The following is a 72,089-nucleotide window of genomic DNA, read 5'->3' as shown; positions in this document are numbered from 1 at the left end:
CCTCCAGCATAACCCCGATGACGCTTGTTTTAGATGGAACCCATACTAAGATACATAAGTTTCCAGCTAAGCCTTACCCAGATTCAGGTATTGTGGGGGTACTTGTAAATTGGAATGGTATCGCATCCGAACCCAACCATCAGTTTTGGTAAAATTCACCAAGTCATTCACCAGTCATATTCACCTTCAAAATCTTTCAATAGAATGACTCATCATTCCAAGGTTTTCAAAGTCATTTCACACACACAAGTTCCCATCTAGAATAGCCAATTTAATTTAGCACTAGCATCTAGGTATGAGGGGTGCTAAGTAATTTGCTTTGCTTCTAGGCTAACTTTGATACTCTTGTACTAATCCAAGACTAATCAAGTGAATCATAAATCAAAAAGTACTTTGATAAAACAAAAGTAAATAAAGCTTGTAAAGTAAAACTGGGAAATAGGATCATTAAGCATAAAGTAAAAAGTAATGGTGCCTTGCTCTTGAGGAGCTTTGCACTCGGGTAGTCTTGCAAGAATATTAGCTTGCCTTGGTTGAGGTGGTGGTCAAAGTTCTCTTCTCCTTCCTCTTGGTAGAAGACCTCCTCCTCCTAATAGTCTCCGGTACTAGCGTATATAAACGAATACGAGGATACAATCACCAAACAACACTTAAGTAGTCTTAATTAGCCTTATTGGCTCACACAAAGGATCTAGCATCACTACTTAACATTTATTCTCAAATTATGCTAGGGTTTCTTTATTTAACATTAGGAAAATAATTTCCTCTCATTGAAAGTTGAAAATAGGGTTTCTCTTTGGTTTGGAGAAATAATTTCCTCTCATTGAATCTTCTCAAGATTTAATCTTCTCAAATAACCAGGGGTGGTCCCATGTTGACCAAGGTCAACACTTTACACTTAGTATTTGAGAAAAGTGATTTAAATGAGATTCATCATCTCATGTGTTTTAAATAACCTTTGCAAAATACTATGTTGATTTAAATTCTACAAGTGAGCAAGTATGAGCCTAAGCATTTAAAGGTCAACACATTACTTCATATCACTTGTGAGAATGATTTAAATGAGGTGCTACACCTCATAGATTTAAATTCCTAAAATTTGGAATAGTTTAAATGGTCTAGTATTGACTACATAGCCAATATTTTGATTCTAGCCCATGATCATGTACAGAACATATATCATATTTTTACATAAACAATTATAGTTTGTGAAATGTGAATTATGGGAGGTGGAATCACCTCAAAATCTTTTATGGTTGATTTTTAACAAATGTTTGAAATCTGAAAAGTCCCTGCCTTGTTATTTTTGCTACTTTAATTCTACACAAGATCTAGGGTTGAAACCAGTGTGGTTGGATAGAGCTTTTCATAAGCTTTCCAAATATATAAATTTTATCAAAATTGGCCAAGTAGATTTGTAGTTATTAAAGATTTAGCAAAGCATAAGAGAGCAATTCACAGAAAATAAATAAAACGAAATTTGAATTCAAACGGTGGGCGGGAACGGAGTTGGGCCGGCCCAGCGGCGGCCTGGGCCACGCGTGCATGGTGCATGCACGTTGGGTGCAGGCGGAGCGCGCGGCGCGTCGGATCGGGATCCGACGGCGCTGGGCCGTCGTCTTCCTCCCGACGCTGCTAACTTACGGGGGCTCTAACTTTCACCTCGGAGCTCGGATTGAGGCGTGGTTTGTTGCGTTGGAAAGGTCTTTCCAAGGGCTACAACTTTTCTGTAGGGCTCGGGGGCTATGGTGATGAAAATCTGGGCGCTTTTGAGGGATGCCGCCGGTGGCCGTGATGAGCTTGTGGACGCCGGTGTGCGGCAAGGAGGGAGAGAGGGAGGCTTTAGGAGGGAGGGAGTGAAGCTGCTGGGTGGTGTGGTGATGTCCAAGGCGCGGAGGGCTGCTTATATAGGCTCCAGGGACGGGAACGCGACGTGGAGGTCATGGCGGGCGACGTCACAAGCGCGTCAAGTACAGGGGGCTCTGGTCCTTGCCATGGCGTCAGCGGAGAGGTACTGGGGAGTGGTGAACGCGTGCACAGTGGCTGGCCTGCAGACGTAGTGTGCAGGGCACACGAGGATGAGGCCGACGTCGGTGTCCTTTGAGGGCGTCGCGTCGTGGCGTCCACTTGGTGCGTGGGCAGGTCAACGGTCGTGTCTAGGAGGTGTTCTAAGGTGAGAGGAGTGTGGTGGTGCAGTGGGACGTGATGAGATGCAGTGTGCACGCAGAGGGAGAGGGGTGGCCACGGGTTGGTGATCAAGTGACATGGCATGAGTGTTGTGGTCATGTCTTTGCTCTCCTCCACCAAGGACCATGTCTGGCAGGTGTCTAGGGTCCAGTGGACTGTAGGTGACATGGTGAGAGGAAGGGAAAAGGGCCAGGGCATGTGGGTGCATGGTGGTGACTATGTGAGTGGCATGGTGTGACATGGGCTATGCTATGCTTCTCCTGAGGTCAACCTTGGCATGGTGGGGGTCAGTGAGGTGAGGGAAGCTTATTTGACAAGGTGAGGGTGACTAGAGAGGGAGGAGGACAAGGGTTGGCATGGTGATGTCATTTGGAGTGGCATGGCATGGCATTGGTTCTTTGTGCATAATTTTCTTGTGTACCAAGGTGCTGCAAGCTTAAGTGGGGTGAGGTGAGTCTAGTAGACATGGTGGGCAAGGTGAGAGGGGTCTAGAGTGTGCACATATGATCAAAGTCAAAAAGGTGTGTGACATATGTCATGTACTTGGCTTGTCTTGGTTCATGTGGATGATGTCAAAGCTAAGTGATGTCATGAGGGTGGTTGTGTGGTACCAGTGGTACTATGGATGAGCTCAAGGAGAGAGAGAGAGTGAGGTGGCGAATAGTGGTTGCATAGTGGTTGTACTTCCATATTACTCTATGTATACTTCTCATTCTCAAACCATTGACTCCTCTTGTATGTAAATATGACCAATTTGCTACATGATTGTGTTCTAAATGATGTTGGGCAGCCATGTATGGCATTGGTTTGAGATTTGGAATGGATTTGTGAAAATCCTAAATTTTGAGGGAATCTAGAATCTGTTTCAACATAGCATCTTGGCTTGACTAATTTGATCAATGGTCAAAGATCTGGTCAAAGTGGTCAACATCAAAGTTGCTCATCTTGATGAGGTCTTGGATGAGGTGCAAAGAGTTGTTAGGGTTTGGTTTAAGAATATCTTACTAAAAGGGCTCAAAGTGGGTAAGATATTAAAATTGTCAATTTTGACCATTAGTGCATGTGAGCTCATTTTGATTTCAAATGTGATTTGATTTGAGTTTCTTTGATTCCAAAAGTGTTAATAAGTGTTTAGTAACCATTTCCAACCAATGGGGCAAGCCAAAAGGGTCTAGGTTAAAGATTTGCAAAATTGGCCATAGCCACATATGTGATGAAGTACATTTTTCTTAGTTTCTTATTTTCTTTTTATTTGCTTCACTTAGGCATGGTTTAGGGTTTATTTAGTATTAGATTGAGTTTGGTAAAGGTTTCAAACCATTAGGGTAAGGTAGGAGGGCATAGGTCAAAATTGGGTAATATGGCTATGTGTTACATATGCCTCTATGCATAGGTTGATTTTATTTTTGTCTCTCACTTGGTTTGGTTGGTAAGTACTAGGTTAGGTTTGTTGATGTTTTCAAAACCTCTAAATAAGGTAGAAAAGCCTAGGTAAAAGTTTTACCAAAAATAGCCATAGGCACATAGGCCCTTTTCTTATTTAATTTCATTTCTTTTTATTTTGTTTATAATGGATGGTGAAAAGAGGGGTGAGGTTTAGGGTTCAAGATTATTTCAAAATACTTCAACAAACAATCATGGCAATCACAACAGAATTAAGCATGAGTACTATGCATAGCACCATATGTAATAAAAGTTTTTGTTGGTTCTCATTTTTGGAAAAAGGAAAAGTCATTTTCTTCTTTGTCTGAAAATTTGGGATGTTACATAATCATAGATTCATAGGTCAATTTTTTCTTTTTTATTATTACTATGCAGCACATGTGTGTTTGCCCGTCCAGTGAAACTCGGAGGAAGAGGGATCACTTGGAAGGAGAAGAAGGGAGAGTAGTCACAGGGCAGGAGGTGCAGGGCTGCGAGGGAGGCTATCCTTTTTCTGGTTGTGCAGGGTTTGTCAGTGCGCAAGAGGTGCGGGGTTGCGAGCGAGTGAGCGAGCGAGGAGGCCTAGAAGAGAATGAGAGAGTTGTTTTTGCATGAGAGGGACAACCGAAGGACCCAGAGACTTCCAGTAAGCATCCTGGTGCGTCTTCTCTTGACAAAGAAGATGGTTGGGAGTTTGCGTACCTACTGCACGTGACTTGTGCTCACTGATGTGTGGGACCTCATGCATGGTCCCGTAAGTGACATACCTGTTGGTGTAAAAACTCGGGTGATTATTATACAGTATTAGTACAAAGTTTCTTATGGATTCAAGGTAGGAAAGCCAAATTAACTCAATTACATGACATTATTTTCCCATGAAGCCAAGTTAACTCATCTATAAATTGGTACATTTTGGAGTGACTAAGAAAGATCCATGCTTACTCTTTATTTTTCATGTTTTAAACTTGTTTAAATCTTGTCAAACCTAGGATTTGACTAAGATTCAAATGGGCATACAAAATTCAAAAAATTCAAAAAAAATGAAAAACCAAAGCACATAGTCTTCTTATGTCATATAGTAAGCATTCTAGTTGATAAACAAGGTCTAGACATATTCAAACTAGAAAAATCATGTATCTAGACCCTAACCCTAAACCTTCTATTTGTGGGCTTGAATATAGTATAACAATTCAAACCTAGGATTTGACCAAGGTTCAAATGGGTATAACAATTCAAAAAAATCATAAAAATGATAAACCAAAGCACATAGTATTCTCATGTCATATAGTAAGCATCCAAGTTGATAAACAAGGTCTATACATATTCAAACCAGACAAATCATGTATCTACCCCCTAACCCTAAATTCTATCTTATGAAGTCAAAAGCATGAAGAGAAGTGATTCTAGGTTTCAAACATGGGAATTTCACAAACCTCCCAAAAGGTTCATTTTACAGTGACTAATAAGAAGGATCCATGCTTACCTTTTAATTTTCATGTTTTAAACTTGTTTAAATCTTGGTCAAACCTAGGATTTGACCAAGATTCAAATGGGCATAAAAATCCAGAACAAAATCAGAAAAAATGAAAAACCAAAGCACATAGTCTTCTTATGTCATATAGTAAGCATTCTAGTTGATAAACAATGTCTAGCCATATTCAAACCAGAAAAATCATGTATACCCCCTAAACCTAAACTCTATCTTATGAAGTCAAGCATGAAGAGAAGTGCTTTGGGTTTTCAAACATGGAAATTTGACCAAAATTCGAATGGGCATAAAAATTCAAAACAAATCAAAAAAAAATGAAAAACCAATGCACATAGTACATCTTCTTATGTCATATACTAAGCATTCAAGTTGATAAAAGCAAAGGTCTATACATATTCAAACTAGAAAAATCATGTATCTACCGCTAACCGGCCCTAAACTCGATTTGTCTTATGAAGTCAATCATGAAGAGGGTGTTTTGGGTTTCAAACATGGAAATTTCAAAAACCTTCCTAAAGCTTCATTTTGAAGTTACTAATTAAGAAGGATCCAGGCTTACTTTTTCGTTTTCATGTTTTAAATCTTGGTCAAACCTAGGATTTCACCAAGATACGTACAAATGGGCATAAAAAATTCAAAAAATTAAAATAATGAAAAACCAAAGCACATAGTCTTCTTATGTCATATAGTAAGCATTCAGGTTGATTAACAAGGTCCACACATATATAGTCATAGCAGAAAAGCTTGTATCTACGTACCCCCTAACAACCCTAAACTCTGTCTTAGGAAGTCAAGGATGAAGAGATGTGGTTTTGGGTTTCAAACATGGAAATTTCAAAAAAAAACCTCCCAAAAGCTTCATTTTGGAGTGACTAAAAAGGACCCATGCTTACTTTTTCATTTCCATGTTTTAAACTTGTTTAAATCTTTGTCAAATCTCGGATTTGACCAAGATACAAATGGGCATAAAAAATTGAAAAAATCAAGAAAATGAAAAACCAAAGCACATAGTCTTCTTATGTCATATAAGTATTCAAGTTGATAAATTAAACAAGTTCTAGACATATTCAAACCAGAAAAATCATGTATCTACGTACCCTAACCCTAAACTCTGTCTTATGAAGTCAAGCATGAAGAGAAGTGGTTTTGGGTTTCAAACATGGAAATTTAAAAAGCCTTCCAAAAGATTCATTTTGGAGTGACTAAGAAGGATCCAGGCTTACTTTTTTATTTTCATGTTTTGAACTTGTTTAAATCTTGGCCAAACCTAGGATTTGACCAAGATTCAATTGGGCATTAAAAATTCAAAAAACTAAAACCAAAGCACATAGTCTTATTATGTCATACAATAAGCATTGAAGATGATAAACAAAGTCTAGACATATTCAAATGAAAAAAATCATGTTTGGGTGGAATTAAGCTGGACGGTGTCCAACATGGTGCCAAACTACTTGAAGGGCTCTTCTCTAAAACACTAATATGACATTCTGGTATTTTCCCTAGCTATGTGCAAACTGATGAACAATCCATGTTTTCCGATTGCATCGCTCGTATCCTTCCCGCGTAGAAAAAGTGTTAGGCGAGTAGTAGAATGGCATGACCTACAAGTTTCAAGTAAAATTTTGAATCTAACCAAAATATACCAATTGATTTTTTCGAAATGGGGGAAAAATCGCCCCAGCTTCTGCATCCAAAGGATTAACACGACTTTTTTTATTAGATTACTAGCACAAATGCCCGTGCGTTGCTACGAAAATAAAATCAAAATGTCGGTTTTAGACCCTACCCTAAAAAATGAGATTTATTTCTTAGCGGTTACCTCCCAACCATAAAAGCGTACTATCATGTTTCATTTGCCATGTACCTGGCCTTGTGGTGGTACTGGAATATATATGTTGTCTTGATATAGACCACCTCTTTGGTGATGATTAGCACTTATCATTACTTCTTGATGTCCTTGATCAGATCGTGCTTGAGTTTGCAGTACAGTGTGACTTTCGTGTCGTTGGCCTCATCCAATTTGTCCATGTCGCCACCGGTATTTACTTGACAAAGTCGATCGCTTGAGCCAAGATGATCTTGTCTTGGCCCGGCCAAGATCGTTAGGTTACAAATTTATAGGTGCTCGCGTGTCTTGTCTGTAACAGCCGAGTCTCGGGTTGCAGTTCTCCATGACGATCGAGTCTGCCCAGGCTAGAGTTGTTGAGACGCTAGACTGTGGCTCCTCGCCGTACAAGGAAACTCGCCCACAACGTGGATGCATGAACAGAATAAGCCAGGAGGCTTGACCGTGTGAAAGAGAACCAAAATCAAGACCTGGCCAGTTTTTTGTTCAAGCGCCGCTGCCAGTAGCTAGCACAATTGCACTTTTGCACAATAACATCGACTAGAAGGACCCCGCGCGCTTTGCTGCGCCGTTTTTCAATTGTAAGAGTTTTCATTTTTTTCGTTGACGGTGTCCTGTGCGCAACTAAATACGATAATTGCAATCCTCAAGTAAATAAGATACGGAACACATAACATAGATCAAGGACAGTAAAAAATAGCTTCATCGCAACCATAGAAACCAGCAGCTCATTAGACCAGGCGCATCCAAAACCTGAGGCAAACTAACACCGATGATTCCGCCACCAAATCGAAAATCACAGAAGCAGAAAAGGAGGTAATAGATAAAATGATTATTCAATTTAGCAAGTCAACAACACTCTCCAAAATAGCATTAGGCCATAGTCTGAAATGTTAATCTTGATGCATAGCTAAAATAATTATTCAATTTAGCAAGTCAGCGACGTTGTCAAGATGTCGACTACATCAATTAAACTGGAAGATACAAAAAGCAGTTCAAGGAGAGTGTGACACACGATCAGGATATCAACTTAAGAGTACACTATTTATGTTGCATCATTACTACCAACATGTAAGCTCGATATGTAGAATTTAAATGTTTGAAAAAAATCTAAATTACATGCAAGAGTCGGTATTTCTATTTGATGAGAGAATAACATCAGGTCATTTAGCCCCACCATTGGAATTTTCTTAGCTTAAATTCATTTATATGTTGCAGATAAGTTTTTCCCATCTCAGTCAGAACTACTGGGAATGAGGTAGAATGAAACAAAAAAAAAACAATTGTAGGCTAAGAAGAAGGTAGGACGTCTCTCAAAAAAAAAAAAAAGAAGAAGGTAGGACGTAGATATTTCCATGTGAAATACCCTTTATGCTGTGTTTGGATGCATGGAATTGGGCTCGGAATCACCAAATCTAGAATTCGTGAGCACTTTCCACCGTTTGGATAGGCCTTAGAATTACAGCGTGGAAACCGAGCCCAAATTCCACGGCCCGAATCGGTATGTGTTAACTCCACCCGAAACATTCCGAGCTCAGACCCTCGGAATCGCTTGGAAACTATCGGGCTGGCTCTTCCTCGCGAGCGACTAGAGGGAGCTGCGACACGCCCGTCGCCGCCGCCGCCTCCATCCTGACGACAGCGACCGGAGGAGCTCGGCCCCTAGCAGGCGCAGGAGGCGCGGAGGCGCTCGGCCCCTAGCAGGCGCAGGCCGCGCGAGCGGCGGCGCGGAGGCCCCCTAGTAGGCGGAGGCGGCGCGACCCCTAGCAGGTGGAGGCGGCGCGGCGGCGGCGTGGAGGCGCTCGGCCCCTAGCGGCGGAGGCCGCGCGGCGGCGACGCGGATGCCCTTAGTAGGCGGAGGCGGCGCGACCCCTAGCAGGTGGAGGCGGCGCGAGCGGCGGCGCGACGCCTAGCAGGCGGAGGCGGCGCGAGCGACGCGACCCCTAGCCGGCGGAGGCAGCGCGAGCCCTAGCAGGCAGAGGCGGCGCTGGGAACGATGGGAGCCGGAGTTGGGAACGATGGAATGAGGCCCCCATCGTTTTTATCCTTTATTCCATTTTTTTTAGATGTGCACAAATTTAGGGTGCTGTGAACGATGGGGATAATTTCTTTTGTGCCGTGTTTGCCAAATAATATATATATACATTCTAAATAATAATAGTTATATTGTTCAAATTCAACAAAACACCAAATTCCAAGGTTTGTACATCCAAACAGGATTTAGAATTGGGTTCACCATTCGATTTCAACATGAAATTCCGAGCACATCCAAACAGCTGAATTCTATTTCAGAGCCAATTCATTTCCATCTCAGATTTGGAAACTGAAAGTCCAATTCAATTCCATATGGGATTCTATGCATCCAAACACAGCATTATATGTTTGTGGTGCACCCATGGCGTTAACTTTTTGTTCATGCTCTCGGTATAGAAGAGAAAATGGAAAATTCTGCAAAAAGATGACAAGCCATCGCGTGCACTGTGAAAGAGACTCTCAGAGTAACTTTAGAAACTATCACTTTGTTTAAAAATTCGTTCTGCATCCACCAACATTACTTGGAAAGCAAATATTAACCCACTTAGAAAATCTTTGCCTCAAGTAGAAGCCTTTCACAGTTATGAATTGGAGAATTTTTTGTGCAAAACTCTCACGTTCTGAAGTAAATATGAGCATAACATTCTGAAGTAAATCATGACCACTTGATATATTTTTCAGGTTACACAGAAGACACTCAACAGCAGGAGTGCTCGCATTGGAATTGATTTCTCGCTGTTCTCAGCTAGATATGAAATTATATAGATTATATGTAGAAGTAAACATGTGTAAATGAAGCACATTCATGAAATTCTGTTCACCTAACAATAGCTAATGGCCTCAAAGTCGCAAACAGTAATCAATTGATAACAAAAAAATCATCAACCCACAGATCTCAGCAAGAATTTATAAATATTGTGCCATATGTATTCACCTGCAAGGGGAAAACATTGTAAATGCTGAAACAATCAGCTCTCACCTATTGCCTATGCAACTTTCTATGCTAAAAATCCACATAAACATAACTACTATTCTTGAACTCTGATTCCTAGGAAACATCACAAACCAGATGCATGAATTGGTGGCAGTTCATGGCGGTGTATGGCTGAGAGATGGTAACATAACTGTTGATGGTGGGATTACGCCAGATGGGGAACCCCAGGTGGCGTGTGGCAATTTAATCGAACATCTGGAAGCTAATTTAGCAAGGAACACCGACAAGGAGGTGAATGGTGGCTGATGTAAGGCACATATCACTCGAGGAGGGCACATTAGCTAAGAGGAAATAGAGGCAGCTAGATAAGACTATAGGAAGGGATATTATATCTAGGTTAGAATTGTTCCGTGAACACATGAAATTGGCATATCTGTGAGGGATTCTCCGCAAAATCTCATGTTTCGCATTACCAACTCCAGCTGATAAACCTAAGAGTGTCTCTTTAAATGTCTGAAGTGTTCCATGATAAAGCATAGCTTCTCCAACTACATTGGCAGTCAGTGGCCGAAGCATGTTCTGAAACTTGTACTTCGAACAATCGATGTTTACCATTTTGGAATCTAATTACTTAATAGACTGGTATGAATAATATTTATTTTATCGATCTCAATTTATGTAAAATAATTCCTTTACCATCTCAGCTACCGAGATATATTATATAAAGGTGTGAACTATTCGACAAATCATTCAAATTTATATGCAAGGATCAGCTTGACTTTCATGTTACTTAGGTACTCCTACAGAGAAATAATTATTTGCTACAAATCCAAATATAAGAAGTATTAAACTACTGGATCCACATTTTTCTACTGCAGATGTAGTTGTATGTTAGAAGTTACAGGGAACACTTGTAATCAACATACAAAAGAAAAGAATGATTAAGTATTTTTCAGGAGCATAAGTAGCTATCTTAGAGTAGCTGTATAGTGTATACTCAGAAGATTTTCCAAAACAGGAAAAAAATGAATGATTAGCATCAAACCTACCAGGCCAACTATCAAACCTTTTCATGATGTTGTAATTTTGTATGCATAATCCCATTTCATGCGCTATGTTAAAAAACTTTCTATTTTTTTCTTCGTTGAAATCAAAATCTGATGTTGTATTCTAAAACAAAGATGCAGGTTGCTCATTATATACACACGGCTGTTTGTTTAATATGTAAGCTTTATTGCAAACAACTCTTGCTGAATTTATTTCACAATCAATAAGATGTACAACTAACCATTTGGAATTGGACATCGATACAATGAAAGCTATGATATAAAGATATTTCTTGATCATAAAAAAGATATGCAATTGAATAAGATGCCCATGTCAAATAGATTCATCCACATTACCATAGGCTGCGGGGACAATCTAGAATAGAAGTTACTATTGTAGAACTCATAGACTATGTATGTATTGATGGTAAAACTATGCTCGAAAGTGTGTCATCGATCCTTGGGAGCTCGGAACCGGACATAAGAATGACGAATCAGAATATTATTTATTTGGGCTTTGATGTACCAAAATTGTTCTGATGTTTTTTTTGCAGATGCAGTTAGCATAACTATCATCATATAAGTAAGTAAAGTGGACAAAGAAAATGGGGAACCGAAAATGTCGTTTCCATGAATTATTTATCCTCACGGCCAAAGCATCCTCTGCGAAGAACAGAACCGAGAGGAACCTACAGAATAATAAAATGTGTCAATAACACCATCCAGTAATTGAATCCCAGTACTCGTGCAGACCCTGGATAGCATCTATACCAGTAGGTGGCTATTCAGCTAAACACATACATAGGAAAAGATGGAACCGTGGAAGTGATCTACAGAACTACATGAATCAGACCTACGTGACTATGTGGAGTGAATTGATAAAAGGACAGATAGATTTTTTAGAACATATCTATCTAACTTGTACTAAACAAATGAACCATACGGAGACAAAGCTGAATATCTATAAATTAGACAAATAACCAAAATCTGGTTAACAAATTTTTGAGAGCACCGACCCAGAACTTGAGAAACAGAGAAGTGACAGGGGATTATATTTGAGAAAAGAACCACGCTACAGCATAGTCCCCAAATAATAAGGGAACGGTAAGTTAAAATAGCAATTGTTCCTTCTTCCAACTACTTTGCAGGCAAACTAATCTCCCACTTAAATAACAAAAGCTACTGTACCCCATATGCTAACACAATACTAAGCACTACTAAATCTAACACAAAAGGTAGCTAAATGTTTCAAGTGAGAACAGAATTCAGAGTTGCAGAAGTAGCCTCGTAATAAATAAGCTTATAAGCCATAACAATTACCAATTACCAATCGCCAGGAATCCCCACATGTGCTCGCCAGTGCAGAACTGCCTGCGACCAACAAAAGAAACGAAGCAGAGATCCGTCAGAAAACAAACAGCGATTAAGCGGGACCTATGGTTTAACTGTTTAAGGGTGGTCCAACGAGGGCTCCATGACGCAGTACCTGAAGTTCTTGGCGGTCTCGGGGACGATATCGACGAAGAGCTCCATCTTGATGGGCCGGCCGGATGGACCCGATGGTTACGTCGAAGAACACCAGCTGGTTCGGCGGCGGCTGGTGCCACTCCACCGATGACGCCATCGCAGACAGCGGAGTAGGCCCCGCGGGGATGGCTACGCCAGGACGCTCGGAGGACTGCACGGCGGAAGCTTCTCGAAGGTCCGGGAGTTGGACGGAGAGGGAAAGAGGCTTCAAGATCGAGTCGAGGGAGGCCGGCGGCGCGTAGTCCAACCGTGAGGAAGACGGGAGGTGAGCTAATGTGCGCGTACCAGGTGCAGACCCAGCAAAAAACGCATCAACCCAACTAATCGAGCCATCAAGCCAAAAAAAAAAAAAACCTAATCGAGCGGGCCCCACGAAAGTGACCTGCGGATCGCTCCCAGGCTCTCCCAACCCTGGGAGCTTAGAGCTCTTAAGAGATTAGCTCCGCTGTGACGTACTGTATCGATCTCTCTCCATCCGGTGTCGGCGTCCACGCACTGAGCGATCCGGCCTGGCGATGGGCTAGCCAGGTATACATATTATAGCTCTGATGATCCACGTATGGATTTCAAGGTGTGAATCAGTTTGATTGCATCAGTGATTATGTTATAGTCGGTATGCAATATGAACTGTTTCTGATCGACTTCCATGGAACGCCGGAAGCCGAACTGTGTCTGTTTCCGATCAATGGAAATCTCCCGCTTTGTTGGACGTTCTGCTGTTTAGTTTTCCTGGATTGAACGCTGGCCGGCCAGCGGGTTCCAGAAGATCTTCATGCGACATCGGCACACCTTGCCGGCACGGTCATACATAGCAATTTCATGGCGCTCATCGATCCCAACGAGCAGAAGACGCGCAGCGGCCGCTGGCGAGGTTGAACCGGACACCGGCATCTATTTCTCCATAGCCGCCACAAACTTTTTCTCGATGGTATTTCTGGTTCCAGAGTCGCAAGGGAAGATTGTAAGATCGTGGAGATCAAGGTATATGAGCGTTTATATATAGAGCAACCGTACAAGCACGTCGATCTGGACTCTTTTCGGTGTGGAAGGCCAAGCACGGTTACATGTCCCTGCTGTCCCGATTAGGTACGGATGACGGGATGAGAGAACCGGGCTTTGGCGGACTCCGGCCTGGTACATCTTAGATTAGACTATGATCGGCTAGGACTCTTAGCGATTAGAAATCACAGCTGGATCCGATCATGTAGGAAATCTAAGCGCATCGGGTGATGTAGGAAGTGGAAAGCTACGCGACAGTCTAAAATTGACGGACGAACGACGACGGCCGAGGGAGAAATCCTTTTGCTTTTATTATTAGGTATAGATTCACAAACCTTACAAGAAACAATACAAAATATCAAACTCGAAGCAACCTTACTATACCTACAGTGGGATGAAGAGGGTGACAATTGATAGATGAGTTAACTTGGCTTCATGGGTGTGTGACCTGAGATTGAGCCATGGTACATTTTGCCAACAAAGTAGCAACTGAGTTGGCTTTCTACCTTAGCTGGCGTATACGTTGGGTACGTAGGCGTGCATTGGAAGGATGCATTATGCCGGCAAAGTTTTCAAACGTTCAAACTTTTCCGGTTTCTCATACAGTATTTGGCTCCTTGAGAAGCATTGATGTGATCATATAAGGTTATGCAAAACTTCCCCTTTCCCGTACTTGCCCGAGCACTAGACACCCCTCGTCCCATGGCGACTCCTCCAGCCTTAGCCTCGTGCACCCAGGCTCCACGACTCAGCCTCGGAGGGGTGTGCGCTAAAAGCTCGCAAATATCTGTGTGCCATTGGTGTGCGATGAAGCAGGCGGCTCTGTGTCTTGCTGTGGCTAGACTCCTGGCGCTCTTTGATCTAGGAGAGGGAGAGGAGGGAGGGGGGTCCCATGAAGCGGCGGTGGCCCAGGTATCGGCGGCAGCCTAGGCAGCAGCGGCAAAGTGGGCTGGTCGGAGCAGAGGCATGCGCCGGGGGCGAACCTCGCCGGGTTAGGATGCTTCCATTGTGAAGAAGCACTTGCCATCCAGGGCTTCGGGTTCGCCAACAAACTCAGCGCCTCGTTCCATGGTGATGCCGTCGTGGGGACGTCGGGGGCGGCGGCGACGTGCTGCAGCCCCAGCCTTTAGTGGGGACCAAAGTGCGACCGGCCACATCACGGCGTCGGCAGCTGACATAGGCATCCCCAATGGGCCTGCCGAAGATAGTACCCGGGGTTTACTGAAGGCCCACGACTCGAAGAATAAGAAGAATCGCAAGCCCAAGTTGTTATTAAGGAAAGCTAGAGTTGTATTAGGAGATAATATTTGTAATCTTGTGGGATGAGTTGGAAACCCTCCCGGACTCTGTAACTTGTACAATACGAATCCCTCGGCTCCACCTCCTATATAAGGGGGAGTCGAGGGACAAAGAAAGCATCGAATCATTGTCTCACAAACCCTAGTTTTCACATCGTCGAGTACTTTTCGGCTGAAACCTTCGAGATCTACTTGCCCTCTACTTCCAACTAAACCCTAGTCTACAACCCGTAGGCATTGCCAAGTTAATACCTTGTCAATTGGCGCCGTCTGTGGGAATTAGAGGCGTCAATGATCTAATCTCGATGGCACGTTCAAGATCGTCGACTTCGTCAATAGCAAGCAACGCGATGGATCGAGGTAAATAGATCGCAACTGGTCCTGTCGATTTTGTTCCTCACCCGCCCTCCCGTTTGGATGCATATGCGTATCTAGAGGAGCCTATGGAGATGACGTTCGAAAGATTCCACTTTCGCGTCGAGAAAGAGGGAACGTATCGTCTCGAAATTCCGATCTCGTCGGGATTGTCGGCGGTCGATTCCAATTTTTCGAGCTCAACATCGTCAATCGAGTCAGGCGAAGAGGAGACTTCATCGCCACGCTTCATCAGCACCAGGGCAAGCGAAAAGCTCACCAAGATCTTCAGCGACATGTCCTTCGAGTCATCCGCGGACTCCTATATAAGCGATGACTCGAGCAGTGTCGACAGCTTCAACTTCATCGACAAATCCACTACAGTGGGCAAGGTCTTCACCAATCTTTATGATGGTGTCACCAAACCCAGCACAGATCTAAATGCAAAATACCATCAGATTTATGCCATCGGAGAGCCAAGCCGCGATCAGGAGGAAACGTATGAGGCTTTCGACGATTTGGGAAATCCATACGTCGATCCCTCTGATTTACGACGAGGTCTAGGCAACAAATATGTCGGACCTACGCCTCGTGTTAGGGTTCAACTCCCGCAAGCAGCATGGGATAGAGCCGCAAGAGCTATGGATGGCTCAGAACCAATGGCCACAACAGCCACGCCAGAAGAGTTGCAAGCATATCAATATAGGCTCGCACGAGCTGCAAGGGAATTGGAAAAACAGACAGCTGCTCTGAATAGAAGAAAGGAGGCAGCCTCTGCATCAAGCAGGCGAAGAGCGGAGTTAAGTCGACAATCTGGAACTTCGGGAGATAGCCACAGGGAAGCTCGGAACAGAGCAAGATCAAGGTTGCAAAACATACCTGAAGGAGAAAGAGAGCACTTGGTTCAAAACCTCGACATGTCTTTTATGTCGATAGACACGAGAGGGAATATTATCCCCAAGACACCAGAAGCTGGGTATATGGCGACACAAGATTTTATCCTTGCATCTAGGCCACCCCCAGGAGATCCAAGGGAGGCACTGTACAACATGGCAATGGCAGGAGTCGGAGCCATGGGAACGGCGTTTGCATCAACACCTCCCGAAGGAACAGCAAGGCAAAACAGTCCACGACCTGCGGCAGCAGTAGCAGCTCCTGAAGGAACAAGTGGAGCAAGAGACACAGCAACGCAGGCAAGGGTGGACAGAGCACGACAAAGTAGAAGCGAACATCGGCATTCCCCAGAATTAAACGACGAGGATATGTGCGGTTTGCCATGCTTCACGAGGAGAGTCCGAAAAACTCGAGTCACGTCGGGGTTTAAATTGCCCGATAACTTCAAAAAATTTGACGGCCTGCAAGATCCAGAGGATTGGCTAGTTGATTATCTCGAGACGGTGAAGCTCACAGGAGGAACCAGAGCAACAGCTATGCAAACCATCCAGGTGCATCTAAGTGGAGCCACGCGATCTTGGATAAAGAAGCTTCCTCCAGGATCTATCGACAGCTGCGATAGCTTCGAGGACATGTTCGTCAAGAATTTCCGGTCCACCTGCAAAAAACCTGCATCACTAGAGGAATTGAGGGCGTGTCGACAAAAGCCAGACGAATCAATGAGGAAATATATCCAAAGGTGGAATATCATTAAAAACTCGGCAGAAAATATATCTGACGAGAGAGCAATAGATGCGTTTGTCGCAGGAATCAGGCGAGGAGATTTTGTTGAGGACTTGGGGAGAACCAATCCAAAGACAGTATCCGCATTAATGGAGATAGCAAACAGATGGGCAGATGGAGAAGATGCTGTTCACAAAAAACGGCATAGGTCACGAGAGGAGGACCGCGGCAGAAATTATCAAAATAGGCGACGATTTCCTCGGCAGTACTCGGGTTATGATGCCCCTGGGCAAATTTCGGCTGGCTTCCGAGCAAGCGCCGGAGGAAACAATAGAGATGATTACCAGAGGAGCAATGAGCAGCGAGGCGACAATAGAGGTGACTCTCGAAACAACAGGCAAAATACCGGGTCAAGGTTTAAGAGGCCTTTCGTGTCTCCCGAAGAGATGATGAACGGGCCGTGTCAGATGCATTTTTATCTCGATAATAACGGAAAAAGACAGTCAGGACACTTGCAAAAGGATTGCCGAAATTTCCAGGCAATGTTAAGGTGGGCAGGGCATGCCAATGCCCAGGCAGCACACAGAAATCCTCAAGGACCCAGGAGTGAGATTCACCTGCCACCTCCTCCCGCAATTACAGACGATAATCGACATCAGCTCAGAATAGCGGCAGCACCTGCACCACCGCCTTATGTTGATCCCAACTCTAACGGAGCGGTCTCGATGATTCAGAAAGGCAGGCCATCCAATAGAGCTCAGAAAGTAATCTCGCGACAGGTGTTCATGGCAGAAAATATGCCTCCACCAACAGTCGAGTATCTTAACTGGTCAGGGCAAGATATTGGCTTCACAATAGCGGATCATCCACAGCAAGTTCCTCGACCAGGGCAATCAGCACTTATCTTACCAGCAGTAATTGCAGGATTCGACATATCTCGAGTGTTCATAGATGGCGGCAGCAGTTTAAACCTTATGTATGCAGATACACTAAGGAAGATGAACATATCCCTAGCAAACCTGAAACCAACCGACACGCGATTCCATGGTATTACACCGGAGAAGCCAAGTTATCCGCTTGGGAAGATTAATCTCGACGTTCAGTTTGGGACTCGAGAAAACTACAGGATAGAGAAGCTGGAATTCGAAGTTGTGGATTTCCCATCACAATACCACGCTTTGTTGGGACGCCCAGCATATGCTAGGTTTATGGTGGTACCACATTATACATACCTGTTGTGGAGGATGCCTGGACCTAAGGGACCAATCATAGTCAAAGGAAGCTTTGCGCTAGCCGATAAATGTGATAAGGATTTTCATCGACTGTCAGAAACCTTCGGGATGCAAGCAGAGTACATGGCGTCAAGGCTCACGACTGACTATGATGTGTTGCCAGATGTAGGAAGGCCCAACAAAAAATCAGCTTTTAACACCGAGAAAAATTCTAAGGAGGTGCAGATCCACCCGACAGACCCGAAAAAGACGACGTCCATTGCAAACGACATGGACCTCGCATAGGAAAGCGTGCTCGTCGAGTTCCTCCGTGAGCACTGGAAAATCTTCGCATGGTGTCCAGCTGACATGTCAGGAGTACCCAGGGAACTTGCCGAGCACCACCTAAACTTGGATCCACTAGCGAGACCAATCAAACAACCTTTGCGGTGTTTTTCGGAGCCAGACCGCAAAGCTATGCTGTCAGAAATCGATCGACTAAGAGAAGCTGGTTTTATCAAGGAGCTGCATACAGAGGCCACATGGGTAGCAAATCCAGTGTTGGTGCCAAAGAAAAACACTAAAGTCCTTCGCATGTGCGTCGATTTTACGTGTCTCAATAAACATTGTCCAAAGGATCACTTTCCCCTTGCGAGGATCGATCAAATTATCGACTCCACGGCAGGATGTGAACGTCTTTCCTTCCTAGATGCATATTCTGGTTATAACCAGATCAGATTGAAAGAAGAAGACGAGGTCAAAACAGCGTTCATCACACCTTATGGCGTGTTTTGCTATAGAACAATGCCTTTTGGTCTGAAAAACGCGGGAGCAACATACCAGAGGATGATGCAGAAGTGCTTAGCAACACAGATTGGGAAAAATGTACATGTGTACATCGACGATGTCGTCATAACATCAAAGAAGGGGACGACGCTAATCGAGGATCTGAAGGAAACCTTCGACAACCTCGACAAGTTCTGCCTCAAGTTGAACCCAACGAAGTGTTCCTTTGGCGTCCCTGCAGGAGAACTTCTTGGGTTTCTAGTTTCAGCAAGAGGGATTGAAGCAAATCCCGAAAAATTCCAAGCTATCGTAACAATGAGGAAGCCAACAAAGTTGAAAGAAATACAGCAGTTAACTGGGCGAGTCGCAGCTTTAAGCAGATTTGTCACCAGGCTGGGAGAAAAAGCGTTACCGTTCTATGCTTTAATCAAGCAAGGAGAGAAATTCCAGTGGAATGAAGAGGCCGATAGAGCCTTCGAGGATTTAAAGCGCACAATTTCGACGCCACCAATCTTGGTGGCACCGAAAGAGAAGGAACCTCTCCTGCTATACATCGCAGCCACACCTCAGGTGGTTAGCACGGCGCTAGTCGTTGAAAGAGAGGAAGAAGGAAAACTCCATGGAGTGCAAAGGCCGGTATATTTCATCAGTGAAGTTTTATCGCCTTCCAAACAACGGTACCCGCAGTACCAGAAGTTGGCATATGGAGTGATCACAACAACAAGAAAATTGCGCCACTATTTTTCGGCACACCCGATAATAGTGGTCAATGAAGCACCTCTATCAAATATACTAAAAAATCCAGAAGCTACAGGGCGTGTCTCCCTTTGGGGAATAGAACTTTCCCCTCGGGACATCACGTATGAAAAAAGAAAGGCAATCAAGTCGCAAATTCTGCCAGATTTCATTGCAGAGTGGATGGAGCTACAAAATACAGGACCCCCAGATTTGTCGAGAACTTGGACCATGAACTTCGATGGATCCAAGAGAGTAGAAGGAGCTGGTGCAGGGGTGATACTCATATCACCTGAAGGCGAAAAATTGAAGTATGTCCTACGGATGACGTTCCCAAATGCATCTAACAATGAAGCAGAATATGAAGCTCTTATACACGGGATGAAGATGGCGAAAGCTTGCGGCGCAACTCGACTAAAAATCTTTGGCGACTCACAATTGGTAGCTCAGCAGGTTATGAACCAATGTGATGCAGTCAATGACAGCATGGTGGCATACAAGGAAGTATACAACGAGCTTGAGAAGCTGTTTGATGGATGCGAAGTAAATCACATCAGTAGGCTGAGCAATGATGAAGCCGATGTTCTCGCAAACATCGGGTCGCAATGCCTTCCAATCCCGCCAGGTGTGTTTTGGGAAGAGATAGCTGAGAGATCCACAAAGCCAAAGAAGGCGCAGAAGAAAACGAAGGAGGAGAAAACTTCGGCGCCCCTCAAAGAAGCTCCAGACGAAGAAGAGGACCAGGAGCTGGTGATGATGGTAGAAGTCCCATGGATGCGAGCGTACATATCGTATATCCTAAGGAAAGAAATACCCGACGATCCAGTTGAAGCAAGGCGAGTTATTCGGCGATCCAAAGCCTTCACGGTGGTTAAAGGGGAGTTATACAAGCGAAGTATTTCGGGCGTGCTGCAAAGGGGCGTTACACCCGAAGAAGGAAGGATAATCTTAAAGGACGTACACGAGGGAATATGTGGTCACCACGCGAGCAGTCGAGCTATTGCGGCCAAAGCTTTTCGGGCTGGATTTTACTAGTTGACAGCAATCGAGGATGCAAAAGAGATAGTGCGAACCTGCGACGCGTGCCAGAGATTCGCCGCAAGACCCCACTCTCCGGCAGCAGAGCTGATGCCAATACCATTGTCTTGGCCCTTTGCTGAATGGGGTCTCGATATGGTGGGGAAATTGCACATGGCCTCTCCAGGAGGATACGAGTACATGTTGGTTGCTGTCGACAAATTCACCAAGTGGATAGAAGCAAAGCCGATAAATTCACCAGATGCAGCGACAACAATAAAATTCATGAAGGGCATCGTCTTTCGATTTGGAGTACCTCACAGCATCATCACAGACAATGGTAGCAACTTCACGTCCAAGGAATTCAAGGCATACTGCGCAGAAGTAGGCATCAAATTACACTTCGTGTCAGTTGGGCACCCGCAAACCAATGGTCAAGTCGAGAAAGTCAATGGTATCATCTGCAATGGTATTAAAAAGCGCCTGCTAGGACCGCTTGAAAAGGCTCGACATACCTGGCCAGAAGAATTGCCAAGTGTCCTGTGGAGTATTCGAACAACACCAAATACGGCGACAGAAGAAACTCCGTTCTTTTTAGTCCATGGAGCTGAGGCAGTACTACCGATTGAAATAGAGCATGACTCCCCAAGAGTCACAGAGTATGACGAAGAAACTTCAAGAAGAGCTTTAGAGGACGATGTGGATGCACTCGACGAAGCTCGAGATGAAGTACTCTCACGAGTCACCAAGTACCAGCAAGACCTAAAAAATTACCACAGTCGACGATTGCGGCCAAGATCTTTCCAGGTCGGAGATTTAGTGCTACGGCTCAATCAACAAAGTACTGAAAAGCTCGAGTCGCCATGGCTGGGCCCTTACGTCGTCACAGAAGTAATCGAAGGAGGAGCGTACATGATCAAGGACAAGAAGTCAGGGGTTCCCGAGAAAAACCCCTGGAACGTGGCGCAGCTCAGGCGATTCTACGCTTAGAGCCGAAATATAGTCCTCCTTTGTAAAAATACAATGTACTGAAACACCCGCGAGTTTTCAGACGCACTCTTTTCCTTTTCAGGGCACCGAGTGGGGCTGGAAAGGTTTTTAATGAGGCGGGCTCGCCGTGCTGCAATATAATAAAAGATAGTAATGATATACATCCTTTTTCTTCGACAGGCTCGGGGGCTCATAACCCACGACAGCAAAATACATATATTCTCGCAAAACAGTAAATTCTTCGAGATGACAAAATAGTATAAGCTCCAGCCAAAGGCTCGGGGGCTTTGCAATATAGATTACACTTTATAATATAGGTAACTTCGTCAATACAAAGAATTCGACAAAAAATATAGACATAACTTTTCACAATATAGTACAACTCAGTCAAGGCCTAATATACCATCTATGGATAAACCTTTGTTATTTGAAGCGGTTGTCTTGTGCTCAGCATAGCTCCCCTTGACGAAGATTTCAGAACCCATCCGAAGAAGTTCATCCATCATCGCTTCGGCCACAGGAGTCACCATGTCATTGATTTCGTCGATGTTATTCTTTCGTCGCGATTTTTTGGCCAGGCAGTCAGAGACAATCTTCGTTAGATCTAATTTTGGATGGCAAATATGTATCATGATCATGGCGAATCTTGCTCCAGATGTCAACTGAGCTCGTACAAAGTTATGAATACGAGGGGCATTTTGAACCTTTTCCATCAATCCAAGAAGAGTATCGGGAGCTTCGTCTCGAGGGAACATGGTTTTGTAAACAAGGGTCAAGGTTCTCGTGCAGAAGTTAAGGAATTCGCGAACCTGACAGGCGCGGTCTTGGAACTTGACAATCTGTTGGGTCCGCTTGGGAGTGGCCCAGAACAGACAGCCATGGTTAAGAGAAAGGTTCAAAAGGAGGTTCGTCCTTACATTCACCCTTTCATCTTCAGCAGCAGCGTCGAGAACAGAACCTATTCAGCGAAAGAACAAGAAATTCAAAAAAAGGGGGGTACAGCAAAAGACAGAGGAAGTTCTGAGTTGGAAAAAAGTACCTAACATATCCACACTGGCTTCATTCATTAGCTCGAGAATATTATTTTCTCGAGTGGTTGCTTTTTCAGCTTCCGAAATAGTAGCTTCCTTGGCAGTTATGGCTTCTTTAGCTTGCTGAAGGGCAATTCTCTCCCTTTCGGATGCTTTGCGAGATTGCTCCATCATCGCAAGAGTTTGCTTTTTCATGGACTGAAGTTGTTGGCGAAGTTCTTGCAAATCTTGCGGGGAATGTTTACTTGAAGAACCTTCGATAAGGTCATCATCAACACGTGTCTTCTTCGAGAAGGAGGAAGCAGGAAAAGCATCGGCAGGATGAGGATTTGCGGAGTAGTTATCAAATATCAACTGGAAAAGAAAATTTCAGTATCAATGATCACGCAAAATAGAATTCCATTGATCTTCGGGAAATTTACACAGATATTATAGAAGGAGTCTTCAAAAGAGTTACTACGATGTTTGTCGCCAAAGATACTGCAACGACAACATCAAAAGAAACAGTAAAAATAAAAATAGAAAAAGATAGGGCATTCTACTAGACCTCCGGCTTCGACGAGCTAGGAGCAGGAGTGGGCTTGAATCCAAGATAGGCAAGGATCTTCTTTGTGTTGGCCTTTGCAGCCCTGATCAGCGATTGCCACTTCGTGGTCTCCATCTCCTGTGTGTCACCAACTTTGGTCCAGCCGATGTTTTGCTGGCTGTCAGCAACCAGGGCGACAGTGCTCTCAACGGCAACCTTCATATTTTCTTGGCGAAGCTTCAGTCCAAGATCTTCTGGGGGATTAAAGCACTTGGCAAGAGCAAGAAAAGTCGCGGGTTCCTTTTTCTTCGGGAAGAAGTAGGGGAAGAGCCGCGACAATCCTTCCTTGGCCTGATCAATGCCGTCGCGTGCTTCTTCTTCGTGAATCTCAAGGAAAGCAAGTGCGTCAAGAAGAGGATCATTGTCGGGATCTTCAAGTTCATATTCTTGAGATGTTTTCCCTGTCGAGGCAAAAAAATTATTGGTCAACAAACAAGTAAAGAAAAACAAGTCCACGGAATGCAAAATAGCTCGGGCACTTACTGACAAAGCAGCGGCTTTGCGATTCCAAGCGCTTGGTAATTTCTTCTTCACGAGCAGATTGTGCGGTTTTATGCTCGTTCAAAGCAGTCTCGGCATCGTGAAGCCTCTTCTGAAGTTCTTCGAATCCCGCAGCGTCTGCCTTGGCCATGTCAGCCTCTGCCCTAGCCTTACTAGCATCTGATTCGGCCTTCTTACGAGCCTCCTCACTTTGCTCTAATTTCTGAGCAAGTGTGTCGGCACGTTTGTTGGCCTCCGCAAGTTTTTCTGCCAAAATAGTCAAACATAGTTAAAATCGCGACAAAAAAGGAGCAAGAAGTCATGAGTAAAGAGAAGCAGGGAGTCATTACCTTCAGCTTTGCTAGCATACTCGCGGTACCCAACGAATTGGGCACCAAAGCGAATGAATTCCTTAATCAAAGGCTGTCAAAGAAAGATAGAGAAAGAGAGCGTCGGTATGGGAAAAAGTGCGATAGCACAAAATGAAAAGAAGCAAACAGTGAAAACATCGACAGCATCAGAAAGCATTCAAGGACTTACATCATCCAAAAGAGGAGTCGAGGAGCTACCCAATTGTAAGGTAGGCTCCGTGATTGTTTCAACCCTCGCCCTTTTTGGTGAAGGGACGAGGGGGCTTGCAGGAGGAGTAGGTGCGTCGGTGTTTTTTTGAGGAGGCGAAGATTCTTCTCCTTCAACGTGCACTTCAGAAACAACTAGAGTATGCGACGTACTCGTTCGAGCAGTTGCGTCAATAGCTGGCATTTCTTCCTCGTCACCACTACGATTAAATAGCGACAGTATGAGAAGCAAGATAGACAAAAATCTTCATGTAGCAAAACAGTAACAAACAAGGGGTGACTTACGAACTGACGAGGGCGTCAAGGTATGGATCAAAAGTTGTCTTCCGATTTGAAGGAGCAGCTTCTTCGGATTTGGAGGTGCCGGAATCTTCGACGTCTGTCCTCTTCCTTTTGTTCTTTGGAGAAACGGCAGGAGGAGGAGACTGTGCCGATGTGGTAGCCTCAGAGCCAACCTCCTTTTCAGAGGATCCCACAGATTTTCGAGAACCTGCGGGTTCACTATCAGGGCAAGGAGCATCTCGGTTGTCATCAGTGACAACGGCTCGTTCTTCGACTTCTCCACCTTCAGGAAGGGGAGGAAGAGAGACAAGATCTGGATGGTTCTATAAGAAAACAAAGGGGGATGTCGATAAAAGAGTTATGCAAAGGATGTCAAACAAAAAATGAGCAAGTCGACAAAGGTTACCTTGGGAAGCGCATTGGTGGCGCTATATGGTTTTACGCGACAAGAAGAGGGGACATCATCTTTCTTGCTGAGGGAGGAGATTTTCCGGACAAGTTTTTCTAAATCCTTGACCGACAAATCCACCGACAGCCGATCCACATCATTGTCGCCAGCATACTTCCAGAGGGGATTTTTGCGAGCCTGCAGAGGCTGCACTCTGATCCTAAGGAAATATGCCGTGATTTGGATACCCGACATTTCTTTACCGCGGGTGCTTTGGAGCTCGTGGATGCGGGCCATCAGCGCCTCCGTCGCCGTTTTTTCTTCATCGGTAGCTTCTGCATCCCAGGAGCGGCGGCGATAAATTTTCTCGGCACCGTCAAAAGGAGGGATGTTGTCTTCAGCACACCCATGATTCTCCTCATGGATGTACAGCCATTTTTTGCGCCACCCTTGAACTGAGTCAGGGAATTTGACATCGAAGTACTCGACATCAGGGCGAACGCAGATAACAACGCCGCCTATGTTATTGTAACACCCCAAATTTCAATGAAAAAGAAAGTTAGAGAATCCCAGAAAGCAAAATTTCAAACCAACAAAAACTTTTCTTTTGCATATAGTACCATGCATAGGACTTGTGCATTTGAGTGATATGCCATGATGATTGTTATTACTTGTATTTTGATGTGCTCTAAAACCCTAGAGTGATCATATGAAGATCACCAACCAAATAAATCAAATAGGAAGAAAATCAAATAAAAGGCAAAACCCTAAAAACCCTCACATATGCCCTATGGCATTTTTATAAATTTTGACCCTAGACCTATTTGGTCTTCACCATTAGTTGAATAATGTTGTTAAACACTTATTACAACTTTTGGAATCAAGGGTTCACAATTCAAATGAATTTCCAACACTTTTCCCACTCACATGTGATGATGGCCAAATCTGCCAATTTTAGTCTGATCACCACTTTGAGCCCCTGCAATTCAATTTTCCCAAACCAATCTTTGCTAACTCTTTGCACCATTTCAAAGTCAACATCAAGGTGAACAACTTTGATGAAGATCACCCTGCCAAATTCATCTTTGATCACTAGCTATGCTCATCCAAAGTTGCAACTTTATAATAAGTTCAACAATCTCCCCTTAGCCATATTGGCCAAAATTTGAAATCTAATTTTTCCACCACCACCTCCATTCATCTCTGGTCAATTACAACTTATCCCAACACTCACTTTTCAAAAAGGTTCACCATTTGAAGTATTTCAAATTTGGACATTTTTGTATTTTCCAAATTTGAACACTATTCACACACTATAGCAAATAGTGATCTACTCAAACTAACCTACCCCAAATTGCACCAAATGGTTCCCCTGCCCCCTCTAACCCTAAAGGAAACATAGTGGAGCTAAGGAGGAGGAGCTAGAGTGCATGGCATGGCCATGCCGGCCATGGCATCACCATGCCGAGCCTCCCCCTCTCTCCCTTGCTTGCCAACCCTGGCCCCCTCGCCACAGCACGCCACCACACTGCCTAGCCTCGCCTAGCACAGCCCTGGTCGAGGAGGAGCTCGACATTGGCCGGACGACGCGCGCCCACACACGCCCTGGACGCCGCTCGCGTCGCGCGTGTGCCCGACGCGGACACACACTGGCCACGTGCCGCGCCACCACCACGAGCACGCCACGGCCTCCCCGACTAGCCGTTGAGCACGCACGCGCCACCAGACGTCGCCGGACATGGCCAAGACCACGACCCATGCCCGCCGCCGCCGGAGACGACGACGCGATCCCGCGACCAGCACGGCAGACACGGAAGCAATGCGTCGCCTACGTACGCCGCCCGACCGCGCCGTTGCCATCTACAGATTCGCCTGGACGAGGAGAACACCGTAGCACCCTTGCCTAGCCCAACACCTCGCCGGAACCGCCGCACCTCGGTCGACTTCTTCACGGCCACGCAGCACCCTTGGCCATCTATAAATACGGCGTTCCCTGGACGAAGCTGAGCACACCATCTCGTTCACCATCCTCCTTGCTTCTCCTCCACCCAACCACTCGCTCGATTGTCGCCGGAGCTGCTCCAATTTGAAGATCGGAGCCCGCCGCACCGCACCTCGCCGCCGTCGATTGGAGCCGATCCAGGAGTCGCCGCCGGTACCGGGAGAACCACCGTCTTCCACATCTACATCACGCACACTGCCAGCCACCGCGGGAGCCCTGGTTAGCTCTCCCACCCCCTAGGCTCGCCGCCCGAACCTCTCGCTTCTCGCCGGAGAAGACGACGACCGTGCGCCGTTGGATTGCCTTCTAATCCAACGCGCCACGTCGCTCGTACCGTTTCGGGTTTTAAACGCCGCTGACCTGCGGGACCCTCTGTCAGGCAGCCCGCGCGGCGCTGGACCGTGGCTGGGCTGGCCTTGGGCCTGTTTAAACCATTTCGGCCCACGTTGGTTTCCCGCCGGCCTGTTTAATTCAAATTCGTTTTAAACTTTTCCAAACATTTTCCAATACTGCACAAACTTTGAAATTAAATAGTTTCAAATTGGCTAAACCAAATTTAGTGATTTTGATATTGTTAGAAAGCCACTGAAATTCTCTATCCAATGCCACTGGCCTCATGGTCAATTTCTTTGTAGAATTAATGTGACAAAAATAACAAGGCAGGGACTTTTCCCTATTCAAATAATTATTAAAAATCAACCAAAATATTTATTAAGTTAATTCCAACTCTAATAGCTCACATTTGACTTACACTAATTGTTTATGCAATAAAATGGTGTGGTCACTTTGCATGATCATGCCATGGTTTAGTGAATGGATATTTTGACTAGTTTAACTAGTTGATATTGTCCAAAACTATTAAAGTTAAATTGTGTGAAGTCTTATACTTCATTTAAACTTGTCTCACATGAATTCATGGGATGTTTGGACCCCTGGTTCCAAACTCTCTTATATGAAATTCTTGAGATTTAAATCAAATGTAGTGTTATTTAAATGGTATGAGGTGTTCCACCTCATTTAAATCATTCTCCCAAATGATGATGATGATGAACATTTGACTTAGGTCAAGATGAGTTCATCCATGATTGTTGAAGAGATTAAATCTTAAGAAGAGTTCAATGAGAGGAAATTATTTCTCAAGAACCCTATGGAATACAAATTCTATTTAAATCCCACAACCCATGCACCCTAGTTTATTTATGTGTGTGCATAGAGTAGTTTGTGTGTTTATTTGTGATGTATGGAATAGCCATTGAATTAGTGAGTAATTATACTCGTATTCAAATTTAGACGGTAGCACCGGAGAGTACGCCGAAGAAGAAGGTTGCTACCAGGAGGAGGAGGAGGAACAGTTTGAGAACTACCAAGGCAAGCTAAATTACTATGCAAGCTTTTACTCTTGCAAAGTGCAAAGCCCCTTGGGGCATGGCACCATGTTTCTTATCTTTTCTTATGTGAACCCATCCCAAGTTTTTACTGGTTTTCTAAATGATTTACTTTTATAGTTAACTTTGGTCGAAGTACAAGTTGGGTACTAGAGTAGTGAGTTAGTCTCTTCCAAGCAAAGCAAGATAGCACCCCTCATGAATTAGAGCTAGTGCTAATAAACTAAACTTGACTACTCTAGATGGGAACCTTGTGATTTTGAAAAGAGTTTGAAACCTTGGAATGAAGATGCATTCCATTGAATGATTTTTGAAGGTGAATATGACCAAGAGAAGATGGTGATTTTTGATAAAACATGATGTTGGTTTGAATGCGATACCTTTCCAATTCTCAAGTACCCCCACAATACCCGATTATGGGTAGGGCTTAACGGAAGTTTATGCGTCTTAGTATGGGTTCCCTCTAAACAAGCGTCATCGGGGTTATGCCGAAAGCTGCCTCTACCACAAAAGAAACGATACGATATGATGCGAAATGAGGTGAATGTCCGGCCCAAGCCCTGTGCAGTTCCCAGGTTGACAGTTGGTCTTCACTGGGAGGCCAAGCTCATGGGGAGAGGTGCTCATACTAGGGTTCGTAAGTGAAAGGTTATGGTTGATGATCCGCGTACTGTGTTACGAGTATTCGGGGAAATCCCGACGGATGAAATCAAATGTTGTGGCACAAGTGTGCAACCTCTGCAGAGTGTAAACCTATTCGAATAGCCGCGTCCACGGTTACGGACGGTTGGAAAGGCCATACAGTTTCCGATGTCATATCTTTGAAAATGATGTTGAAAGGTGATGGTGAAATGACTTGTGGTGGATTGAATTGAATTCACCACTTGAATGGTGGGAATGACACTAATGTTCCCACTTGAGTTAGTTAGCACTTGAGTAAGCTTTTCTCAAAACTTTGTGAACTAAAACTAGCTTTATGCAAATAAACTAGAGCTTAGCAAACCCTACTAGAATGTCTAGCACTTTCATTAGTATTAGTTTGCGAGTACTCAACGTACTCACGGCTTTGTCCCTGGCTATTCAAATGGCCAGAGTATGAAGATGACCAAGGAGATGACCAGCAGGACGCCTACGACAACTAAGCGCCTTCCGACGTCAAGCGTTGGCCTGTGGACTCGAGAGTCCTTGTATCTTACGCTTCCGCTATGTTGAACTATGAACTTGTGTTTGTTCGTTGATCGATAGATCAACTATTCGTGTAATATGGATCATGTGATTCCAAATTTGTAAGACTTATGGTTTGTAATGAATGACGACTGTGATACTTAACTATTATGCCTCGCAACAACAGTATTCCTGGGATTGCGATGTATGACATAATAGGCATTCGGACTTAAAAATCCGGGTGTTGACAGTTATAGGCGACATTGGGAGAGCCATTGCGGCGACAAAAAAAGATGCGTTTCCACAGCGCCCAGTTAGGCTGGACGCCGAGAAAAGACTCGCAAAGGGTGATGAAGATGGAAATATGGAGGATAGTGTTGGGAGTGAGGTGATGAAGTTGCAGTCCATAAACAAAAAGCAACCCCCGAAGAAAAGGGTGAATGGGGGCAGAGAGCCCGCGGATGAGATGATCGACGAAACTAACCCGATACTCCATTGGAGGGGTTGGGTAGCCATCTTTGCTGGGGAAGCACAGCGCCTTTGGCTTCTTGCTGATCCCCAGTTTCTTCAGGAGGTTGATGTCTTGGGCAGAGATTTTGGATCTCTCCCACTCAGCGCTCCCTAGATCCGCGGAAGCCATCTTTGATTCAGGAGTGCTGTGCCTGATCAATCTGTGCGGTGGCATCAACAATGGCGCAGGAGTACAGTGTGAGAATGGTTGAGGTCAAGGAGTTATGGGGCTCAAGAGGGGATTTTTGCAGAGGAAAGCAGAGGAGCGGCACGAGCGAAAGTGCTGGAGGAAGAAGATGGAGACCTTAAATAGAGGTGCGGCGAAGCGGCGTACCGTTGGATGGAAAAAGCGTGAGGCAGATGATGTACACGTGGAATAGGGGTAAAAAAGTACTTTCACCCTGGAAGAGTTACAGTGCGTGCGCCAGGAAAAGCGGAGGACGTGTGTCCCCCACTTGCACGACGTGTCAATACGATGTGTAACTTGGGCCCGCAAGGCAGCGAGAGAGAACTTCTCGCGATTTCCAGGAACAGCGGTCGTGGCTATCGTCAGCAATGATGTCACCTTAGCAAGAGAAAATTTCGACTTAACAGTTTCATAAAAAAGGCGACAACAAAAGATATTGGAGAGCATTTGATCAAATACAAGTTTTTGATCAAATGCTCGGGGGCTACTTTGGAAAAATGAAAAATTCGAGAAAGACAAAATAGAAATGGTGTGAGCCTATGATCAAATACAAATATTTGCTCATAGCCTCGGGGGCTACTCCCATCGGGAGCGCTGTTCGCGCACCCAAGAGATTTGGAAATTTCGGGAGAGAAAGAAAATATAGCGGCATAAGGCGTGGAGCCTACACCCAAGCACAAGTCCTTTGCTGTAGCCTCGGGGGCTACTCCCATCGGGAACGCTGTTCGCGTGCCCGATGAAATTATAAAGATAGAAGAACAAGAGAGTATATTTCGAGTTATGAGTAACTCTACATATACTCCCATCGGGAGAGCAATATAAGTCATCCGTTGACTCAATAAAATGTGCCATTCCAACAGCCGAATAAGCACTCGACAATATATTCTCAGAAGGCCAAAGTTGCGAACAATTTCTGAATGCCGCAAAACTTTGCGAAGGTAAGACCCCAGATCCGTTCTGTGTGGCGTGGCGCCGTCTCTGACGTCGGTTTGCTACTTTTATCCATATCAACAGATACGAAGAAAAATCCTAGCGGACGCGTTAGGTACCCGATAAATATGACTGGGACTCGACAGAATGGTAAGACCTTAAGCGGCACCTGTCGAAGTTTACACCAGTATCCCGAGATCATGTCCAGGGACGTGATCTTGAAGTAGGTTTTTGCGGATTGCCACTAGAGCAGTTAACTAGTACCTGATCCGTCAGATGAACTAGCCCCAACTACCATTATCCCTGTACAATATAGAAAGTCATATGAAGAAATTTAAAGTTGTAGAGTAAATATAAACAGGGGAGATTTTCCCTGACTCTACGATTCAAGCAAAATCTCGGGGGCTACTGACATAGGCATCCCCAATGGGCCTGCCGAAGATAGTACCCGGGGTTTACTGAAGGCCCACGACTCGAAGAATAAGAAGAATCGCAAGCCCAAGTTGTTATTAAGGAAAGCTAGAGTTGTATTAGGAGATAATATTTGTAATCTTGTGGGATGAGTTGGAAACCCTCCCGGACTCTGTAACTTGTACAATACGAATCCCTCGGCTCCACCTCCTATATAAGGGGGAGTCGAGGGACAAAGAAAGCATCGAATCATTGTCTCACAAACCCTAGTTTTCACATCGTCGAGTACTTTTCGGCTGAAACCTTCGAGATCTACTTGCCCTCTACTTCCAGCTAAACCCTAGTCTATAACCCGTAGGCATTGACAAGTTAATACCTTGTCAGCAGCATTGGGGATGCCGATGGGCATCCACTGCCACACACAGATTTGGGAGGTTCTGGCCGGGCCGAGTTCCAAACTTCCACCATCGGAGCCGAGGGCTTGGTACTTCAAATTCCGAATCAGGCAATCCTTCGACCCCAACCAGCTTCTGCCTGTGTTCCAAATCCGAGATATCTAGGCGGCAGCTATGCTGGTTAAGTTTAGCCGGACAGCGGCAATCGACGATCTGCAAGACCTAGATGCCTTCCGAGGATTTGCAGCAGCCGTCAATGCAGTCGTGGAGGCATCAGATGCTGGTAGCAGCGGCGAATGCGGGTATGTTGGTTTTACTCGCTTTGTATGCTTTTGTCATAGAAATCAATTTGCTAATTCTCATTCGATTGAAAATTAGACCCATTCACCATCAACTCTCAAACAGTGGACACTAATGTGTAGAACTAGAAATTACACAAGATTTCTGTACTCCTAGTACTACTACTTCGACGCTACATGTTGTTTACACGAGGAAATTGCACAAACTACCGCTTATTGCTGCCTTCGTTGCGTAAACACTTATTTAAACTGTTATTTTTTCGCACAAACCACCAACTATCGTGTTCTGTTGCAGGGAGGTTCAAATTTAGGATTGAGCTGTTTAAGAGCAAATCAGATGATCGGGGATCAGCAACTACTAGTTTTAATTGCAAACAGAATCGATTTTCCAAAATTATGAAACGCACTTAACAGTCGAATTACTACAATTATTTTGAAGGTTTGATATTTTCATCATTTTTGTGTGAATCTCACACCAAGTGACACAACTTTCAGACGGAATACAAAATATTTTCAAACTTCATAGATTTGTTAGCTCAAATATTTTTAATTACTAGCTTTTTCAGTATTTTAGAAAGTCGAAACACTATATTTTGGCTGAATGTTAGAAAATATATTTCATGATTATCCCATATTAGTTTAGAAGTACATAAACTAGTAGTAGTAATAAAGAACAGAGGGAGTTTATGGAGATACATCCATTAAGGGCATGTTAGTGTGTGTTGGTGTATTACTTATGCCTTCTTTGGTTAATACACTTCTCAAGTGATCCCCGCAAACCCTCTATTCTTGCCTAGAATAAAAAAAACTCCCCATCAAAGTATTAGTGCATTTTTTGGATGAGTATTCGAGAGGAATGGGTGAACACCAAGGATTTGCATAGGAAATTGGTAGAATTGAATCCTTGGCTGTTTGATTTGTAGGATTGTTTCCGATAGGAATTTTTCCTAAGGATTCCTTTGCACAGATTCCATAGGAAATTAAACATATACTCATGCCTCTTTTTAAGAATCCTTTACTTTTCCTATGGTGGAATCAAACAAAGTTTGGTTTCTATGAATTCCTATAGGATTGGAGTGGACATGACATTGCAATCCTACATTTTTCCTATTCCTACATCTTTCGGTAGGCATTTGCCTAGAATAAATAATCATGTGTATTAGCAATAAAAGAGAGGTTTATCTATACCTAATAATAAAGGCAAAGGTGTTTCCGCGGTTTGGTTTGGTTCGGTATGTCAAGAAAACTACCCCTAAATTTAACACAAATTACCCACCATGCCACCTGTAAGTTGTGCCGTTTGAGACTTTTTTTCCTCGTTCGTCCGTCGTTCAAAGATCTTGCTTCCTACATGGGCTCGACTCGCTCAAGGTGATACCGACAGGGATTCATTGTAGAACACCACAATATATACCCGTACCTTCACTTGGACTCAGCCGCGCTGGCCGGACACATGAGGCGCTCCTGTTGGCCGGCCCGACGAACGCGTTCACGTTCTCCATAATCTTTCGACGTGGTCAAATCCATCGTGCACAGTACTCTCATGAAACAAAGTATCCCAATCAGACCCGAGTTGTTCTCCTCTTTCCCTTCTCTGGTTCTTTAAATAGCAAGTTGCGATCAATCTATCGTACTCACGAGCTGCGATTCGACGAAATATAAGCAATAACCACGGCGAAGGCCACAACGGGCAGAACCTAAGTCGACGAGACGGGGTGTTGAGATGGAAGCAACCTCGACGAGACGACGTCGTCAGCGAGGACCAAGCGAGAGATCTCAGATGGCAGGTGCTTCAAGATTACGAACGAGGCGCTGACGCTCCTCTACAGCCGCCATAGTGTCCAACCTCCGCGACAGTCGCGCTGCTATCGGCAAATTCCTCTCACGCCTCGAAGCGCCCGACGTTGTCCCGGCGGACAACGATTGACCTATAGGTAATGGCGGCAAGGTGGGCGGGCTGGTAATTCGAGAGATGGAGAACTGACTTCGGTAGTGCGCCCGTGCGCCCCCAGGGGAATAGACGACGGAAGGGCACGCAGGTCACTGTTCTAGCTGCGCATGCGTGCCAACCAAGGCCACGGCTGCTAGACATGGAAGAGCAGCGGGACGCTGCCAATCTGCCATGGATATGCTTGCTCCAGTGCGTGTGTGCTCCATGAATATGCCCCTGATTGATCATCCAAAACGTTATTAAAGGTGCAGGCCGAGCTGAGCAGGGTGGCTAGCGCACGACCGTGTTCTTGGGGCAGGAGAGGAGATGGGCGCCCACCTTCCTGTCGTCTTTTGTTCCTAGGTCGAAAGAGTTTCAGTAAATTCAGCCTTACTTAGAGGTGTGATGTTGTGTCGATGTAATATTTGAATACTTCAGCTGACAGAGGAAAGCAAGATAAGGAAACTCGTAGGCTGTCAGGATACCTTCGTTGATACTGGCTGATCAAGTTCATAGGTTTAGTTCCAGAGAGATTGGTGTTTTTACTAAGTACGATCCGGATCTCACTCTGGATGTGCATCATGATATGACTTTGAGAAGCTACATACTCTTTTTGAAGCTATGCACATTATAAAGAGATTGTTGGGACATCAAAATTCCGCGTATTGTGGTTCGTTCAACTTTCTCGATTTATGAATATAAATTTTGTTACACAATTCTTATTAGTTTAATCTACTTCTTGTGCGCAGATTATATAGGAAAAAATAGGATTAATTTATGACACTTTTCTACAAGTAATATTATGAAACTTGGCTACCAATTAAACTTAGCACTTGCTAATAGCATCTTTGTTCATTTATCAGAGGAGACCGTGGATGTACGCCTAACCATGGAGTGAGCTATGGGCATGATGGCTTAACCATCAATTTACAGTGTGCACTCCGTATTGTATGGTTTTTTTCTCCCGCCGCAACGCGCGGGCATTTGTGCTAGTTTCTCTAAAGCATCTTGCACTGTACTACATGGCTTAAGAGACAATATTATTACGATAGTTACTACATTTTATTGGATGATGAAGTGATAGCCCTCATCAATGCATTGTGAATTATTAGGGCATGGGTCACACGTGATTTACGAGTGCACCGCACGATCGAGAGCCGCCGTTCCTCTTTGCTTTCTACCGATGCGGCGGAGCTCCTCCCCACTGAAGGAGATATGTCCTAGAGGCAATAATAAAGTGGTTATTATATATATTTATGTTGAGAGTGCATTCGTGTAACGGCCCCGGATAATACCCCTAATAGATTTTGTTTGTTCTTTTCTTTTATGCATCATCATGCATTATGCATCATATCATTCACAAGATTTTTATCAAATAAAATTATTTTCGAATAAAAACTATTTCGGTTCCCTCCCATATGGTTTGTATATTAAACCATCCCTTTATCTTTTCCTTTACACAAACCCTAACACAAAATTATTTTATTTTTGCTATAAAACCTTTGGCTCTTATTTTATCTCTATCTCTACCCTATATTCAAAACTCAACTTTTGTTGGTGCTGGTTCAAAACAATTTGCTAAAAGAGGTTTCCTAAAATAAACAAAAGAGAAAAAGGATTTGCTAAATAAAAAGAAAACCCTTCCCTCTCCCCTAGGCCTCTCTCTGGCCCATCTCTCCCTCTCCATCCAGCAACCCATCTGCTTCCCTCTCCACCCAGTGGCCCAAGCCCACCTAGGCATACCCCTTCGACCCCTTCCATCGTTGTCTTCTTCACCTTTACAGGTCACCGAGCGCACGAGAGAAGGGTGAGCTCCTCCCCGCTGCCGTGGTCCTCCCCTCCACGTTCCACCACAACCACTCCCTCCACCTCTCTTTTAATCCCCATCCGAGCCACAGAAACCCTAGCATATTTCCTCCCTCGCGCCGCCACCGTTCTCCTCTTCATCTCCCTCGATTTTTCTTCTTCTCTGTGAACCACCGAACAACACCACCACCTCCCCACCATGGCGCCACCGCTACCGACGCTCCCTCGCCGAGCTGATACCACCAGAAGAACGGCATCATCGTCCTCGTCTTCCCCCTGCAAGGAATCGAACCGGAGCCCTCTAAATCTCCGGCGGGTCGCCGAGTCCGTCTTCAAGTCCGGCGAGCAAATCTTCAATTCCGGCGACGCCGGTGACCCCTTGGTGTCGGCTCCGCTACCTCATGTTTCCCCAAGTCAGGGCGCACCTTCGACGCCCTGTACTTCGTCCCGGTTCGCCCGGGAGCTCCAGGTCCGTGCTCGACCAGTGACGTCCGCCATGGCTGCCTCCGTGAGCTCCGCCTCTACCTCCTTCATGTTGCTGCGAGCCCTCCTCTTGACACGATCCGACCAGTAGCATACTGGTTCGTCCCTGGGTTCCCCAATCGTTTGGCCTGAGTTCAAATCCCACCCCATGCAGATTAATCCATCTTTTTATCTCTGTTTTGTTCAGATCTGGCGCTGAGAGTTGGTTTACCTTGCGCATGAGATCTTCCTAATCGTCAATATCATGTAGGTCGTCTGGTTGTCTCCTTTGTCTTTGATCTGCAGATCCTGTGTTCAATTCCCAGCAGAGTCAAATTAAACCAACATTTTTGTCTCCCAGATCCGCCGACGGGCCTTGATCCGGTGTCTCGCCGACTGGGCCTCAGCCCACGTGCGCCCCAGCTTCTTCGTCGCCCAGCGTGCGATGGGCCTCTATCCGTTGCTCAGGTCCAGCCCATCTCCATCTCTGCTAGCTTTCCTCTATGTTGTTTGCAAAAACTTGTAAAAATCATATCTCCCAATCCGTTGCTCGGAATAAAAAGTATTTTATATGAAAATTGATCAGAAAAATATAAGGAACATGAATATGTCATCCATTCATCTGTTTGCATTTCGCATCATGTCGTGACATGATAGTTGTGCATGTATACCTAACATATATGCGGAGTATTTCGGATTTCCAACCAGGGTTTTCCCGCTCCGTTTAATATTGAAGTAGCTCACCCTTGCCATGTTTTGCCATGCTAATGAACACTTAACTTTGACGGTAGAAAATGCAACTCTAACCTAATTTGTTTGTCCGGGGTTCCGACTCCGATTAATATGGATAAGTTGCATCGCCGCATCATGTTTGCCATGTCATGCATATCATCTTCATCATGCCGGTTCTTCTTCCGTAGTTGTAAGATTTGCATCCGTTGCTTGTTCCAAGACATTTGCTTCTTCTCGGATAGGATCGCGAAGTGGTGCGGTGAGATACGACAAGTTCTCAGGATGTTCCTCGGCAAGCTTTAACAGTGCAAGCATTTCCCCTATACTTCTCGCCCGCAAGTCGCTCACCTATTTTATTTTGCCTTCTCCCTCATGCTATCCTTATGTTGCGTTCTTGTCACGTGTCCCTTCCACTTGTTACCTCAAGCAGGCCTATATTGCCTCCACCAACCTCCTACGCTTGTTGTTTGGTTTCGGGTCCGCCTTGCGAGTCGTAGTGCATGCTAGTGCGCGTTATATCTCGTTATCAAGTACCGCTATCTTATCGGTTATCTGTTGGGAAACATGACACATGGTTTATGGATATATCTGTTGAGGGTATCATGGTTACTTGTTAATAGTTGTTAGCGGAGGCATCGGTGGGTCAGCTGATCGTTTTGTGACGGCTCACTTGTGTTTCTTTAAAGCTTAGGACCCGAGTTCCTGTTATTCTGCTCCGAGACCGAGCGCTCTAACCACACGTGGGTATGCTTCAGGTCTCCCTCGACCACTTCTTGGAATCTACAGCTTTGTCCGGTTGCCACAACTAGTTTGCAATGTTTTACCATTTGTTGTTGCGTGCATGCCACTGTTACTTATTTATTTTGGGAAGCCCCTGGGTGCCTAGTATCCCTTGTTTCGGTATGCACGTATAGGTCGCGGAGCCGCTGCGAAGTGGTTTATCGCCCATGTGTGTTTAAACCACCTAGTACGCCTGTCGCAAACGACTAGGTCCGCTTCGAGATACGGCCGGACTTCGATTCGGGTTCAACTTGGTTAGGTGGCTTCCTGGACATTGTTGTCGTGAAGGAGAGTGCGAGTCGTTATATCCACCTGTCGCAAGTGGGTTGATCGTGCGTGTGGGCACATTTGGGCACCCCTGCAGGGTTAAATCTTATCGATAAGCCGCGTCCGCGGTTATGGACGACTTGGAGCTGTATGACTCGACCATAGACAACTTACACCTGTTGTTTCAATCATAATAACTTGTGTAGTAAGTTAGCACAACTCTAATAATAAATGGTTAAAACTTGACAACCGTGTGAGTGCCTTTGTAAGTACTTCCTTGCGAGGGGGGAACGCACCGGCTGTGTTATGTTTGCAGAGTATAGAACTGTTAGTTTGTGCGCTCTCTCACCTTCTCTGATAGACGACTGTTGTAGAGTGTCTCTATAGGTTTTTAGTGCTTGCGCGCTGCCGCTTAACCCCACCATATTGCCTATGACGTTCCTCTTGCGTCCTCTAAGTCCCCTGCGTGCCTCAAGTACAAAGGACGACTGGTTGACGAATGCTTATACGTCTTGAAGTCTTGTTAAGTACGAACCCGTACTTATTGCTGCTTCTACGGGATATAACCGGGCAGGTATGAAGATATGTTCGATGAAGACGACGCTAGCAAGGTTACCCTTCCGGCTTGGCCTGGGCAGGGTTATGGACGCCATCGTTTATCTTCAGGACTCTTAGTCCAAATTTGTATCTTGTCCGTACTCGGATGTATTTGATCTTCTGTATGATTTGGATCTTTGTATTGTATCTATTTGTATCTTGACTCGTTGGAGTCGTTGCTGTAATATATCTGTATCTTGTGGGATCTATTGTAATCCTGTTGTAATGTTACCTCTCGTGATTGATTCCACCCGCATCGCGTGCATGCTTCGGCGTGTACGAGGCGCTTGGTGGTGCGTCTCCTAAAATCGATATCGTGCGGATTTCGGCGGATTCGCTGAGATCCTCATGGTACCGGTTTTGGGGCGTCACAAGTTGGTATCAGAGCATCAGGTTGACGATACCCCATAGTCCAGCCTTTAGGATAACCTTGCCAATGGTCGTTGAGTTTAGAGAGTCCAAACTATTTTCTAAAATTCGTTGGATAGTTCTGATTAGTTCTGGTTTTTCTCCTTACCTCTATTCTTTCTCATCTTACCTTTGCGAGTTTTGAATCTTCTCTTATCTATTTCTCTGAGTCCTAGGTTCCGACGTGGGTTGGACGATCTATACCTTCATCCTATTAGGTCCGATCTTCTAAGGATCCCGATGGAAGCGCATCATCAACAGCGGAACAATGACTTCTTGTTAGTGGTGTCGCCCGATCAGCATGGAGCAAGAATTCTTGTTAGTGGTGTCGAGAAGATCAACACTTCGCCAGAAGAAGGTTCCACCTCGAGGTCGGGTGATTGTCAACATGGTAGAAGAAGACTCGATAGTTTAACCAACTCCCCCTTGGCTTGACGTGGAACCTCGGGGCGAGGTTCCTTGTTAGTGGTGTCGATTGTAACGGCCCCGGATAATACCCCTAATAGATTTTGTTTGTTCTTTTCTTTTATGCATCATCATGCATTATGCATCATATCATTCACAAGATTTTTATCAAATAAAATTATTTTCGAATAAAAACTATTTCGGTTCCCTCCCATATGGTTTGTATATTAAACCATCCCTTTATCTTTTCCTTTACACAAACCCTAACACAAAATTATTTTATTTTTGCTATAAAACCTTTGGCTCTTATTTTATCTCTATCTCTACCCTATATTCAAAACTCAACTTTTGTTGGTGCTGGTTCAAAACAATTTGCTAAAAGAGGTTTCCTAAAATAAACAAAAGAGAAAAAGGATTTGCTAAATAAAAAGAAAACCCTTCCCTCTCCCCTAGGCCTCTCTCTGGCCCATCTCTCCCTCTCCATCCAGCAACCCATCTGCTTCCCTCTCCACCCAGTGGCCCAAGCCCACCTAGGCATACCCCTTCGACCCCTTCCATCGTTGTCTTCTTCACCTTTACAGGTCACCGAGCGCACGAGAGAAGGGTGAGCTCCTCCCCGCTGCCGTGGTCCTCCCCTCCACGTTCCACCACAACCACTCCCTCCACCTCTCTTTTAATCCCCATCCGAGCCACAGAAACCCTAGCATATTTCCTCCCTCGCGCCGCCACCGTTCTCCTCTTCATCTCCCTCGATTTTTCTTCTTCTCTGTGAACCACCGAACAACACCACCACCTCCCCACCATGGCGCCACCGCTACCGACGCTCCCTCGCCGAGCTGATACCACCAGAAGAACGGCATCATCGTCCTCGTCTTCCCCCTGCAAGGAATCGAACCGGAGCCCTCTAAATCTCCGGCGAATTCGCCGATTCCGTCTTCAAGTCCGGCGAGCAAATCTTCAATTCCGGCGACGCCGGTGACCCCTTGGTGTCGGCTCCGCTACCTCATGTTTCCCCAAGTCAGGGCGCACCTTCGACGCCCTGTACTTCGTCCCGGTTCGCCCGGGAGCTCCAGGTCCGTGCTCGACCAGTGACGTCCGCCATGGCTGCCTCCGTGAGCTCCGCCTCTACCTCCTTCATGTTGCTGCGAGCCCTCCTCTTGACACGATCCGACCAGTAGCATACTGGTTCGTCCCTGGGTTCCCCAATCGTTTGGCCTGAGTTCAAATCCCACCCCATGCAGATTAATCCATCTTTTTATCTCTGTTTTGTTCAGATCTGGCGCTGAGAGTTGGTTTACCTTGCGCATGAGATCTTCCTAATCGTCAATATCATGTAGGTCGTCTGGTTGTCTCCTTTGTCTTTGATCTGCAGATCCTGTGTTCAATTCCCAGCAGAGTCAAATTAAACCAACATTTTTGTCTCCCAGATCCGCCGACGGGCCTTGATCCGGTGTCTCGCCGACTGGGCCTCAGCCCACGTGCGCCCCAGCTTCTTCGTCGCCCAGCGTGCGATGGGCCTCTATCCGTTGCTCAGGTCCAGCCCATCTCCATCTCTGCTAGCTTTCCTCTATGTTGTTTGCAAAAACTTGTAAAAATCATATCTCCCAATCCGTTGCTCGGAATAAAAAGTATTTTATATGAAAATTGATCAGAAAAATATAAGGAACATGAATATGTCATCCATTCATCTGTTTGCATTTCGCATCATGTCGTGACATGATAGTTGTGCATGTATACCTAACATATATGCGGAGTATTTCGGATTTCCAACCAGGGTTTTCCCCGCTCCGTTTAATATTGAAGTAGCTCACCCTTGCCATGTTTTGCCATGCTAATGAACACTTAACTTTGACGGTAGAAAATGCAACTCTAACCTAATTTGTTTGTCCGGGGTTCCGACTCCGATTAATATGGATAAGTTGCATCGCCGCATCATGTTTGCCATGTCATGCATATCATCTTCATCATGCCGGTTCTTCTTCCGTAGTTGTAAGATTTGCATCCGTTGCTTGTTCCAGCATTTGCTTCTTCTCGGATAGGATCGCGAAGTGGTGCGGTGAGATACGACAAGTTCTCCGGATGTTCCTCGGCAAGCTTTAACAGGCAAGCATTTCCCCTATACTTCTGCCCCTGCAGAAGTCGCTCACCTATTTTATTTTGCCTTCTCCCTCATGCTATCCTTATGTTGCGTTCTTGTCACGTGTCCCTTCCACTTGTTACCTCAAAGCCTATATTGCCTCCACCAACCTCCTACAGTTGTTGTTTGGTTTCGGGTCTGCCTTGCGAGTCGTAGTGCATGCTAGTGCAGTTATATCTCGTTACCGTTACCGCTATCTTATCGGTTATCTGTTGGGAAACATGACACATGGTTTATGGATATATCTGTTGAGGGTATCATGGTTACTTGTTAATAGTTGTTAGCGGAGGCATCGGTGGGTCAGCTGATCGTTTTGTGACGGCTCACTTGTGTTTCTTTAAAGCTTAGGACCCGAGTTCTGTTATCTGCTCCGAGATCGAGCGCTCTAACCACACGTGGGTATGCTTCGGGTCTCCCCTCGACCACCGCCGGAATCTGCTGACTTTGTCCGGTTGCCACAACTAGTTTGCAATGTTTTACCATTTGTTGTTGCGTGCATGCCACCGTTACTTATTTATTTTGGGAAGCCCTGGGTGCCTTGTATCCCTTGTTTCGGTATGCACGTATAGGTCGCGGAGCCGTGCGAAGTGGTTTATCGCCCCAGTGTGTGTTTAAACCACCTAGTACGCTGTCGCAAACAGCTAGGTCCGCTTCGGAGATACGGCCGGACTTCGATTCGGGTTCAACTTGGTTAGGTGGCTTCCTGGACATTGTTGTCGTGAAGGAGAGTGCGAGTCGTTATATCCACCTGTCGCAAGTGGGTTGATCGTGCGTGTGGGCACATTTGGGCACCCTGCAGGTTAAATCTTATCGATAAGCCGCGTCCGCGGTTATGGACGACTTGGAGCCGTATGACTCGACCATAGACAACTTACACCCGTTGTTTCAATCATAATAACTTGTGTAGTAAGTTAGCACAACTCTAATAATAAATGGTTAAAACTTGACAACCGTGTGAGTGCCTTTGTAAGTACTTCCTTGCGAGGGGAACGCAGGCTGTGTTATGTTTGCGAGTATAGAATCGTTAGTTTGTGCGCTCTCTCACCTTCTCTCGATAGACGATTGTTGTAGAGTGTCTCTATAGGTTTTTAGTGCTTGCGCTGCCGCTTAACCCCACCATATTGCCTATGACGTTCCTCTTCGTCCTCTAAGTCCCCTGCGTGCCTCAAGTACAAAGGACGGCGGTTGACGAATGCTTATACGTCTTGAAGTCTTGTTAAGTACGAACCCGTACTTATTGTCGCTTCTACGGGATATAACCGGGCAGGTATGAAGATATGTTCGATGAAGACGACGCTAGCAAGGTTACCCTTCCGGCTTGGCACAGGCGAGGGTTATGGACGCCATCGTTTATCTTCAGGACTCTTAGTCCAAATTTGTATCTTGTCCGTACTCGGATGTATTTGATCTTCTGTATGATTTGGATCTTTGTATTGTATCTATTTGTATCTTGACTCGTTGGAGTCGTTGCTGTAATATATCTGTATCTTGTGGGATCTATTGTAATCCTGTTGTAATGTTACCTCTCGTGATTGATTCCACCCGCATCGCGTGCATGCTTCGGCGTGTACGAGGCGCTTGGTGGTGCGTCTCCTAAAATCGATATCGTGCGGATTTCGGCGGATTCGCTGAGATCCTCATGGTACCGGTTTTGGGGCGTCACAAGTTGGTATCAGAGCATCAGGTTGACGATACCCCATAGTCCAGCCTTTAGGATAACCTTGCCAATGGTCGTTGAGTTTAGAGAGTCCAAACTATTTTCTAAAATTCGTTGGATAGTTCTGATTAGTTCTGGTTTTTCTCCTTACCTCTATTCTTTCTCATCTTACCTTTGCGAGTTTTGAATCTTCTCTTATCTATTTCTCTGAGTCCTAGGTTCCGACGTGGGTTGGACGATCTATACCTTCATCCTATTAGGTCCGATCTTCTAAGGATCCCGATGGAAGCGCATCATCAACAGCGGAACAATGACTTCTTGTTAGTGGTGTCGCCCGATCAGCATGGAGCAAGAATTCTTGTTAGTGGTGTCGAGAAGATCAACACTTCGCCAGAAGAAGGTTCCACCTCGAGGTCGGGTGATTGTCAACATGGTAGAAGAAGACTCGATAGTTTAACCAACTCCCCCTTGGCTTGACGTGGAACCTCGGGGCGAGGTTCCTTGTTAGTGGTGTCGATTGTAACGGCCCCGGATAATACCCCTAATAGATTTTGTTTGTTCTTTTCTTTTATGCATCATCATGCATTATGCATCATATCATTCACAAGATTTTTATCAAATAAAATTATTTTCGAATAAAAACTATTTCGGTTCCCTCCCATATGGTTTGTATATTAAACCATCCCTTTATCTTTTCCTTTACACAAACCCTAACACAAAATTATTTTATTTTTGCTATAAAACCTTTGGCTCTTATTTTATCTCTATCTCTACCCTATATTCAAAACTCAACTTTTGTTGGTGCTGGTTCAAAACAATTTGCTAAAAGAGGTTTCCTAAAATAAACAAAAGAGAAAAAGGATTTGCTAAATAAAAAGAAAACCCTTCCCTCTCCCCTAGGCCTCTCTCTGGCCCATCTCTCCCTCTCCATCCAGCAACCCATCTGCTTCCCTCTCCACCCAGTGGCCCAAGCCCACCTAGGCATACCCCTTCGACCCCTTCCATCGTTGTCTTCTTCACCTTTACAGGTCACCGAGCGCACGAGAGAAGGGTGAGCTCCTCCCCGCTGCCGTGGTCCTCCCCTCCACGTTCCACCACAACCACTCCCTCCACCTCTCTTTTAATCCCCATCCGAGCCACGAAACCCTAGCATATTTCCTCCCTCGCGCCGCCACCGTTCTCCTCTTCATCTCCCTCGATTTTTCTTCTTCTCTGTGAACCACCGAACAACACCACCACCTCCCCACCATGGCGCCACCGCTACCGACGCTCCCTCGCCGAGCTGATACCACCAGAAGAACGGCATCATCGTCCTCGTCTTCCCCCTGCAAGGAATCGAACCGGAGCCCTCTAAATCTCCGGCGGGTCGCCGATTCCGTCTTCAAGTCCGGCGAGCAAATCTTCAATTCCGGCGACGCCGTGACCCCTTGGTGTCGGCTCCGCTACCTCATGTTTCCCCAAGTCAGGGCGCACCTTCGACGCCCTGTACTTCGTCCCGGTTCGCCGGGAGCTCCAGGTCCGTGCTCGACCAGTGACGTCCGCCATGGCTGCCTCCGTGAGCTCCGCCTCTACCTCCTTCATGTTGCTGCGAGCCCTCCTCTTGACACGATCCGACCAGTAGCATACTGGTTCGTCCCTGGGTTCCCCAATCGTTTGGCCTGAGTTCAAATCCCACCCCATGCAGATTAATCCATCTTTTTATCTCTGTTTTGTTCAGATCTGGCGCTGAGAGTTGGTTTACCTTGCGCATGAGATCTTCCTAATCGTCAATATCATGTAGGTCGTCTGGTTGTCTCCTTTGTCTTTGATCTGCAGATCCTGTGTTCAATTCCCAGCAGAGTCAAATTAAACCAACATTTTTGTCTCCCAGATCCGCCGACGGGCCTTGATCCGGTGTCTCGCCGACTGGGCCTCAGCCCACGTGCGCCCCAGCTTCTTCGTCGCCCAGCGTGCGATGGGCCTCTATCCGTTGCTCAGGTCCAGCCCATCTCCATCTCTGCTAGCTTTCCTCTATGTTGTTTGCAAAAACTTGTAAAAATCATATCTCCCAATCCGTTGCTCGGAATAAAAAGTATTTTATATGAAAATTGATCAGAAAAATATAAGGAACATGAATATGTCATCCATTCATCTGTTTGCATTTCGCATCATGTCGTGACATGATAGTTGTGCATGTATACCTAACATATATGCGGAGTATTTCGGATTTCCAACCAGGGTTTTCCCCGCTCCGTTTAATATTGAAGTAGCTCACCCTTGCCATGTTTTGCCATGCTAATGAACACTTAACTTTGACGGTAGAAAATGCAACTCTAACCTAATTTGTTTGTCCGGGGTTCCGACTCCGATTAATATGGATAAGTTGCATCGCCGCATCATGTTTGCCATGTCATGCATATCATCTTCATCATGCCGGTTCTTCTTCCGTAGTTGTAAGATTTGCATCCGTTGCTTGTTCCAGCATTTGCTTCTTCTCGGATAGGATCGCGAAGTGGTGCGGTGAGATACGACAAGTTCTCCGGATGTTCCTCGGCAAGCTTTAACAGGCAAGCATTTCCCCTATACTTCTGCCCCTGCAGAAGTCGCTCACCTATTTTATTTTGCCTTCTCCCTCATGCTATCCTTATGTTGCGTTCTTGTCACGTGTCCCTTCCACTTGTTACCTCAAGCAGCCTATATTGCCTCCACCAACCTCCTACAGTTGTTGTTTGGTTTCGGGTCTGCCTTGCGAGTCGTAGTGCATGCTAGTGCAGTTATATCTCGTTACCGTTACCGCTATCTTATCGGTTATCTGTTGGGAAACATGACACATGGTTTATGGATATATCTGTTGAGGGTATCATGGTTACTTGTTAATAGTTGTTAGCGGAGGCATCGGTGGGTCAGCTGATCGTTTTGTGACGGCTCACTTGTGTTTCTTTAAAGCTTAGGACCCGAGTTCCTGTTATCTGTTCCGAGACTGAGCGCTCTAACCACACGTGGGTATGCTTCTGGGTCTCCCCTCGACCACTGCCGGAATCTACAGCTTTGTCCAGTTGCCACAACTAGTTTGCAATGTTTTACCATTTGTTGTTGCGTGCATGCCAGCCTGTTACTTATTTATTTTGGGAAGCCCCTGGGTGCCTTGTATCCCTTGTTTCTGGTATGCACGTATAGGTCGCGGAGCCGCTGCGAAGTGGTTTATCGCCCCAGTGTGTGTTTAAACCACCTAGTACGCTGTCGCAAACAGCTAGGTCCGCTTCGGAGATACGGCCGGACTTCGATTCGGGTTCAACTTGGTTAGGTGGCTTCCTGGACATTGTTGTCGTGAAGGAGAGTGCGAGTCGTTATATCCACCTGTCGCAAGTGGGTTGATCGTGCGTGTGGGCACATTTGGGCACCCCTGCAGGGTTAAATCTTATCGATAAGCCGCGTCCGCGGTTATGGACGACTTGGAGCTGTATGACTCGACCATAGACAACTTACACCTGTTGTTTCAATCATAATAACTTGTGTAGTAAGTTAGCACAACTCTAATAATAAATGGTTAAAACTTGACAACCGTGTGAGTGCCTTTGTAAGTACTTCCTTGCGAGGGGGGAACGCACCGGCTGTGTTATGTTTGCAGAGTATAGAACTGTTAGTTTGTGCGCTCTCTCACCTTCTCTGATAGACGACTGTTGTAGAGTGTCTCTATAGGTTTTTAGTGCTTGCGCGCTGCCGCTTAACCCCACCATATTGCCTATGACGTTCCTCTTGCGTCCTCTAAGTCCCCTGCGTGCCTCAAGTACAAAGGACGACTGGTTGACGAATGCTTATACGTCTTGAAGTCTTGTTAAGTACGAACCCGTACTTATTGCTGCTTCTACGGGATATAACCGGGCAGGTATGAAGATATGTTCGATGAAGACGACGCTAGCAAGGTTACCCTTCCGGCTTGGCCTGGGCAGGGTTATGGACGCCATCGTTTATCTTCAGGACTCTTAGTCCAAATTTGTATCTTGTCCGTACTCGGATGTATTTGATCTTCTGTATGATTTGGATCTTTGTATTGTATCTATTTGTATCTTGACTCGTTGGAGTCGTTGCTGTAATATATCTGTATCTTGTGGGATCTATTGTAATCCTGTTGTAATGTTACCTCTCGTGATTGATTCCACCCGCATCGCGTGCATGCTTCGGCGTGTACGAGGCGCTTGGTGGTGCGTCTCCTAAAATCGATATCGTGCGGATTTCGGCGGATTCGCTGAGATCCTCATGGTACCGGTTTTGGGGCGTCACAATTCGCTACCCGCATGGGTAGCTACACACCCATGCAGTATACCAATATGCAAGCCATATTAACTTGTTTTAGCTCGGTTTCCTAGTAGAACATGGAATTCTAGTGTACAAAAGTGGTTTCCGAATTTTGATATGAATATTTTTTGATCAAAGTCAACTCACCAACGTATTTTGCATTGACTTTTTGAATATTGAGTTGACTTTGACAAAAAAAGTTTCAAATCAAAATTCGGAAACCACTTTTATACACTAGAATTCCACGTTCTACTAGGAAACTGAGCTAAAACAAGTTAATATGGCTTGTATATTGGTATACTGCATGGGTGTGTAGCTACCCATGCGGGTAGCAAGCTTCATCCGTATTTATGTTTATGATAAATGTTTATATACCATGCTATAATTGTATTAACCGAAACATTGATACATGTGTGATATGTAAACAACAAAGAGTCCCTAGTATGGCTCTTAACTAGCTTGTTGATTAATAGATGATTAGTTTCATAATCATGAACATTGGATGTTATGAATAACAAGGTTATATCATTGTATGAATGATGTAATGGACACACCCAATTAAGCGTAGCATAAGATCACGTCATTAAGTTATTTGCTATAAGCTTTCGATACATAGTTACCTAGTCCTTATGACCACGAGATCATGTAAATCACTTATACCGGAAAGGTACTTTGATTACATCAAACGCCATTGCGTAAATGGGTGGTTATAAAGGTGGGATTAAGTATCCGGAAAGTATGAGTTGAGGCATATGGATCAACAGTGGGATTTGTCCATCCCGATGACGGATAGATATACTCTGGGCCCTCTCGGTGGAATGTCGTCTAATGTCTTGCAAGCATATGAATAAGTTCATAAGAGACCACATACCACGGTACGAGTAAAGAGTACTTGTCAGTAGACGAGGTTGAACAAGGTATAGAGTGATACCGATGATCAAACCTCGGACAAGTAAAATATCGCGTGACAAAGGGAATTGGTATCGTATGTGAATGGTTCATTCAATCACTAAACTCATCGTTGAATATGTGGGAGCCATTATGGATCTCCAGATCCCGCTATTGGTTATTGGTCGGAGTGAGTACTCAACCATGTCCGCATAGTTCGCGAACCGTAGGGTGACACACTTAAGGTTGGATGTTGAAATGGTAGAACTTGAATATGGAATGGAGTTCGAATATTTGTTCGGAGTCCCGGATGAGATCCTGGACATCACGAGGAGTTCCGGAATGCTCCGGAGAATAAGATTCATATATAGGAAGTCATTTTATAAGATTTAAAATGATCCGGAAGGTTCTATGGAAGGTTCTAGAAGGTTCTAGAAAAGTTCGGAAGAAACCACTTTGGAAGGCGGAGTCCCAAAGGGACTCCACCTCCCATGGCCGGCCAACCCTAGGAGGGTGGAGTCCACCTTGGTCTCCACCAAGGGGGCCGGCCACCCCCCCACATGGAAGGGGGGAATCCCACCCCAAGTGGGATTCCCACCTTGGGTAGGTTTCCCTATCACATGGAAGGTTTTGGGTTCGGGTCTTATTCGAAGACTTGTAGTCCAACACTTGGGGCTTCCACCTATATAATGAGGGGCCAAGGGGAGGGGGCCGGCCACCCCAAAACCACAAGGTGGCCGCACCCCTCAAGTGGCCGGCGCCCCCCTCTCCCCAAAACCTAGCCACCCCAATACTCCTTCTTCCCCGCACGCTTAGCGAAGCTCCACCGGGATTCTCCACCACCACCGACACCACGCCGTCGTGCTGTCGGATTCAAGAGGAGCTACTACTTCCGCTGCCCGCTGGAACGGGGAGGTGGACGTCGTCTTCATCAACAACCGAACGTGTGACCGAGTACGGAGGTGCTGCCCGTTCGTGGCGCCGTGATCAAGATCTTCTACGCGCTTTTGCAAGCGGCAAGTGAACGTCTACCGCAGCAACAAGAGCCTCATCTTGTAGGCTTTGGAATCTCTTCAAGGGTGAGACTCGATAATCCCCTCGTTGCTACCGTCTTCTAGATTGCATCTTGGCTTGGATTGCGTGTTCGCGGTAGGAAATTTTTTGTTTTCTATGCAACGAATCCCTACAGTGGTATCAGAGCCGTGTCTATGCATAGATGGTTGCACGAGTAGAACACAATGGTTTTGTGGGCGTTGATGCTCTTGTTGTCTTTAGTTTGAGCACTTTGCATCTTTGTGGCATAGTGGGATGAAGCGGCTCGGACTAACTTTACATGACCGTGTTCATGAGACTTGTTCCTCGTTCGACATGCAACTTGTATTGCATAAGAGGCTTTGCGGGTGTCTGTCTCTCCTACTATAGTGAAGATTCAATTTACTCTTCTATTGACAACACTAGTATCACCGTTGTGGTTCATGTTCGTAGGTAGATTAGATCTCTATCGAAAACCCTAAACCACATAAGATATGCAAACCAAATTAGAGACGTCTAACTTGTTTTTGCAGGGTTTGGTGATGTGATATGGCCATAATGTGATGATGAATATGTATGAGATGATCATTATTGTATTGTGGCAACCGGCAGGAGCCTTATGGTTGTCTTTAAATTTCATGTTGAGTAGTATTTCAAAGTAGTTGTAATAGTTGCTACATGGAGGACAATCATGAAGACGGCGCCATTGACCTTGACGCTACGCCGACAATGATGGAGATCATGCCCGAAGATGATGGAGATCATGTCCGTGCTTTGGAGATGAAGATCAAAGGCGCAAAGACAAAAGGGCCATATCATATCACATATGAACTGCATGTGATGTTAATCCTTTTATGCATCTTATTTTGCTTAGATCGCGACGGTAGCATTATAAGATAATCCCTCACTAAAATCTCAAGATAATAAAGTGTTCATCCTTAGTAGCACCGTTGCCAAGACTTGTCGTTTCGAAGCATCTCGTGATGATCGGGTGTGATAGAATCAACAAGTGCATACAACGGGTGCAAGACAGTTTTGCACATGCGGATACTAAGGTGGCCTTGACGAGCCTAGCATGTATAGACATGGTCTCGGAACACGTGATACCGAAAGGTAGAGCATGAATCATATGGTTTATATGATGAACACTTTGAGTGTTCGCCATTGAAATTACACCTTGTCTCGTGATGATCGGACTTAGGTGTGGTGGATTTGGTTCGTGTGATCACTAAGACAATGCGAGGGATATTGTTTTGAGTGGGAGTTCACCTAGATTTTTAATTATGTTGAATTAAAATTTGAACTCAATTTGTCATAAACTTAGTCTAAACTTTTGCAAATATATGTTGTAGAGATGGCGTCCCCAATCAATTTTAACCAGTTCCTAGAGAAAGAAAAGCTTAAGAGCAACGGTAGCAACTTCACCGACTGGTTCCGTCATGTGAGGATCTTCCTCGCTGGCGGAAATCTGCAATTTGTGCTTGATGCACCGCTAGGTGACCCTCCTGCAGAAACTGAAACCGATGAAGTAAAGAATGTTTACGCGACTCGGAAAACTCGGTACTCTCAAGTTCAGTGTGCCCTCCTGTGCAGTCTGGAAGCCGATCTTCAAAAACGTTTTGAGCACCATGATCCTCATGAGTTGGTCAATGAGCTGAAAGCTATATTTGGGACTCATGCGGCTGTGGAATGCTATGAAGCATCGAAACACTTCTTCAGCTGCATGATGGAAGAAGGCAGCTCCGTTAGTGAGCACATGCTCGTTATGACCGGGCATGCGAAGAAACTCAGTGACTTGGGAATAGTGATTCCTAACAGACTGGGGATTAATCGTGTCCTTCAATCACTGCCACCAAGTTACAAGAACTTTGTGATGAGCTACAATATGCAGAACATGAACAAGGAGTTACCTGAACTCTTTGGCATGCTAAAAGCTGCTGAGATTGAGATCAAGAAAGAGCACCAAGTGTTGATGGTCAACAAGACCACCAGTTTCAAGAAACAGGGCAAGTCTAAGGGAAAATTCAAGAAGGGTGGCAAGAAAGCTGCCACACCTCCTATGAAACCTAAGAACGGCCCTAAGCCCGATCTTGAGTGCTATTATCGCAAGGAGAAGGGACACTGGAAGCATAATTGCTCCAAGTATCTGGCTGATCTAAAGAGCGGCCTTGTCAAGAAAAAGAAAGAAGGTATATCTGATATACATGTTATAGATGTTTATCTCACTGGTTCTCGTTCTAGTACCTGGGTATTTGATACTGGCTCGGTTGCTCATATTTGTAACTCGAAACAGGAACTAAAGAATAAACGAAGACTATTGAAAGATGAAGTGACGATGCGCGTTGGAAACGGATCCAAAGTCGATGTGATCGCTGTCGGCACACTTCCTCTACATCTACCTTCGGGATTAGTTTTAAGCCTAAATAATTGTTATTTTGTACCCACGTTGAGCATGAACATTATATCTGGATCTTGTTTAATGCAAGACGGTTATTCATTCAAGTCTGAGAATAATGGTTGTTCTATTTTTATGAATAATATCTTTTATGGTCGAGCACCTGAAAAGAATGGCTTATTTCTGTTAGATCTCGATAGTAGTGATACGCATATACATAACATTGATGCTAAGCGAATTAAATTAAATGATAATTCTACTTATATGTGGCACTGTCGTCTTGGTCATATTGGAGTGAAACGCATGAAGAAACTCCATACCGATGGATTACTTGAATCACTTGACTTTGAGTCACTTGATAGATGCGAAGCATGTCTAATGGGAAAAATGACTAAGACTCCATTTTCTGGTATGATGGAGCGAGCTACTGACTTATTGGAAATCATACATACCGATGTGTGCGGACCAATGAGTGTAGCATCACGCGGTGGTTATCGTTATGTTCTAACCTTCACAGATGATCTGAGTAGATATGGGTATATCTATTTCATGAAACATAAATTCGAAAATTTTGAGAAGTTTAAGGAATTCCAAAGTGAAGTAGAAAATCAACGTAACAAGAAGATTAAAATTGTACGATCTGATCGCGGAGGTGAATATCTAAGTTATGAGTTTGGCATGCATTTAAAGAAATGCGGAATACTTTCACAATTGACACCGCCGGGAACACCACAGCGAAACGGTGTATCCGAACGTCGTAATCGAACTCTCTTAGATATGGTTCGTTCTATGATGTCTCTTACTGATTTGCCGTTATCATTTTGGAGTTATGCATTAGAGACAGCCGCATTCACTTTAAATAGAGCACCATCAAAATCCGTAGAAACGACACCGTATGAATTATGGTTTAATAAGAAACCTAAGCTGTCGTTCCTTAAAGTTTGGGGTTGCGAAGTGATACGTCTCCGACGTATCGATAATTTCTTATGTTCCATGCCACATTATTGATGATATCTACATGTTTTATGCATACTTTATGTCATATTTATGCATTTTCCGGAACTAACCTATTGACGAGATGCCTAAGTGCCAGTTCCTGTTTTCTGCTGTTTTTGGTTTCAGAAATCCTAGTAAGGAAATATTCTCGGAATTGGACGAAATCAACGCCCAGCATCTTAGAATCACACGAAGCTTCCAGAACACCCGAGAGCCGCCAGAGGAGGGCCCTGTGGGCCCCAGACGACAGGGTGGCGTGGCCCAGGCCTTGGCCGGGCCCCCCTAGTGTGTCGTCGCCTCGTCGACCTTCTGACGCCGCCTCTTCGCCTATAAAAAGGTCCCTGACCTAAAACATCGTGATGAAAAAGCCACGGTACGAGAAACCTTCCAGAGCCGCCGCCATCGCGAAGCCAAGATCTGGGGGACATGAGTCTCTGTTCCGGCACGCCGCCGTGACGAGGACGTGCCCCCGGAAGGCTTCTCCATCGACACCGCTGCCATCTCCACCGCCATCTTCATCAACGCTGCTATCTCCATGAGGAGGGAGTAGTTCTCCATCGAGGCTAAGAGCTGTACCGGTAGCTATGTGGTTAATCTCTCTCCTATGTACTTCAATACAATGATCTCATGAGCTGCCTTACATGATTGAGATTCATATGAGTTTTGTATCACAATTCATCTATGTGCTACTCTAGTGATGTTATTAAAGTAGTCTATTCCTCCTGCACGGTGTAATGGTGACAGTGTGTGCATCGTGTAGTACTTGGCGTAGGCTATGATTGTGATCTCTTGTAGATTATGAAGTTAACTATTGCTATGATGGTATTGATGTGATCTATGCCTCCTTTCGTAGCGTGAAGGTGACAGTGTGCATGCTATGTTAGTACTTGGTTTAGTTGCGTTGATCTGTCATGCACTCTAAGGTTATTTAAACATGAATATCGAATATTGTGGAGCTTGTTAACTCCGGCATTGAGGGTTCGTGTAATCCTACACAGTTAGTGGTGTTCATCATCCAACAAGAGAGTGTAGAGTCTAGCATCTATCTATTTATTTATGTGATCAATGTTGAGAGTGTCCACTAGTGAAAGTATGATCCCTAGGCCTTGTTCCTAAATACTGCTATCGCTGCTTGTTCTTGTTTCTATCGCATCTGTCATCTGCTATATTACCACCATCAACAACACGCCAGTCTTGGGCAGCCAAGCACTTTTCTGGCGCCGTTACTACTGCTCATACTTATTCATACCACCTGTATTTCACTATCTCTTCGCCGAACTAGTGCACCTATTAGGTATGTTGGGGACACAAGAGACTTCTTGCTTTGTGGTTGCAGGGTTTCTTGAGAGGGATATCTTTGACCTCTTCCTCCCTGAGATCGATAAACCTTGGGTGATCCACTTAAGGGAAACTTGCTACTGTTCTACAAACCTCTGCTCTTGGAGGCCCAACACTGTCTACAAGAATAGAAGTTCCCGTAGACATCAAGCACTTTTCTGGCGCCGTTGCCGGGGAGGAAAGGTAAAAGGCACTCATACTCCGGTTCCAGGTAACTAAGTACTTTTTTGGCGCCATTGTGTGTGTGCTCGAAGCTATTTCCTTTAGATCCTGCAATTGCATCTTTTTGTTTCTTGTTTACACTAGTTAGGCATAATGGAAAACAACAAAAATATGAGAGATCTTTATGAACTTTATCTTGAATTAGGACATGATGTGTTTGAAGAGAGAATTAAAAAACCCATGGAACTTTACATGCATGCTAATGGGAATGTTATTAATATGAATGCTTTGAACACTATTGTTGCTAATGCTATGGAAAATTCTAAGCTTGGGGAAGCTGGCTTTGATGAGCATGATCTTTTTAGTCCCCCAAGCATTGAGGAGAAAATTTACTTTGATGATACTTTGCCTCCTATTTATGATGATTATAATGATAGTAGTCTTTTAGTGCCGCCTGTTATGGAGGATAAATTTGATTATGATTACAATATGCCTCCTATATATGATGATGAGAATAATAATGATAGCTACTTTGTTGAAATTGCTCCCACTATTACAAATAAAATTGACTATGCTTATGTGGAGAGTAATAATTTTATGCATGAGACTCATGATAAGAATGCTTTATGTGATAGTTATATTGTTGAGTTTGCTCATGATGCTACTGAAAGTTATTATGAGAGAGGAAAATATGGTGGTAGAAACTTTCATGTTACTAAAACACCTCTCTATGTGCTGAAATTTTTGAAGCTACACTGGTTCTACCTTCCTATGCTTGTTACTTTGCTCTTCATGAACTTGTTTATTTACAAGATTCCTTTTCATAGGAAGCATGTTAGGCTTAAATGTGTTTTGAATTTGCCTCTTGATGCTCTCTTTTGCTTCAAATACTATTTCTTGCGAGTGCATCATTAAAACTGCTGAGCCCATCTTAATGGCTATAAAGAAAGAACTTCTTAGGAGATAACCCATGTGTTTATTTTGCTACAGTACTTTTGTTTTATATTTGAGTCTTGGAAGTTGTTACTACTGTAGAAACCTCTTCTTATCTTATTTTATTGCATTGTTGTACCAAGTAAAGTCTTTGATAGTAAGGTTCATACTAGATTTGGATTACTGCGCAGAAACAGATTTCTTGCTGTCACGAATCAGGGCCTAATTCTCTGTAGGTAACTCAGAAAATTCTGCCAATTTACGTGAGTGATCCTCAGATATGTACGCAACTTTCTTTCAATTTGAGCATTTTCATTTGAGCAAGTCTGGTACCTCTTAGAAATTCGTCTTTACGGACTGTTCTGTTTTAACAGATTCTGCCTTTTATTTCGCATTGCCTCTTTTGCTATGTTGGATGGATTTCTTTGTTCCATTAACTTTCAGAAGCTTTGGGCAATGTACAGAAGTGTTAAGAATGATTGTGTCACCTCTGAACATGTGAATTCTGATTATGCACTAACCCTCTAATGAGTTGTTTCGAGTTTGGTGTGGAGGAAGTTTTCAAGGGTCAAGAGAGGAGGATGATACAATATGATCAAGAAGAGTGAAATCTCTAAGCTTGGGATGCCCCGGTGGTTCACCCCTGCATATATCAAGAAGACTCAAGCGTCTAAGCTTGGGGATGCCCAAGGCATCCCCTTCTTCATCGACAACATTATCAGGTTCCTCTAGTGAAACTATATTTTTATTCCATCACATCTTATGTACTTTGCTTGGAGCGTCGGTTTGTTTTTGTTTTTGTTTTTGTTTGAATAAAATGGATCCTAGCATTCACTGTGTGGGAGAGAGACATGCTCCGCTGTTGCATATGGACAAATATGTCCTTAGGCTTTACTCATAATATTCATGGCGAAGGTTGAATCTTCTTTGTTAAATTGTTATATGGTTGACATGTAGTAATTGCTATAATGTCTTGGATAATTTGATACTTGGCAATTGTTGTGCTCATGTTTAAGCTCTTGCATCATATTCTTTGCACCTATTAATGAAGAAATACATAGAGCTTGCTAAATTTTGGTTTGCATAATTGGTCTCTCTAAGGTCTAGATAATTTCTAGTAAAGAGTTTGAACTACAAGGAAGACGGTGTAGAGTCTTATAATGTTTACAATATGTCTTTTATGTGAGTTTTGCTGCACCGGTTCATCCTTGTGTTTGTTTCAAATAAACCTTGCTAGCCTAAACCTTGTATCGAGATGAAATACTTCTCATGCATCCAAAATCCTTGAGCCAACCACTATGCCATTTGTGTCCACCATACCTACCTACTACATGGTATTTCTCCGCCATTCCAAAGTAAATTTCTTGAGTGCTACCTTTAAATTTCTATTCTTTATCTTTACAATATATAGCTCATGGGACAAATAGCCTAAAAACTATTGTGGTATTGAATATGTACTTATGCACTTTATCTCTTGTTAAGTTGCTTGTTGTGCGATAACCATGTTCCTGGGGACGCCATCAACTACTCTTTGTTGAATATCATGTGAGTTGCTATGCATGTCCGTCTTGTCTGAAGTAAGGGAGATTTACCACTAAAATGGTTAGAGCATGCATACTGTTAGAGAAGAACATTGGGCCGCTAACTAAAGCCATGATCCATGGTGGAAGTTTCAATTTTGGACAAATATCCTCAATCTCATATGAGAATATTAATAATTGTTGAATGCTTATGCATAAAAGAGGAGTCCATTATATGTTGTCTATGTTGTCCCGGTATGGATGTCTAAGTTGAGAATAATCAATAGCGAGAAATCCAATGCGAGCTTTCTCCTTAGACCTTTGTACAGGCGGCATAGAGGTACCCCTTTGTGACACTTGGTTAAAACATATGTATTGCGATGATAATCCAGGTAATCCGAGCTAATTAGGACAAGGTGCGGGCACTATTAGTATACTATGCATGAGGCTTGCAACTTGTAGGATATAATTTACATAACACGTATGCTTTATTACTACCGTTGACAAAATTGTTTCTTGTTTTCAAAATCAAAGCTCTAGCACAAATATAGCAATCAATGCTTCCCTCTGCGAAGGGCCATTCTTTTACTTTTATGTTGAGTCAGTTCACCTATTTCTCTCTACCTCAAGAAGCAAACACTTGTGTGAACTGTGCATTGGTTCTTACATACTTGCATATTGCACTTGTTATATTACTTTGCATTGACAACTATCCATGAGATATACATGTTACAAGTTGAAAGCAACCTGTAATGTCCCAGGTTTAGAGACGATCGAGGGGTAGATTTTAGAAAGGGATGTGCATTGCATTGTAAATTACGGGGAAATTTCACGCTTTTAAAACAAAACTGCATCGAAGAGGGACAGGTTTCTCTCTCGACATCCTACAGGGTTAGGGTTTCGAGAGTGCGATGAACTTGTTCCTACTTGTCTAAATTAGGGTTTTGAGAAGAGAGAAGTGAAATTGCATGGAAATCATAAGTTGCATGATTGAATTATAAGTTAAGTTGTTAGGATGAATTCAAACCAAATTTGAATTTGAATTTCACATTCAAACATCAAATGATTATCACATTATTCAAACTTGAGAGAATTTAACAAACAAATATCATTAATCAAGAATATAAATAATACAACAATTTCATAAAGCTCAATAGAGAGAAACTTGAGCTTTATTGATAATCACACATAATACATTGTCTTTACAATATTCAGAATTGAATTATTGAATTACAACACATTACAAGAATTGAAGAAATAGAAAATGAAAAGGGAAAATTACAAGTTATTTAAATGACCTAAACTACATTGTGATCATCATGAATTCTATGATCAAGATGATCTTGAGTTCATCTTGAGCATCTTCTTGATCCCTGCACACACACACAACCAATAGAACATTAAGCCAAGTGGCAAAGCCACTTGGCAGGTTAGAAGAAAACTGGAATAGGGTGGATATGATCAAGCTGCCGAGCTGATCCAACCCACCAGCCCAAGTCTCAAGTCACACACACACAGGCAGCACACAAGGCCTGCTGCATGTGTGCATGCAACACACACAACCAGTGAGTCACCAGGGTGAAATGTGGTGCTGTCGACCAGGGAAGCCATGGCTGGCCATATAAAAGCTTTTCCCAGCCAAAACCCTAGTCACTTGATTCATCCATCGACAGAACTGCACTGGTAAGCCACCAAGAACAGCCAAGAACACAAGAACAGCTTGAACAGCTACTGCTGTTCAACACATTTTCACCACCACAGCAAATAACCAAGAAGCATCAAGCCACAGGGAGGAGCAGGGCAAGCCAAACAAACCACCAGAAGCAAAACCTGTACACCAACATCAAATTCTAGGAGCTGGAGTGAGGTATACAAATCATCATGAACAAACCAGATGGTTTTGTTCATATATAAGCATATGCACCAATCACACACAAGCAAAAGGGTGTGATACCCAAATTGTGTCATCATCTGGCTACTAAGCCATATGGTGCAAGCAAAGGTAGCAAGGCCACTAGTAAATCATCTAATGGGAACAACAGCTATGAAAATCAATGCATAACTGAAGAAATCCAGCCAGAGATGAAAATACAGTTAGCCTAGTTACACACTTAGCACCTATAACTAGTTAGGCCATCAGACATAGACAAAACAATGTCTATTTGATTTCAACATCAAGAGCTACTGGCAATCCAATAAATGGATCACCCAGAAAGCATTGAGTGAGCCACAGTAAGCCAACAAGAGGGGAGCTACCCTAGGGCAGCATATGATTACTGCCAGGGTCACCTCAACCACTAAAATAGCCAAACCACCAAGCCAAGCACAAATATCATCACCCAGATTGGGTTCAAAGTGGAGCTAGGGTCCCCAACTAATGTTGGCATCCCTCTAGCTCAATCAAACTAATTATAAGAGTCATCACTGCAAGCAGTTCATCTCATTTATCCAATAAACAAGGACAAGCTATACAGATAAATGAAAGTCATAGATCACCAGTAACTGGAACACTTACACATGATCCAATTGATCACTGCAAGCAATAGCAATTGCTTGAACCAGCCAAAGCACACACCAGCACAAGGCATGGTGATGCACAGTCACCAGAATAAGCCCAGACAGGCATAGGCAGTAAATAAAGAAAGCATTGATCAAGCAGCTGATGATCACTGGATCACCAGAGCTTGCTAAAGCATGCTAGAACTCAATTCTAGCACCACATTGACCATATAAAATTAAACAGACACAGTACATAAGGAATTGCATCACAGTTATGCAAATGAGCTAAACATAATTATATCCAAATAGCACACCATCACTGGATGATGTTGCTTAGCCAACAAACAGAATCTATTGAGCATTTCCAGGTATTAGAGCACAAGGGATAGCACACCAGGAGCACTGGCTCTTGCAAAATGGCAAGAATTACACACAGTAATTAAGCCAAAGCAAGGAATTGAATACACTTGAGGATCTACCAGTAGTAGCATCAAGAACAGAGTCACAGAGATAGTTTCAAGCAAGAAATGCAAGCTTGAGCAAGCACATGGCTTTAGCAGAATTGCACAGAAGCATGCATAGCAAAGATAGCACAGTCTAAGCTAGGCCATGGAGAGTAGCAGCAGCAGCATAAGCACAGGCATGGCCACAGAAGCTGTTGTCATGGCAAGCAGAGCACAGCAGTCAGCACAGCAGCAGTGGCAGCACGGCATGGCGGCATATCCAACAGGAGGAGGGCCATGGCCAGAGCTAGCAGGGAAGAAGAACAGGCACAGAAGAGGAGCAGAAGGGGGCGCACTTACTTGGAGCCGAGCAGAACGGTGGCGCCATGGCGGCCACGGTGGCACGCGCCGAAGCACGGCGGCGCCAGGCCAAGCCAGGCCATGGTGGTGCCGCGGCAGCTCGCGCACACGATGGCGAAGCCATGGCTCCAGGAACGTCGGCAGCGACGAGATCGCCGTGGATCTCCACGGTCAGACGAGCAGAAGGATTGGGGGCGACACGAAGAGGCGACGAAGAGCAAATCGGCGCGGTGGATTTGAAGCGCCGTCGAACGGTGGTTCAGACGCACCCCATCTCGCCGGCGGCGATGGCCGGAGTTGGCCGGAGAAATTCGGCGAAGAGGCGGCGACGCGCGCGTCGCCAGAGCTCGAGGGTTAGGGTTCGCGAGGGAGAGAGAGAGGAAAAGTGAGGGCGACCGAGTGGGCCGGACCAGGCCAACTGGGTTGAGCCCAACCCACTCGGGTTCACCCTGACAGGTGGGCCCGAGGGCAATTTGGGCATTTTCCAAAATACCCTTTAAGTGAGGATTTCAAAGAATTTTAGAAAATAGAATATAGCTCTAAAAAAATAATTAAAAATATGAAAATCAATCAGCATAAAATTCTCTATCCAAATAAAATATCAAAGAGAATTTTTGAAGATAATTAAGAATAAGTCTTAATTTGATGAATTAAATAAGGAATTAAATCACACATATTATTTTCAATAAAGAAAATAAGTCCATTAATGTAATTGGACTATAAAAACACCTTGAAAATATTTCAAGGTTATATTTACCCTAAATAGAGAACCTCCAAATTATTCTTAGTAAATACCTCTCACATAAAATGATAAGACATCGGAAAAGGGGGAACAAACCCTAAAAATGGAAAGCATGCATAATTGCTTCTTTAACCATTGCCCTTATCGGACAATGATGCTATTTTTCAGAGACAGAGGACAAGGGTCAGTCCACACCTTCCAACTGCAAAACTTTGCAGTGTTCAGGCAAGTTCATCACTTGCTCATGTCATTTGAGTATTTCTATCAAATTACTTGCAAAGTACTATGGTTATCACTATTGCATAAAAACCAAAACCACTACTTTCATAACTATGAATATGACTATGTGGTGGGCAATGGAACCATGGATTATGTTGATATGGTGGAGGTTCCATTGCAAGGGTTTATATCCAGCTAGGATTAAACAACAAATGTCGCCAGTGATTCTTGTGCCGTAATAACCGTGTTAACCATAAGATCTGAAATGGGACGGACTAGTCAATCGTATTTCCACCTCTTGTCCATCAACGGATGCGCTTACCGTAGCAGTTGTATCTTGCGGAGCAACTTGTGGGTGGGGAACTCATTCTAAGTCCCCACGGTTATGCTGTGCATACCGTAGCGGTTGCGGCTTGCGGAACAACTTGAGGGTGGGGATCCCACTCTAATTCCCCATGGTAATGTGGTCTATGATGGGTTGTGATACGTCTCCGACGTATCGATAATTTCTTATGTTCCATGCCACATTATTGATGTTATCTACATGTTTTATGCACACTTTATGTCATATTCGTGCATTTTCTGGAACTAACCTATTAACAAGATGCCGAAGTGCCGATTCTTGTTTCTGCTGTTTTTGGTTTCAGAAATCCTAGTAAGGAAATATTCTCGGAATTGGACGAAATCAACGCCCAGGGGCCTATTTTGCCACGAAGCTTCCAGAAGTCCGAAGACGAAACGAAGTGGGGCCACAGGGTGCCCAAACCCTAGGGCGGCGCGGCCCCCCCTGGCCGTGCCGGCCTATGGTGTGGGGCCCCTGTGCCCCCTCCTGACTTGCCCTTCCGCCTACTTAAAGCCTCCGTGACGAAACCCCCAGTACCGAGAGCCACGATACGGAAAACCTTCCAGAGACGCCGCCAACGCCGATCCCATCTCGGGGGATCCAGGAGATCGCCTCCGGCACCCTGCCGGAGAGGGGAATCATCTCCCGGAGGACTCTACGCCGCCATGGTCGCCTCCGGTGTGATGTGTGAGTAGTCTACCCCTGGACTATGGGTCCATAGCAGTAGCTAGATGGTTGTCTTCTCCCCATTGTGCTATCATTGTCGGATCTTGTGAGCTGCCTAACATGATCAAGATCATCTATCTGTAATTCTATATGTTGCGTTTGTTGGGATCCGATGAATAGAGAATACTTGTTATGTTGATTATCAAAGTTATATCTATGTGTTGTTTATGATCTTGCATGCTCTCCGTTACTAGTAGATGCTCTGGCCAAGTAGATGCTTGTAACTCCAAGAGGGAGTATTTATGCTCGATAGTGGGTTCATGCCTGCATTGACACAGGGACAAGGATGTGAGAAAGTTCTAAGGTTGTGTTGTGCTGTTGCCACTAGGGATAAAACATTGATGCTATGTCTAAGGATGTAGTTGTTGATTACATTACGCACCATACTTAATGCAATTGTCTGTTGCTTTGCAACTTAATACTGGAGGGGGTTCGGATGATAACACGAAGGTGGACTTTTTAGGCATAGATGCAGTTGGATGGCGGTCTATGTACTTTGTCGTAATGCCCAATTAAATTTCACTATACTCATCATGATATGTATGTGCATGGTCATGCCCTCTTTATTTGTCAATTGCCCAACTGTAATTTGTTCACCCAACATGCTGTTTGTCTTATGGGAGAGACACCTCTAGTGAACTGTGGACCCCGGTCCAATTCTCTTTACTGAAATACAATCTACTGTAATACTGTTCTACTGTTTTCTGCAAACAATCATCTTCCATAATACGGTTAATCCTTTGTTACAGCAAGCCGGTGAGATTGACAACCTCACTGTTTCGTTGGGGCAAAGTACTTTGGTTGTGTTGTGCAGGTTCCACGTTGGCGCCGGAATCCCTGGTGTTGCGCCGCACTACATCCCGCCGCCATCAACCTTCAACGTGCTTCTTGGCTCCTCCTGGTTTGATAAACCTTGGTTTCTTTCTGAGGGAAAACTTGCTGCTGTGCTCATCATACCTTCCTCTTGGGGTTCCCAACGAACGTGTGAGTTACACGCCATCAAGCTAAATTTCTGGCGCCATTGCCGGGGACCGAAGAAAAGTTACACCACAAAGATTTTCAACTCCCACGTCAACAGCTAAATTTCTGGCGCCGTTGCCGGGGAGATCAAGACACGCTGCAAGGGGAGTCTCCACTTCTCAATCTCTTTACTTTGTTTTTGTCTTGCTTAGTTTTATTTACTACTTTGTTTGCTGCACTAAATCAAAATACAAAAAAATTAGTTGCTAGTTTTACTTTATTTTCTATCTTGTTTGCTATATCAAAAACACAAAAAAATTAGTTACTTGCATTTACTTTATCTAGTTTGTTTTATTTACTGTAGCTAAAATGGCCAACGCTGAAAATACTAAGTTGTGTGACTTCACAACCACAAATAATAATGATTTCTTATGCACACCTATTGCTCCACCTGCTACTACAGCAGAATTCTTTGAAATTAAACCTGCTTTATTAAATCTTGTTATGCGAGAGCAATTTTCAGTGTTAGTTGATGATGCTGCTGCCCATCTTAATAATTTTGTTGAACTATGTGAAATGCAAAAATATAAAGATGTAGATGGTGATATTATTAAACTAAAATTGTTCCCTTTCTCATTAAGAGGAAGAGCTAAAGATTGGTTGCTATCTCTGCCTAAGAATAGTATTGATTCATGGACCAAATGCAAGGATGCTTTTATTGGTAGATATTATCCCCCTGCTAAAATTATATCTTTGAGGAGTAGCATAATGAATTTTAAACAATTAGATACTGAACATGTTGCACAAGCATGGGAAAGAATGAAATCTTTGGTTAAAAATTGCCCAACCCATGGACTGACTACTTGGATGATCATCCAAACCTTCTATGCAGGACTAAATTTTTCTTCACGGAATTTATTGGATTCAGCTGCTGGAGGTACCTTTATGTCCATCACTCTTGGTGAAGCAACAAAGCTTCTTGATAATATGATGATCAACTACTCTGAATGGCACACGGAAAGAGCTCCACAAGGTAAGAAGGTAAATTCTGTCGAAGAAACCTCTTCCTTGAGTGATAAGATTGATGCTATTATGTCTATGCTTGTGAATGATAGGACTAATATTGATTCTAATAATGTTCCATTAGCTTCATTGGTTGCACAAGAAGAACATGTTGATGTAAACTTCATTAAAAATAATAATTTCAACAACAATGCTTACCGGAACAATTCTATAGGCCATATCCTTATAATAATGGCAACGGCTATGGTAATTCTTATGGAAATTCTTACAACAATAATAGGAGTTCACCCCCTGGACTTGAAGCCATGCTTAAAGAATTTATTAGTACGCAAACTGCTTTTAACAAATCTGTTGAAGAAAAGCTTGGGAAAATTGATATACTTGCTTCTAAAGTCGATAGTCTTGCTGCTGATGTTGATCTTTTGAAATCGAAAGTTATGCCTAATGAGAATCATCATAATAAAATTGTTACTACAGCAAATGCCATTCAAGTTAGAATTAATGAGAATATAAGATTAATGGCTGAACTGCGTGCTAGGTGGGATAGAGAAGAAAATGAAAAACTAGCTAAAGAGAAGAATGTAGCTAAAGTTTGGACTATTACCACCACTTGTCATGCTAATGCTACACATGTTGCTGCACCTCCTACTAATAATAATAAAAGAATTGGTGTTAGCAATGTTTCTACTTCTAATGCAAAGCGCGAAAAACTGCCTGAAACTGCTAAAACTGCTGAAATTGCCTGTGATAAAGCTGCTGAAATTTTTTCCAACATTGGGGATGATGATCCCATTGCTTTAGATTATAATGGTTTGAATTTTGATGATTGCCACATCTCTGAAGTTATAAAGTTCTTGCAAAAACTTGCTAAAAGTCCTAATGCTAGTGCTATAAATTTGGCCTTTACACATCATATTACAAATGCTCTCATAAAAGCTAGGGAAGAGAAACTAGAGCGCGAAGCCTCTATTCCTAAAAAGCTAGAGGATGGTTGGGAGCCCATCATTAAGATGAAGGTTAAAGATTTTGATTGTAATGCTTTATGTGATCTTGGTGCAAGTATTTCTGTTATGCCTAAGAAAATTTATGATATGCTTGACTTGCCACCGCTGAAAAATTGTTATTTGGATGTTAATCTTGCTGATCATTCTACAAAGAAACCTTTGGGTAAAGTTGATAATGTTCGCATTACCGTTAACAATAACCTTGTCCCCGTTGATTTTGTTGTCTTGGATATTGAATGCAATGCATCTTGTCCCATTATATTGGGAAGACCTTTTCTTCGAACTGTTGGTGCTATCATTGATATGAAGGAAGGTAATATAAAATATCAATTTCCTCTCAAGAAAGGTATGGAACACTTCCCTAGAAAGATAATGAAGGTACCTTTTGATTCTATTATGAGAACAAATTATGATGTTGACACTTCGTCTCTTGATAATACTTGATACACACTTTCTGCGCCTAGCTGAAAGGCGTTAAAGAAAAGCGCTTATGGGAGACAACCCATGTTTTTACCTACAGTACTTTGTTTTTATTTTGTGTCTTGGAAGTTGTTTACTACTGTAGCAACCTCTCCTTATCTTAGTTTAGTGTTTTATTGTGCCAAGTTAAGCCGTTGATAGAAAAGTAAGTACTAGATTTGGATTACTGCGCAGAAACAGATTTCTTTGCTGTCACGAATCTGGGCTGTTTTCCCCTGTAGGTAACTCAGAAAATTATGCCAATTTACGTGAGTGATCCTCAGATATTTACGCAACTTTCATTCAATTTGAGCATTTTCATTTGAGCAAGTCTGGTGCCATTTTAAAATTCGTCAATACGAACTGTTCTGTTTTGACAGATTCTGCCTTTTATTTCGCATTGCCTCTTTTGCTATGTTGGATGAATTTCTTTGATCCACTAATGTCCAGTAGCATTATGCAATGTCCAGAAGTGTTAAGAATGATTGTGTCACCTCTGAATATGTTAATTTTTATTGTGCACTAACCCTCTAATGAGTTGTTTCGAGTTTGGTGTGGAGGAAGATTTCAAGGATCAAGAGAGGAGTATGATGCAACATGATCAAGGAGAGTGAAAGCTCTAAGCTTGGGGATGCCCCGGTGGTTCACCCCTGCATATATTAAGAAGACTCAAGCGTCTAAGCTTGGGGATGCCCAAGGCATCCCCTTCTTCATCGACAACATTATCAGGTTCCTCCCCTGAAACTATATTTTTATTCCATCACATCTTATGTGCTTTTTCTTGGAGCGTCGGTTTGTTTTTGTTTTTTGTTTTGTTTGAATAAAATGGATCCTAGCATTCACTTTATGGGAGAGAGACACGCTCCGCTGTAGCATATGGACAAGTATGTCCTTGGTTTCTACTCATAGTATTCATGACGAAGTTTCTTCTTCGTTAAATTGTTATATGGTTGGAATTGGAAAATGATACATGTAGTAATTGCTATTAATGTCTTGGGTAATGTGATACTTGGCAATTGTTGTGCTCATGATTAAGCTCTTGCATCATATGCTTTGCACCCATTAATGAAGAAATACATAGAGCATGTTAAAATTTGGTTTGCATATTTGGTTTCTCTAAGGTCTAGATAATTTCTAGTATTGAGTTTGAACAACAAGGAAGACGGTGTAGAGTCTTATAATGTTTTCAATATGTCTTTTATGTGAGTTTTGCTGCACCGGTTCATCCTTGTGTTTGTTTCAAATAAGCCTTGCTAGCCTAAACCTTGTATCGAGAGGGAATACTTCTCATGCATCCAAAATACTTGAGCCAACCACTATGCCATTTGTGTCCACCATACCTACCTACTACATGGTATTTTCCGCCATTCCAAAGTATATTGCTTGAGTGCTACCTTTAAAATTCCATCATTCACCTTTGCAATATATAGCTCATGGGACAAATAGCTTAAAAACTATTGTGGTATTGAATATGTAATTATGCACTTTATCTCTTATTAAGTTGCTTGTTGTGCGATAACCATGTTCACTGGGGACGCCATCAACTATTCATTGTTGAATTTCATGTGAGTTGCTATGCATGTTCGTCTTTTCTGAAGTAAGAGCGATCTACCACCTTATAGTTAAGCATGCATATTGTTAGAGAAGAACATTGGGCCGCTAACTAAAGCCATGATCCATGGTGGAAGTTTCAGTTTTGGACACATATCCTCAATCTCAAATGAGAAAATTATTAATTGTTGTTACATGCTTATGCATAAAAGAGGAGTCCATTATCTGTTGTCTATGTTGTCCCGGTATGGATGTCTAAGTTGAAGAATAATCAATAGCGAGAAATCCAATGCGAGCTTTCTCCTTAGACCTTTGTACAGGCGGCATAGAGGTACCCCTTTGTGACACTTGGTCAAAACATGTGCATTGTGATGATCCGGTAGTCCAAGCTAATTAGGACAAGGTGCGGGCACTATTAGTACACTATGCATGAGGCTTGCAACTTGTAAGATATAATTTACATGATACATATGCTTTATTACTACCGTTGACAAAATTGTTTCATGTTTTCAAAATCAAAGCTCTAGCACAAATATAGCAATCGATGCTTTTCCTCTATGGAGGACCATTCTTTTACTTTCAATGTTGAGTCAGTTCACCTATTTCTCTCCACCTCAAGAAGCAAACACTTGTGTGAACTGTGCATTGATTCCTACATACTTGCTTATTGCACTTATTATATTACTCTATGTTGACAATATCCATGAGATATACATGTTACAAGTTGAAAGCAACCGCTGAAACTTAATCTTCTTTTGTGTTGCTTCAATACCTTTACTTTGAATTATTGCTTTATGAGTTAACTCTTATGCAAGACTTATTGATGCTTGTCTTGAAGTGCTATTCATGAAAAGTCTTTGCTTTATGATTCACTTGTTTACTCATGTCATATACATTGTTTTGATCGCTGCATTCACTACATATGCTTTACAAATAGTATGATCAAGGTTATGATGGCATGTCACTCCAGAAATTATCTGTGTTATCGTTTTACCTGCTCGGGACGAGCAGAACTAAGCTTGGGGATGCTGATACGTCTCCGACGTATCGATAATTTCTTATGTTTCATGCCACATTATTGATGTTATCTACATGTTTTATGCACACTTTATGTCATATTCGTGCATTTTCCGGAACTAACCTATTAACAAGATGCCGAAGTGCCAGTTGCTGTTTTCTGCTGTTTTTGGTTTCAGAAATCCTAGTAAGGAAATATTCTCGGAATTGGACGAAATCAACGCCCAGGGGCCTATTTTGCCACGAAGCTTCCAGAAGTCCGAAGACGAAACGAAGGCCTATGGTGTGGGGCCCCTGTGCCCCCTCCTGACTTGCCCTTCCGCCTACTTAAAGCCTCCGTGACGAAACCCCCAGTACCGAGAGCCACGATACGGAAAACCTTCCAGAGACGCCGCCAACGCCGATCCCATCTCGTGGGATCCAGGAGATCGCCTCCGGCACCCTGCCGGAGAGGGGAATCATCTCCCGGAGGACTCTACGCCGCCATGGTCGCCTCCGGTGTGATGTGTGAGTAGTCTACCCCTGGACTATGGGTCCATAGCAGTAGCTAGATGGTTGTCTTCTCCCCATTGTGCTATCATTGTCGGATCTTGTGAGCTGCCTAACATGATCAAGATCATCTATCTGTAATTCTATATGTTGCGTTTGTTGGGATCCGATGAATAGAGAATACTTGTTATGTTGATTATCAAAGTTATATCTATGTGTTGTTTATGATCTTGCATGCTCTCCGTTACTAGTAGATGCTCTGGCCAAGTAGATGCTTGTAACTCCAAGAGGGAGTATTTATGCTCGATAGTGGGTTCATGCCTGCATTGACACCTGGGACAGTGACAGAAAGTTCTAAGGTTGTGTTGTGCTGTTGCCACTAGGGATAAAACATTGATGCTATGTCTAAGGATGTAGTTGTTGATTAAATTACGCACCATACTTAATGCAGTTGTCTGTTGCTTTGCAACTTAATACTGGAGGGGGTTCGGATGATAACCTGAAGGTGGACTTTTTAGGCATAGATGCAGTTGGATGGCGGTCTATGTACTTTGTCGTAATGCCCAATTAAATTTCACTATACTCATCATGATATGTATGTGCATGGTCATGCCCTCTTTATTTGTCAATTGCCCAACTGTAATTTGTTCACCCAACATGCTGTTTGTCTTATGGGAGAGACACCTCTAGTGAACTGTGGACCCCGGTCCAATTCTCTTTACTGAAATACAATCTACTGCAATATTGTTCTACTGTTTTCTGCAAACAATCATCTTCCACAATACGGTTAATCCTTTGTTACAGCAAGCCGGTGAGATTGACAACCTCACTGTTTCGTTGGGGCAAAGTACTTTGGTTGTGTTGTGCAGGTTCCACGTTGGCGCCGGAATCCCTGGTGTTGCGCCGCACTACATCCCGCCGCCATCAACCTTCAACGTGCTTCTTGGCTCCTCCTGGTTCGATAAACCTTGGTTTCTTTCTGAGGGAAAACTTGCTGCTGTGCTCATCATACCTTCCTCTTGGGGTTCCCAACGAACGTGTGAGTTATACGCCATCAGGTTGCAGCTACCGGCGAAGGAGTTTGGTTCGATCCCAGACTGTTGTCGTGGTCGGGGTCCGTCCTTAAATGGTGTAAGTGGACCGACGAGGACCCAGGGTCGGGGTTTGCAACAAAGGGTGGGTGTGCGAGGTAGCGAAGGAATATGATTGGCTATGACCTTATACCGGGCCTCACACCGAAGGAAGTGTGGACGGGAAAGCTGCCCGGTTGGCACCAAGGTTAAGATCTCTTATGGGTAAAGCAACACACCTCTGCAGAGTGTAAAGAACTGTGACCTGTCACTCCCTGTTCCGGGAAATGGAACTGCGAACGCGGCCGGAAAGGAGCTCCATGAAGTTCTAGTAAACCGGTGAAGGCTGACGGACATAGCTATTTGGAATAAAAACAATCTCTTGAAGAAATGTTTATCAAAACTTGCATTGGTATTAGACTTTCTGGTCTAATATTGTAGCTAGTGCATTAAACACCTCTTATCTATAATGAACTTGTTGAGTACGCTCGTACTCATCCCAATCTTAAATCCCTTGCTTAGATTTTCTGAATCGTCTGGAGGAGGACTACGACCACACTGAAGGAGCCGAGATCATCGGCTATGAAGAACCAGACCTCTCTGGAGGTGTTGAAGGCGTAGACTATCTCATAGTCTACGGAACCGGGGAGGCTTCCGAAGGAGATCAAGCCTAGAACATCAAGTAGTAGTAGAAGCCGAGCAGCCCGAACTCTTAGTATTTAGCTGCTCGAGAGAATAAATGTACAACTTAATGAAACATCTATATTGTAAGCTAAGTTGGGTTCGCCTCGAACCCAGGAGTATCCCTCTTAGGACCCAAGAGGAGCTCCGAGACGATATATGTATGATTATTGTAATATTAAATGAATGAGTTATGGACCTGCTATGTTCTGTTGTACTACTCTGAGGGATGTAATATTTGCGGAATGGTACTACGTGAATGTTATATCAACGATCGGCATACTACAACATGCGGTGGTATGCAGTGGTCACCACGGTTGGTATCAGAGCAAAAGCTTTGACCTTAGGTTGGAACCTAGTAAATGGGACCAAACGTTAGGAGTCAAATAGGACTAGTAAAGAATTCTCTAAAAATATGGTGTATATTCAATTGAGAATACAACAATCATATCTTTTAGTGCGATAATTCTTTATTATCTCTATTATGATGCATTATTACTAATCTTATAATCTTTCTATTTCTACAGCCAACATGGCAAGTTCACGTCCCGGACGAAACGTGAAAGTGATGGATTCCACACTGAGTGAATATGAAGGAGGACTTGCAGATATTCTACGTGCCATGTTACTTGAATTTGGGTGTGATCCCCAGATCCAAGTAAAGAAATACATGTACTACGATGGTACTGTATTGGCAAAGTGTAGGGTAGGACTGCGACTTCCCGAATCTTTGGGAATGAGCGTAGTAATGCCAGCAGGTGAAGCCAGAACTATCAACACAGCCTACCATATAGCCGTTATGAGAGCCATCACAGATATTCGGGAGCATAAGACGAAAGAGCTTATGGGTTCCGAATTCACCCACATTCCTCATATGCAGGAGGAAGAGGATCCCATGCTTAACCACTACAAATATGCAAAACGCAAACCAATAGCAGCTGCAAAATACATGGACAATAGCCGCAACTTACTATCACTGCTCTTTCAACTGAATCATCATTTGATAGGAGCAATTGATACGATGCTAGAGGAGTTTACTGAACCCAAGGAGGAGATTAGGGGGAAAGAACCTATGGAAAATGTGGTGCGCACACCAGTTTACTCAGCTGGTGATTACATTAGTATCGATCCTCTTGAGCGGGAAACTACACCCGTTACACCTGGGAACTATCTTGGTAGTTCCTATGGGGGATATGAGGGTGGAGAGGAATCCGGAAACAATCAGCGTTCCGAGACTCCTATAGAAAACTCCACGGGTTGGCGTTGGGGATCGATCTTTGGAACTCATAGTACTTCAGTGTATTATGACGGGGAGATGAATGATGACGCCACAACCCAGAACCAGAGTTATCCTAGTAATGAAGGAGTTGATGGAGGGTATCCGACACAGGTTGAGTCGGGTACAAATGTTGGAAATACTTATGGTGGAGCTACAGGGGAGTATACCCGATGGGTGGACTATGATGCACTTAATGACCAGTTTGTGAACACTGATTTCTCCCTAGGATCATCATCTGATTCTGATTACCAGCCGACGGGGAGACCTTATGTTCCAGGGTCTATCAGGAGGACGACACGTTCGACCGGATGGAAGCCTGGGATGTACCGGGAGTGAAGATCGACTAGAGTCCACCAAGGAAGGCAGGACTACAATACACAAGTA

General features: G+C 44.1%; 3 long non-coding RNA genes across 4 annotated transcripts; all 3 read left to right on the top strand.

Annotated features, from left to right (window-relative positions):
- The first annotated feature begins 36,188 nt into the window (after window positions 1–36,188).
- On the top strand, window positions 36,189–36,989 carry LOC127333407 (uncharacterized). The gene is made up of 3 exons (XR_011750978.1): window positions 36,189–36,437; window positions 36,527–36,585; window positions 36,680–36,989. It is a non-coding gene; the product is annotated as an uncharacterized lncRNA (long non-coding RNA).
- Window positions 36,990–39,336: 2,347 nt separating this feature from the next.
- On the top strand, window positions 39,337–43,350 carry LOC127333408 (uncharacterized). 2 transcript variants are annotated; one of them, XR_011751974.1, is made up of 5 exons: window positions 39,337–40,692; window positions 40,782–40,840; window positions 40,935–41,041; window positions 41,526–41,610; window positions 42,912–43,350. It is a non-coding gene; the product is annotated as an uncharacterized lncRNA (long non-coding RNA). The 2 variants fall into 2 exon arrangements; XR_007871126.2 differs by lacking the exon at window positions 42,912–43,350 and having other exon boundaries at window positions 39,341–40,692; window positions 41,526–41,726.
- Window positions 43,351–44,787: 1,437 nt separating this feature from the next.
- On the top strand, window positions 44,788–47,376 carry LOC127333409 (uncharacterized). Its single transcript, XR_007871127.2, has 5 exons — window positions 44,788–44,929; window positions 45,019–45,077; window positions 45,172–45,278; window positions 45,763–45,847; window positions 47,167–47,376. It is a non-coding gene; the product is annotated as an uncharacterized lncRNA (long non-coding RNA).
- Window positions 47,377–72,089: the final 24,713 nt, after the last annotated feature.

The sequence above is a fragment of the Lolium perenne genome, chromosome 2, assembly GCF_019359855.2.
Source record: "Lolium perenne isolate Kyuss_39 chromosome 2, Kyuss_2.0, whole genome shotgun sequence".
In the NCBI taxonomy this organism is placed as follows: domain Eukaryota; kingdom Viridiplantae; phylum Streptophyta; class Magnoliopsida; order Poales; family Poaceae; genus Lolium; species Lolium perenne.
This window is presented reverse-complemented; position numbering and strand designations above follow the sequence as displayed.